The sequence below is a fragment of the Leopardus geoffroyi genome, chromosome D1 (genome assembly GCF_018350155.1).
Source record: "Leopardus geoffroyi isolate Oge1 chromosome D1, O.geoffroyi_Oge1_pat1.0, whole genome shotgun sequence".
Classification (NCBI taxonomy): Eukaryota; Metazoa; Chordata; class Mammalia; order Carnivora; family Felidae; genus Leopardus; species Leopardus geoffroyi.
Window position 1 is genome coordinate 79,153,304 of NC_059329.1, and position 72,089 is coordinate 79,225,392.

Consider the following 72,089-nt stretch of genomic DNA (forward strand, 5'->3'; position numbering starts at 1 on the left):
GCCCTTAACATGTGAGATCTGATGACATCTCCAGGTAGGTAATGTCAGAATAAAGATGAACTGTAAAACACTCAGCTGGCGTCGGACAAGTGTTTGGTGGTATGGGGGGAAAATACATTGAAAGTGGTTGTAAGAATCATAATATCCAAACTTAAGATGCCTTATTTTCTATCATGTGATTATTAAAATGACACATTATACATACTACATCTTATAAATATGAGTTTTGTTTTACCTCAGAGCCAAATAATCACTTTTTAGAAGAAAATCAAATTTGTACTTATTAGTTTCTATGCAGTTGATCAATTTTACTATTACATGTTGACACTAAAATTTCCCAAAGCAATCTCGTCTCTGAGAAGCATAGAAGCACAGAGACTCATAGATTGAATTAAATAGTGGTTAGAGACTTTGGAGCATTTGTGTTGTTTAATAAACATTAAGGGAGAAAGATGATAAATCACCACTTTGTATATAAGAATGCCAAAGTAAGTCAACCATTTTAAAACATTCTTAATATAAGTTTTTAGCATACAGAAACTACAGACAAGTGCTTCAAAATTAGAGAAAAATGTAAATTTTTATTATCCGAGAATATTATTTTAAAAAATTACATTTAATGCCTTAGAGCAGACATTAACAAAGGCAAATGGCTGTTATGCTTGAAAGATGTGACCATGATCAGTTGATTAGATATTGGAAGAAAGCGTCCATAAAAAGAAGAAAGTTTTAAGACATGCGATAGTACAAAAGAGAGCTTTTGTATAGCCAGAATTGGCAGAATTCATGAAGGCACTCACCAAGTATGAAAGGGCTCAAAGAGTTCTTTTTTCTTCTCTATTACTACACCTTTGTGCTGTGGTGAGGTAGAATACCTGGGCTTAAGAGCTGGAGATATTAATCTACTTTTTTTCTAATGCAATTATATCAGGATTTCTCAAAGTCAGCATTATCGGCATTTCGGGTCCAATACTTCTTTGTTATGAGAGGCAGCCCTGTGCACTGTAAGATGCTAAGAATCATTCTTGGCCTCTACCCATTTCTGACCAGCCAAATGTCTTCAGACATTGCTAAATGTCTCTGGAGGGGTGGGGACAAAATGACTCTTGATTGAAACCACTGAATTATATATTTGCTATAACTAATGTGATAATCTGCTATTTTTAAGATCAGCTTGTCAAATTCTACAAAGTAGCCTTTTTGAATTTTCATAGGGTTTGCATTGAGTGTATATATCAAATTGGAAGAATTGCTATTCAATAATGAGTCTCTCAATCTATGAACATGGTGTATCTCTTCATTTTGTTAAATCTTGTTTAACTTTTCTCAGCAAAGTTTTATTTATTTATATTTTTAAAATAATTTTTAATGTTTTTATTTTATTTTTGAAAGAGAGAGGGTGCGAGCAGGGTAGAGACAGAGAGAGAGGGAGACAGAGGATCTGAAGCAGGCACATAGAACTTGATGTAGGGCTTGAACTTGTGAACTAGGAGATAATAACCTGAGCTGAAGTCAGATACTTAACTGACTGAGCCACCCAGGCATCCCATCTCAGCAATGTTTTAGATAAGAGTTTTATACGTCATTTACTAAATTTATTCTTTATATATTAATATATATTTATATTCTAATATTCATATACATGCATATATTGATTTTTATATATTTATGCATTGCATTTTTTCATGTAAGAGTCTTGCCCTTCATTTGCTAAATTTATTCTCAAGTATTAGTTTCGACACTATTGCAAATGAAATTAAATCCTTTTAATTTCATTTTTGGAATGCATTATTCTGGTAACAGCAATTTAATGATTTTTCTATATTAATCACTTGTGCTACAAAATGCTAAACTCATATATTAATATTTTTGTAAATTCCTTAGGACATTTTGGTGATAAGATCAGGTCTGCCTTAAATAATGACCATCTTACTACTTCCTTTCTGATCTTTCTGACTTGTTTTACTTACTGGCCTTATTTCACTAGGTAGAATATCCAGTACTAATGTTGAACAGAAGTTGTGAGAGAAGAAATTTTTATCTTGCCCCTGAACTTAGAAAACACTCAATCTTTCACTATTAAATACAATTTTGGCTATAGGTGTTCAACAGATGCTCCTTTGGAGTTTGAAAAGGTTTCCTTTTATTCCTGTTATGTTTATAGCATTTGTCATAAACGGATATTGAGATTTTTAAATTATTTTCTGGGTCAACTGAGATTTTCATGTAGTTTATATCTTACATTCCATGAATATAGTACATAGTATACATTGATATTTATATGTCAAACATACCTTGCATTACTGGGTGAACTCACTTGGTCATAGCATGTTAATTTTTTTATGTGTTGCTGGATTTAATTTGCTGATGTTTCATTAAGAATTTTTTATCAGGGTGCCTGAGTGGCTCAGTCGGTTGAGCGTCTGACTTCAGCTCAGGTCATAATCTCACACCTTGTAAGTTCGAGCCCTGCGTGGGGCTCTGTGCTGACAGCTTGGAGACTGGAGCCTGCTTCGTATTCTGTATCTCCCTCTCTCTCTGCCGAGCCTCCCCCGCTCATGCTCTGTCTCTCTCTCTCTCTCTCAAGAATAAATAAACACTTAAAAAAAAAGAATTTTTTATCTGTGTTCATGAAATATATAGGTCATGTTTTGTGAAATTCTGTCTTTTCTCTTAATATAAATTAAGAGATAGTTCTTCCTGCATTTTCTGATACATTTTGTATAGTGTTGGTAATATTGCATTCTTAAATATTGGTTAGAATTTACCAGAGACACAATTTGGGTTGGAACTTTTCTTTGTGGGAAAATTTGTAATCACAAATTTACTTTTTTAAAAACTTTATATGTATTATTCAACTTTTCTATTTCTTCTTGAGATAGCTGTTAGGTTTTCCTAGGAATTTATCCATTATATCTAAGTAGTCATTTGTTAGATATAGGTTGTTCATAATATTCCCTTACAAGCTTTTTAATTTGGGTAAGATTTTTAGTAAGCCCCTCTCCTCCTTGCTTAATTTGTTGACTTGTATATTCTCTCTTTTTACTTTGCTTAGTCTAGCTGAAAGTTTACCAGTGTAATTTATGTATTCAAAAACTGAGTTTTAATTTCATTGATTTTGTATATAATTTCTGTTTTCTGTAATATTGATTTCTGCTCTCATATTCATTATTTTCCTACTTGCTTTAGGCGTTACTAGCTCTTTTTCTTTCTTTCTGAAACTTTAGCTTAAATTATTGATATTAGATATTTCTCATTTTCTTAATATAGGTATTTATAGCAATGAATTTATCTTCATCTTTTACTTGATGTATGATCAGAAACATTATTTAATACTTATATGTTAGTTATCTTTTTTGTATGTGCTATAAAAGTTACTTGAATTATTAAAGAGCTAAAAATGTTATCTGACATTTGAAGAGTGTCCTGTGTTAGTTTCTAGTATTACTGTTATTTGGAGGGATCTGACAGGTAAGTTTGGGTAACATAATAAAAACAAATTTGTTGACATGATAGAAAAGTTTCAAAACTAGTCAAAGTTAATTGTTGACACACTAAAAGTACTATAGATTCCAATCTTGAGAAGACAATCTTCTCAACTCATCAATCAAATAAAAGGGATAGACTCCAGCCAGAACTTCTTTCTTATATTATCCAAATGATGTTCTTAAATTTAATGAACATCTATAGCTGGAGACTTATTTCAATAATACATAGGAATCTCTAGAGCTCCTCAGCAGGAACCTGGAATAGATTACTTTAAACAAACTCAGTAAATGAAAATTTTCATTCTTTACAGATAGATGATTGATTTTGAAAACCAGCTAATTGTTTCAGTTGCTCAATAAGGTAGGTAATGAGGGTCAGCAATGCTATTTGTGGTTTTAAATGAAATGAGATAGAAACAAAAACAATTATTCGTTTTTCTTTTTACATGACTGAATGAATATACCTTGTAAAATGGAGTTTAAAAAATGTCTAGGAGATGTGCCAAGTCTTGGGAGGTAACTAATTGATTTTATCTGGGTTTGATGATTTGTTTAAACCAAAATCAAGCAAACCAACTAAAAAATCTTAACACTGCAATGAAACTGCTAAGTGTGAACACCATAGGTTTATGGGCTAATCCTTTAGAAATACACATTATACTGTTTGAGTTCTGTCTGATTGAAATCCTATTTGAATTCCATTCACAATCAGATATTATCGAGCTATTTTGTCTAGGCATCCTAAAGGTAACTAAATTCACACTGGGTTTATTGAAGTCTGAACTAAAAGCAAACAAAAAAACAAAAAAGGAGTCCAGACTGTAGAGATTGATGGTTGTTTCTGGATCCAGGGCAATCGCAACAGTGGTAGCTACTTGGAGCTTCTGTTCAGGATTTGCCACATGTGGCTAAGAAGCAACTAAATCTGCTTCTTATTTTCTCTTTCCTGATCAATCCCCTTCATCTACTAGTCTACATGCATGTTCTCTACGTGAGTTGTTATGATTCATAGTTTCTGCCACTTATCTTTGGTTTTCTCCCTGCTCTTTTTTCATGATGCTTCTTCTGCTTCCATTCTTACTGCTAAGTGCCATGATTTCTTTGACGTTTCTTAGTAAAAATATTCAAGAAAATAGCATCTGATTGGATAAGTCATGTTTGTATGCCAAGTTTATAATAAATAGATCTTTGGTTATCCTAAGGTTTGACTAGTATTGAGTTCTGTGTCCTCAATTTATTTATTATTCTAAGGCTAGATGTGGGAGTGAGATGCGATCCTGACTCTTGGGAAGCTTTCCAGCCGTGGAGATGGTGAGTGGTTCAGGCACTCTGACTGCATCTACTACATTAAGTAGACTTGATACTATTTACCCAGCTGAATGCAATGAACCTTAGAAATTTTGTATGTGAAACATCCTTAGCCTAGTGCGTCTATTGATCTCTCCAAGTGTTATCTATTGCCCCAAAGAACAGTGACTAAAACATTAGCTTATAGATGTTTTTGGTATCTTCCCCCATCTCATGTCCAGCTTCAGCACATGGTCAGCTCTGACTTGGTTGAAATAAACACAAACCTCTTGAGCCAGTTTTCAAGGCAGCCCCCAGACAGGCCAGATAATTGGCAGAATAATTGCAAATCTTGACAAATGAGGTTGGTTCTGGTAGTGGGAATGAGGGTTGTTACTTTCATGGCTACCGACGAGCTGGTGAACGAAAGAGGGTATGGGGGTAAGTTAAAATAATACAAAATTTGTTGTTCTTAAAGAAAAATCAGATTTTTTTTTTGTAAGCGCTCCTTGGGTTGCTGTAAAATTGGTTAATCCAGAGTTCCAAAAAGGTTGATTATGATAGTTAATACAAGTTCTTTGTTGCTTTTATGGAGGAGAAGAATTTCTTACTCCTCTATCTTCACTGACATTACCTAAATATTAGAACAGTAATGACGAAACCATAAAATGACTGAATACAAATCTAATACCATTTTGATGTTTCTATTGTTGACTATTATGCAGACACTAACATAGTTTACCCAGTCCCCATTCTCTCCCATCTTTCCTGTGAGCAAAAGGTTTTTGTTGGAGGTAGCAATTTACCCAGCTAAAAACTTGCTCTCTTTTGCAGCTGGACCTAACAGCTTGACTCAGATCTAGACAATAAGACATGAGCAAGTCTTTTATAGAGATGTGGGAAATCATCTCCTTTTCTGAAAAGGAGCAGAATTAGTTGTCTCCCACATATAGCACATGTCCTCACTTTTTCCTGTATTGAATATGGATATGGTGGTTCCAGCAGAAACAGTCATGTTACAAGCATGAGACTAAATACAGGGGAGCAAAGTTAAAAGCCAAAATTAGCAAAACTTTAAAATAGAAAATCTTGAGTCTCTGATAGTATCACTGAGCAACTAAATCACTGATGCTAGTGGTAACACACCTCTCTGCTTCATACTGCATGAGGAAATGGTACCCTTATATTTAAAGACACTGGTGGTCAGGCTTTTTGTCACTTACAAATAAATACTTTTGTAATTGCTATGACCTATTTACTACTTATTTGAAAATCAAATATAAACCCATAAGTTTAATTTTCTCTTATTTTGTCTTTGGTATCCTTGTGTTCTTGCACAACACTTGCCCTGAATCCAGTTACTCTGAGCTTAATGGAGATAAACAGAAAGGTGTCTGTATTCATTGAGCTCCTATTATGTGCCTAAGATCTAAAGCCAGCTTTCATCCATTTATCCAAGAAATTTTATGAATACAGTGTTATTGTTGTTCACAGTTTGTAGATAGAATCTGAGGCTCAAAATTATGAGGTAGTTAGTCCCAGGTTATACAACCAATGAGTGTAAAATGTAGTTTTGAACTCAGATTTGTCTTGGTCCTACTTGTATTAATCACTGTGCAATATTGCTTCTAGAATTAATGATCCATTTTATTATACATGGTGAAAGGGACCAAAATGTAACTTAATGTGCAAGCCCTGATTTGCTCAGGGTGGGTGGGGAGAAAGAAAGTAGGAAAGAACCTTTCTAACACAACATATATGTTCATTGTGTAGTCAAGTTCATTGTTTATGTATACTTCTGTAATTTTTCATGTAATAGTTTCTTTATACTCTCTCAGGACATAGCTATAAGTAAAGTGCCAAAAGTATCCCTAATGGAATTGGAAATGGCCAAGTAATGCATGTTTTAATTTTTTGGAGAACTACTTTAAGGAAAATACTAGCAAGGGGTTAGGGGGACAATTACTGGGCACTTGGCTAATTAGCTTTATTGAAAACCGTGTGTTTGTTTGCCCTGAAAACTGATATTTGTGGAAACATTTGAACATAGCTACTGCAGCATTCAAATGTTCTTGAATGAGAGCTCTCGGTGCCCATACCTTCCTCTCCCCCAGGGCTTTGGCCTAATTTCAGGATTTTGTGACTAGAATCCAAGGCCAATCTGCATTTCAAAGAAATGTGCCAGTTCCACTCTTACAATTATGCAAATGACAATTTGATAATAAGAGGCCTTAAACAAATGAGTTAATTGGCTTTCAATATATTCAGGAGAACTATCTCATATTTTTCATCTTTAATGAAAAGAGGAAATTCTTGGAAACCTCACAGCACTATTGTCTGTGCTTCTCATCATCTCTCCCCCGCCCGAACACACTCCTCTTTCTTTGAAAACATGTTTTCTTCTTTCATTATGAAATTGGCAATAGGCAGGCAAATAGTGAGCTGAGTATACACATCATTATTGTACACAATGCCAGCAGGCTTCAGAATAGTTTGTATTATACTCAAAGTGCAGTGAAACAGGAAAACACTTTTATAAGCAGTTACACCAATAGAACACTTAGAGAAGGGAGAGAGAGAGAGAAATCATTCGAATTCAGGGCATGAAAACAAACTTTTCTTGAATATTCATCACCCTCTAAATCTTCAGCCCAATAGGAATAGATATATGCTGAATTTTGTCTGTTTTTTTGAGAACTGTTTTTGTTTAGAAATTTTTTGACAACATCTATAGTTTTTATTCCTGGGGTTAATCATACTCTTTAGTTCTGGTAAGAATGAATCAAATAATACAGGTTGTTTCTTATGTGTCATCACATTTGTCTCCAACTCTGTGATGTCAAGAAACTGTATTTATAAATGATTGAATATGAATATGTTTTTAGAATATGTTTAAATATTCCCTACATGTTATTCAACCAGAAAATGTTAAATAGGTCCCATTGACTTCAATGCTGCTTCTCTTTCAACTAGGGCAACACAGAATGTCCTAAAATGTATGAACATTGCAAATGCATTTTTTATGAACAGTAAGAAACAAGATAACCTACTAGAAATTGGATTATTTGTTCCTTGGTCAGATAAACATGTCAAGTTTGTTTGATCAGATATTCAAGAGGAAGACCTGTTTTCTATTACTTTTCACAAAGCAACAACAGCAGATTAAAACTAAATAAACAAAACTAAACTGAAATTCAGTTACTATTAGCATTAAATTGTTTGGTGCTAACCAAAGATAGAGTAGGTATTAAAGACCCAGAGAAAATTAAAACTGACCTGAGAGTTGTATAGGATTTAAGCAGATAAAGTAGAAGAGGGGAGACATTGTACCATAAAAGGGGATTCTTTTATTCAAGAGAGTAACTCCTAATTTTTTTTTTGACAGTGGAAATTTAGCACTTTATCTTGAATACTTATTGTTTGTGGGTATACTTAGCAGTGTGTGGAGAAATGTATGTGGCATTAAATTGATTTGGGTTTTACCTGCAGAGAAATGGCTTGATGGTTGGTAGTATAAATTCAAAGCCACAAATAAGTGTGCAAGTGGACAAAAACACAGGCTTGGACTTTAAGTGAGATGTGATGAGATTCAACTCTCAGGTTACCAAGGTTGGTTTCTCACTATGAGCAGATTGCTGGGTTTCTCAGCCTCTGTTTCTGTTATCTATAAAACAATAGTAAAGGTGTCCATAAAATACTATTGACACACACAAAAAATAAATATTTGAGATAAAGTGCTAAAGTTCTTTTGTACAGTCAATATATTAATATATAATTTGATACTTGTGCATGTTCAATAAGTGTCTGTTGTGTTTTTTTTTCCCCCTTTAAATGAGACTTTTCGAAAGAACAACTCAAAATACATTTTGGGGGGTATTGAACAATCTGCTCAGTAATGATTTGAGAAATTAAGAAAAATATTCAAGGATTAATAGCTTTTAGGGCACAAATGATATAGGGAATTCTAAGCTTGCTTCCTGGTGTTCATTGTTTCATGATAGCACCATCCAAGTGGTACTCTAAATGAAAAAGAATTATTATGACATGCATGTGTTGACATAACCCAGCCAAGAATTCCACCTGCTTTGCTTTCTGCATTCCAGTGCTTGTTGATTTGGCTGTCTTGAAACCTAGTGTGCACGATAATGTTGCATCTCCAGCCCTCCTTGAGCGCCAGGTTTACAAATAAACATGGTAGTATTTTAGCTATTTATTCTAGCTTTTTCCGTATGGTTTGGTTCGTTGTGCATAAGAGGGTTGCAAGTGAGGGAGGGTGGTACACTCTTCCTGATGCAGTGTGAACAGGAGGATAGTGGCTGATGAGGCACTTACCTTTCATTGCACAAGTGTATACTGCATCTGAGTTAGATCTACTGAAGCTTCCAGGAAAACAGACTGTGAGGGACTCCCATCATGCTGTTCTTACAGCCCTCATCTGGAATTTTCCACACTGTAGTGTGAAAGCATGCCCAGCTGCCAGCAAGTGACCAGACAGAAACACAAGGCAGAGTCAAGGAACATCTTCTACTCTAGCAACACAGTGGGACTGCTGGACGAAGGTCTGATTTCTTTGGTAAAATTCTGGGGGAGCTGCAGATACACTGTAGCACATTCAAGAGACAATAGCTAGGGTCAGATTTATATCATCCAAGAAATCAGTGCAGGAATTTGGGAATAAGAATGTTTAATCTAATCTACAAAACTAATTCTTAGTTCAGGACGGTAAGTATGAAAATTGCCTGCATATTTGTAAGCAGTATTAAATCAAAGAGAAATTAGAATTTGTTCTGTGTGGCCTCAGATTATAGGTAAATCTAATATTACTGGTTGAGAGGGAAGGCAATTCCAGTTTGAATCAAGAGAGAGCATTCTAATGTTTAGCATCATCCCAAATTAAATTGTGTAGCTATAAGAGACAGCATTCTCCTTCACTGGAGATGATAAAGATGATATAGGGGAGATTTAGTCTTAGATGATATCATGATATCATCTTATAAAGATGATATAGAAGATGTCTGGTCTTAGATGAGTATCCTCTTTTAAATAGAGTTATTAATTAACCAATGGATGATGAAGGTAGGACAATGCACGTACTCCACATGTTTCCACTTGCCTTGTAATAAATCCTCAGGATTAAGGATCATTTGACCCAACTTGTTATTGATTAGTCCATACATATTCTTAGTCCAATGAGATGTTGCATAGGCTCTGCGTGTTTGCCATAAGATACAAAGAGGATTTCAGATGAGAGCGAAATCTGCCCTGACGTCACTGAGGTAGGTCAGTGAGAATATTAACACCACTCTCGTACTACTCACGTGAGCCACACAACTGCTGTGCTGTTTGGTTATCAGTCCTAGTAATAATAATGACTTATTATTGCAGAGAATATATATATATATGTTCCTCACTTTGAGCCAACAAAAACATCTTGAGTGCATTCCCAAAACAATTCTGAATCCATCCATTCCTTCTTCTCACAATTTAGATTTCCATCCCTTAAACTAACTGTAATTTTATAATAGAGTTCTCTGGCTGCCTTCCTTACCTTCCATTGTGCCCAACTTGTTAGACTTTTCCCTGGGCAACCTTAAGGAGCTATCTAAATTCAAATATAATCCTTCAAAAAAACCTTCAACAGTTCCATATTTTCCATAAAAGTAATTTTTAAGCTTTTTATCTGAGGATTCATTTATTTTACATAAAGTTATTTGTGAAAGTCCACTATTTAACTAAATAATGACATATTTCTATGTCATTAAATATTTGTATATCATTATATGTTAACATTTGTTTATTATTTAACTAGTTACTAATTTATTTTTAAATAATTTTGATTTAAATAATGTTTAAAAACTAGTTATTCTAGATAACAGTTGCCTTTCTATATTGATTTATTTCTCCCTTTAATTTAAATACATACTATCTAGAAAATTTGGTTGCCAGCCATTGTGAATCATATCCTCATTATAAGATGGGATATTGAAATGTGTTGTAATCATAAATCATTATGAATATAATACCCACACAATTTCTAAATCTGTGATGCTCAGTTTGCTTGAGCCAGAAGTTGGAAAAAAATAAAATGTCATTTTATTTTCAAAATTGAGGTATAAAATACTCATTTTCTTGAATCAATAAATTTTTCATTTAGAGGGAGTTCAATAGATTCTCAGCAATATATTCTTACTTTATGTGTTGGATGTATCCAATTATATCATATCATATAACACTTTTACATCCCCAAGAATATAATTTAGAAATTTTTAAATCCTGTATTACTTATCCTTTAAGTTAATTCACTCGAAATTGTAAAAGTCAAATTGTTCAATATGCCCAAACTTTGTTCGAATTTTCTCATGGAATTCTGCATCTTTCATCAAGGTAGTATCTGTGCAACACTAAATCATCAAATCAAGCTTATTTAGCTTGTTAAAAATAGCGAAGTATGTAATTTGATATAATCATATTGTATCAGATTAAGTATTTCAATCATGGATTTTCTTTGTCATGAAAAAACGGTGATTTCTTGTCTCATTAGAAAAATTTGTACCAGCACCTTCCATCAGCACAGCCAATGAACTTCAGTATAACAACACACATTTGGCAAACCACTTCCTGTTTCATTAAAAATATAATTGGAGTGTCAGTAATTGAAACGTAATAAATTCACATTTATATGTCATTATTTAACATTTTTTTTTTATTGTTGTTAATGCTGTCATCACTTAAATCACCAATACTTGTCTTTCTAACATTCCATGATCGTTGGAGCACATTTCAAAGCAGATTTACTGGGAGCCGGTACCCCTTTAATTTTCTGCCATTATTTTCACACCTTTAATACATTGGCCCTATTTTTTTATTCCTTAGTTTCTAGTGTATTAAAATTTATGTAGATACACGTGCATATTTTCTCTTGTTGTATAACTCTATCCAATGAAGAGATACAAAATATGTAAACTCTCATGCAAATAAACCAAAAATGTTTTGCACAAATGAAATTCCCCAAACTATCTCATCAAATACATTAGATACACAAGTCATTTCACTTAGTTCTCTTTAAAAAGACACACACTTTTTATTTTTTGACCTGCCTCATTTTTCTTCATGGAAGCTGTAATTATGCTGCACGGTTGTCTACTTATATATTGTCTATTTCTCACTCTAGTGTGTAAGATTTTGTGTATTGCATTTTCTGCTGCATAGTTTCGATCTAGAAAAGAAAGCACTGTCCTCATAATAGGTGCTCAAGAAGTGTATTTTTGAAAAAAAAAATTAATGAATATATATTCCTGCTTTCTTCTTTTAACTAAGTAATACTCATTGGATTTTAATAGTGGCTTCCTTATCTATTACACTTGTGAGTAATGTCAGCACCATGAAGTCTAGTCAACATTTTTTCCTGAAGATGTATTTCTCTTCATTACATATGTGCATTTATATTATAAGATTAAATTTTCTTCGGATCATTATTCTTATAACACAGAGCAATTGAATTTAGGCTGAAAGCAACACGAATTATTTTATGCTCATTATGTATTGTTTCAATCTAATGTAATTTGGCGAGAATCATATGATTTCTTTGCAAAATCACTGTAAAAGTTCACCTTGTAGACTTAGACAATATATATTGGAACAATAATTAAATCTACATAAAATAATTGTCTTAATCCTTTCATATATATATATATTTGTGATGTTTTGTGATCACAACTACTATCAGGATGAAAATTTAAAAATGAATATCCAGTTCTGACTGCTTCTTACGTTAAGCAAATGCCTTAATTCCCCACGTTGACTTAGGGGTATTGTGCAAATTCCAACAATATCCTCTCATGGAAGTGGAATACATAACTCCTCTTTCATGGAGAACGTTTGATAAGACATTTACCAAAATCTCATAGAAGCAAACAGACTGGCAAATAAACTAGAATCATTCCCTCCAACAAAATATTCACAGAGTTCCTGTTGAGTTCTCCCTCTGTCCGGTTACATCAGGTATAAAAATAAAGGACACTTGGGGCGCCTGGGTGGCGCAGTCGGTTAAGCGTCCGACTTCAGCCAGGTCACGATCTCGCGGTCCGTGAGTTCGAGCCCCGCGTCAGGCTCTGGGCTGATGGCTCAGAGCCTGGAGCCTGTTTCCGATTCTGTGTCTCCCTCTCTCTCTGCCCCTCCCCCGTTCATGCTCTGTCTCTCTCTGTCCCAAAAATAAATAAACGTTGAAAAAAAAAATTAAAAAAAATAAAAAATAAAAAAATAAAGGACACTTAAATTGTGGTTCAGTAAGGAATGCAAGCAAACTTGAGCCTAAAGTAAAACCAGTGATGGGGGATTCCCACATAGTATGGCTAAGAAAATAGGTTACATTAAAACTCATGAAAATAGACATTATCTAGGTGAAGAAAATTAGGAAAAAAAAAAAAGGGAATAGAGTTTACATGCAGAAGATGGGGGGTGGGGAATACCAGGACAAAAAATTAAATCCCCTAAGAAGAGTATAAAATTTCAGAAACATAAAACTTGCTATCAGAAAATTTGTTGAAAATGTGAATTTGATATGGCAAGATCTCAAAAATATGAAGATAAAACAGTAGAGAAATAAAAATGGAGATTGCAGAACTAAAGAAACAAATTAATGGCCAAAATAAATCCATCAAAAACTATTGTATAACTTAGAACATAAATAAATCAGATAACTCATGGTTGACAATCAAGTTTCTTCTGCAGAAAAAAAAGATTTTTTTAAATTAAATGAAGAAAAAATTTAGAGCGATGGTAAGGGGAATGAAAGATACAAGTGTCCAAAATGTTCCCACAGACATATAATTAATAAAAATTAATATTAAAGAGATAAAAGAGACAAAAAAGATATCATGATTACAAAATGGTTTCCTGAGACAAAAATAGGAACTGCATGTTTAAAGGACCAACCACATGTTAGACAGAAAAAAAAAAAAAGATCCAGAATGAAAAGACTAAGTCATATATTGTGACATTTTTGTATGTTAAATACAAAAGAAAAAAAAAAAAGGAACTCAGTGGAAGAAGCCAGAGGCCAATACCTTAATATCTGAGAGAAAGTGCGGCCCCACTATATAGGTATTATAGTACCTACTACAGTCACTTTAGGAGAAGGAACGTGATAAGTCAAGGACACCAGCTTCCATGAGCCATTCTTAATGGACGCTGACATTGGGAGGCTCTGGTTAAGTCAAAAGACAATAAAATAATGTTAAACATTTCATTTGGAGAAATGGTTTACAAAAAAAAAATAGTGTGAGCACTTAACTCATTTACATATACACATAAGAAAAAATATTGCTGGAGAATTATGTTAATAGAGGAAAATATAAATGTCTAAATGTCCACATTTTATGGTAATAGAATAATTAACTCAACTACTGGAGACTTGTAGAAAGGAAGAGAGTAAAGTCTCAATTTTTATAGCAAAGAGTTAAAACATTCTAATATTGAATCATGTCGTCAATTGAGACTTTTTTTTTTCCGGTTGGGGGAGAGCACAAGCTGGGGAAGGACAGAGAGAGTGGGACAGAGGATCTGACGCCAGTTGTGTGTTGACAGGCTGACAGCAGTGAGGCTGATGTGGAACTCGAACTCTCAAATTGTGAGATCATGACCTGAGCCAAAGTTGGGCTCAACCGACTGAGCTACCCAGGTGCCCCTGCAGCTTCTTTCAATCTTCTACAAAATCTTAAATTACAGAGTGGTCACCTGGAATATAATATCCTATTAGAAATAAACAATTATCTAAGTCTGTACTGTCCGGAACAGTACCACATGCAGCTGCTGAAAAGTTGATCTGAGACTGACCTGAAATGAGATGTCTTCCAGGCATAAAATCCACACTAGATTTTGAAGACTTTGTGAAAAAGATAATGAGAAATATCTCAGTGAATATTTTCATATTGATATGGTATTGACATGATAGTATTTTGGATATACTGAGTTACATACAATACATATTAAAATTAATTTCACCTTTAATTTTTTATACTGTTAAATGTGACTACTAGAAAATCTAATACTACATATATTTCTCACATGATATTTCTATTGGACAGCACTACCTTACATTTGATTTCCTTTATATTTGTAATACCTGGTAGGCAGTACTTTTTAAGTAATTATCTTGGATATATTGTATATGTGTATGTATATGTAGAAATCCTATATTCTCTAATTGCATATAAAAGTTAAAAGCTAATTTAGTTTGATAGATAGATAGATACTCTATGCAATTCAATTCATTTTAACTTGCTTCTTTGTAAGAGCAGTAGCAATAAACCATGGAAGAAATATATATTTTGTTTAGCTTTGTATTTTGAGTTTTTGCCACCTTTGTTTCAATTACACACTGCTAAAATTAAGCCCTTGAATTCAGTTATTGTCAACAGGGACCCTAATCATAAACTAAGACAGTGATGTTTGGTTAATTACATGCAGGTGGTTAGAATTCCAATTATCCTTGGTTATAGTTACCTGGAGTCCCAGAAAGAGGCATTTGGGAAGTGACAGTATGTGTATGTTTGGATATAATGATATCAATATTATAGCTTTTCTCTTTTATAGTTTTCTCAATAATTAGAGTCACAGAGACTATTCAGGATTATGATCTGGAAATGAACTTAGAGTGAGAGATCGCAAGGTAATGTTGAATGAACATTTAGGTCCTGGAGACCATAATCTCCTGAGACTGGAGGTGCTGAAGAGGGCATTATAAGAAGTAATAGCATAAAAACTGGTAAAGCAAAAGGTAAAATTTTAGACTTTCAAAGGCAGATCATAAGAGGATGAGTGCAGAGTCGAGTGATCTCTTGCCAGGTTTGTGTGTCATGTGGGAAATTCTAAGAGGAAACATGCATAACCTGCAGTGTCAAAAGGAAAGATTCAATGTTTAAAACTTAGTGACTAGTGTAGCTTCTTCTAAAGCACTTTCATTTTTGCCTTGTAACTTTTAAAAATGTTTTATCTCATTCTTAGTATTCTCAGAGGCAAAGTTCTGAATCTATATTTTTTTAGTATTTCCTGGTCTTCAGGAATCCTCTAGTTTAGCTATTTGTGTGATATAAGCATTAGTTAGAAATTACACCCCAGTCTGGAAGGCTAAATGGTTTGCTCACACCCACATACAGGAGGAGCAGAGCTGAGATTTGAGCAAAGGTTTGTGAGATTTCAAAGCCCACACTCATTTTAAGTCATAAAGGCAAATACCTAAGAACTTATTATAATTTTTTAATGTTTATTTTTATTTTTGAGACAGAGAGAGAGAGAGAAAGTGCACGGGGGGCAGAGAGAGGGAGACAGAGGATCTAAACCTGGCTCTGCACTGACCGCAGAGCGCCCGATGCAAGGCTCAAACTCACAAGATGTGGCATCAGGACCTGAGCCAAAGTCTGACACTTAACCACCTGAGCCGCTCAGAAACTCCTGTCATGATTTTTTTTTTAAAGTTTCTGTTTCAGACTTTAAATAATTCACGTCAAATGAGAATGATAAACCCATCAATACCAGAAACACATTATTGCAACACAGGTGTCCTACTCTGGAAGGACAACAAGCACATGTCATACCTATTTGTGATCAGGTAAATAGCATGATGCCCAAATTCTTCAACTGTATTCAAAATAAAGTCCAAGTGTGATTTTGAACCTGCTTATACATGTTGAGTGTCTTGTGCTTACTTAAACAAGCCATGATTTCACTGACATTTTCTCTTTCCTAGGGTGAAAACACTCCGTACATGTTCTATCAACTCTTCGTGTGGTTGACTTCTACTTAGCTTTCATTTTTGTTTCTTCCTGAGATAGTCACCCCTTCTCTGTGGTAATATTTCATATACACCCCTATTATACCACACTGTATTGTACATTACTATACTGTACTCTAGTTTTCTGCCCACTTCTCTGCCTTTCACAGTATAATTTGCATAGCTGAAAACCAGGAGCTTCCTTTAATCACAATTGTAATCAACGTTGATTAGGGCCTGGCATATAGCATGTATTATACACACATACAGGGACTTAATGAATTATTCCTAAATGAACAGTTTAAATGAATTTTCCTAAAAGAAAACAAAAACCCTCTCTATTAAATGTTTCCACTATGTTTTAGACTACATGTCTTCCAAGTCTAATTACTCACAGTGACATCTGATTCACTATCTGCTTTATTCACCTTAAACAGTAGTGTTCTGTTAAATGTTGTTGTTATTGTTGCTTATTACCCTGGCCTCTATTCCTGTTTACTTTTTCAGAGAATGCTTAGGTTACACTATTAGCTTTATTACTGGTTTTTTTCCACTTCAGGCTTTTCCCTTTATTATCAATACTGAGGAGTTAATGCAGAGAATAATTTTTTAGATTACAGATGGGACAGCTGAGCTCCAAAGACTAAACTGGACTTTTTCACAGACATGTTGGACCATGTTATTCTGGTCCGGAAAGCCTTGATGGAGCCAATTCACTTTGGGTTGCTTTCACCTCCACCCCACCAAAAGCCCTAGGAGCACAAATGAACTAGAAGGAACTTATCAGGGCCTTTACCTTAGCTTCAAATAGTTTCAGTCTCTGAAAGTGGATGAAGATGATCTTACACTAAAAGTATTGATAGAAGCAGACAAATTCTACCTGGAGGACAAAAATGTTATCTTAGGGCTCAAAGTTCTACAAACAGTCACTACAAATGTAATGACCTGCACAAAGTAAAACATATCCATGCAGATGAGAAGATAATACCATCTGAATGAAAACCAACATGAAAAGAAAGATCTGACCCATAGGGGTTACTGATAGTAGAATTACCAGGTACAGAATTGCACATGCTCATTAGTTCCTGATTGAAATAATAATAGTTCTGTTGGACCACAGGTGAATTGGTGAGATGTTATTTTAGTTATGAAAGGTGACTTCTGATCCCAGAATGCAGTAAGCCAAGTAAATATCTAAAAGTACAATATTCTAGATCCTAGAATTTAGATATGCAAGGCCCTTAAGCGAGAAAACCAAAAGGGGTGGAGTTTTCTTAAAATCAGTAAGAAGGCTAGTGTGGCTGCATCAGAGTGAATGAGGAGGAGGTCTCGCAGACATAGAGGGCAGGTCATGCAAGGCTTTATAGGACACAGTAAAGAGTACTGGGTTTCTTCTCAATGTGAGGAGAATCTTACAAAAGTCATGGAACCCAATCTTCCTTGAATTTTTTAAAAGAATATTATATGTGGAGAAAGACTATAGAGCAGGAGTCCTCAACCTAAGAACCATCAGCATTTTGAGGCAGGTAAATTGTTGTTGTACAGGGCTATCCTTTGCACTGTATGGTGTTTAGCAACATCCCTGGCCTTTGCCCAGTAGATACTAATAACACCCTTTAAGTTGTGACAACCAAAACTGTCCACAGACTCTGCCAAATTCCCTTGGCAAGAAGGAGAGCACAGTAACTCCCAGCTGAGATACACCTGCTCTAGAGGTCAATATTGGAGGCAAGATGATGCGTGAGAAGGCTGTTTCAGTGGTGTCAGAAAGATGGTGGCCTATGATAAGAGAGTAGTGTTAGAGATAATGTAAATGGTTAGATTGAGATATATTCTGAAGGTAGAGGGGACAGGTCACGATGTTACTGAATGTGGAATAGGAGAAAGAGAAAAGTTTTGGAGTGGAGTTAGGGATCTTAAATTTTTATTTTGCTATAGACCCCTTGGTCAGTTGGATGAAGCCTATAGACCTTTCTCAGAATATTATTCAATGAATATACTATACACTATTAAAAACAAAATCAAATATACTAAAATGAATTTGCAGTATTGTGATTTATAAGAAATATGTATTTCATGCTGATGACCAAATGTATATTTGGTATATATATGGCCTTCCTTCATGGTTCCTGGCTCACAGCTCCATAACCCTTGAAATCTCATAAGAGATAAGAGCAATGGGAGCATCTTTTGTCATAATATTTAATCCTGCCCTCAGTTCCTGAAATCTGATTCTGGACCATAGGGTAAAATGGATATCTTCTCATTCGTAAGCCCCTTTCCGCCGCAATTGGGATAATGTTAATGAGGTGACTTTCAGAAAGCACCTGAGGAAGGGGATTGGTTGCCAGAGGAACCCACCTAAAATAGAGGAGGGAAACTTTTAGTCCCACTCCCTGATTTCCTGGGAGGGGAGAGGGACTGGAGGTGAAATCATTCATCAGTGGCCAGTTATTTAATAAATCATGCCTATGCAATGAAGCCTCCATAAAAAACCAAAATGACTGGATTCAGAGAGCTTCCAGGCTGGTGAACATGTGGACATTCAGGGAGAGTGGCTCAGAGGGAGCACGGAAGCTCTGCACCCTTTCCCCATACCTGGCTCTACACATCTCTTCCATCTGGCTCTTCTTGCATTATGACCTAGTGAGTAAGATGTTCCTCTGAGTTTCCACTCCAGCAAATTAATTGAACCCAAGGAGGAGGAAATTCCCAGACCTCTAAATTAATTCTTGATTTTGGCTCAGGTCATGATCTCTTGGCTCCTTAGATCAAGCCCCACGTCGAGCTCTGTGTGGACAGTGCAGAGCCTGCTTGGGATTCTCTGTCTCCCTTGCTCTCTGCCCCTACCCCCCCCAAAAAAAAATTAATGAACTTTGAAAAAAGGAAACCTATTTCCTAGTAATTTCTACACTGTTTTATGTTATAGAAGCAAATTCTACATTCTTTTATGCTCTGACAATAAAACATTTTCCCCCCATAGATTATACTGTCATTGTTTTTCTCAGACATGTTTTATTTTTTATAATCACATATTTTAACTAACGCATTGAATTCATAGCCCTCAACTGAGAAAAATATGAATCTGAGACAGTACAGATTTTGATCTCTAAGTCATTATTTTTATTTGCTATAAAACAGTAAAAAATTAACTTCATTCTTTTCAGACTTTTGAATTATACTAAAAAATACAATATTCTTTGTTACCTTAAGCTTTTGGCAATTCTCACCAATCTGTAGGCAATATTGAATACTGAATCCCAGGAAAATTTCAACTTGAGCTACTCTGCTTCATTGTCAAGTGATTGCCTATTAGGAGAAAAATCTTCCAGACGTTGGCATGTGAATTTAAATGAAACCTCCTGATGGTTGTTGCAACTTAGAAGCAACACCTGCTGCCCTTTTAAAATAATTTGCATCCTTTCTTGGGTTTCTGTGGGTCCTGTTCAATGAGCCAGAGACAGATGCTTCTGTTAGCCCCAAAGCTCCTTTTCTATTGCCTCATTTGATTCTCCCCTTGAAGTAAGACCAAACATGATTCTTGTGTTGGGGTTAAGGTTTGAAAAATTTATCAGTGAATTTAGAGTGAACACTCTGGACCGGCAAACTCACCAGATAGGACTGTGTCTTAGAATCGTAAGTCCTGCTCTTTCACTTCAGCAATTTTCTCTCTTTAAGGTCAAATCATCCTCTCTGATAAAATGAGATGTTCACATGATTTATAAACAATCCAGTGCTGAGCAAATCATAAGCTTGATCACAGATAATCATTTTGTCTGGGCAGTGGGGAATGCTTATTGAAACAGAATCTGAATTGAAACTGTCCTGGTTTTGAGTCTTCCAGCTGATCTTGAATAAAATACCTTGCCAACTAAAGTCAATTATTTTCAGAGCACCTGGGTGGTTTAGCTGGTTAAGTGTACGGCTCTTGATTTTGGCTCAGGTCACGATCTCACATTTCGTGAGATTGAGCCCCCGCTGGGTTTTGGGCTGGCAGTGTGGAGCCTGCTTGGGATTCTCCCTCACCCACTCTCTCTACCTCTCCCCCACTCATGAGCACGCTATCTCTCAAAATAAATAAATAAACTTAAAAAAAACTAAAATGAAATAAATTATTTTCATGTTCAGAATGTGGATACTTCCATTATATCATATATAAGGGTAAATATAAAAAGAATAACGCTTGGCACACTGGAAAATCTTATTAGTAATCACATTATTAATTACTTTAATAAAAGTTATGTCTCCAATCTTATCAAAGCTTAAAACACTATATTAGAATTTATTATAAAAATTTTAATTTACTTACGTATTCTTAATTCACGAACTTAATTTCAAAGGAAATTGAGACAGGTATCTTAACGGACCTCAACAGATGCTGCTTTCACCATAGGAACACTTTCAATCAGTATACAGGAGAGGTGGTTTTTATGTTTGTTATTGTTCCTGTTTATTTCGTACAGAGCAATCGGAGAAGAGCTCATTTCCTGAATATTAGATGCGCCTTGTTAAAATTCTGTTTGCAAATCTTTGACAGCATTAAAGGTCATTAGTGTTACTAATTGTAAGACATCACAGGAATGGATATGATCAGGTGAATAAATGAATGAGGAATGATGCTTCGATTCAGCTTTTAAAAAAATGGAAGAGCATAGGAGATGTTCGCTTTGCTTTAGTTAGCAGAAACGCACACACAAGCACACACACACACACATTCACACATGTATTTAGCTCTATATGTACGGTGGTTATTAAGAGACAAAATATGTTGTAAAGAAATGGACTCTTCAGCAGACAAGAGTGTGACATCAAAAGATGTCTCTCGTGGTGTGTGATGTATTAAATGTGCAATTTGGTTTGGGGAAGTACTGAACTCATTCAGTACATACACTCAGGAAATGCTAGGAAGAAATTATATTGTTATATTTTCTGACCTACATAATAAGCCCCAACATATTCTCGCTCACTGCGACAAAACTTCTGAAGTCTTGGGTCAGTTAGAGAGTTATCAAATTTACCAGCAAGGTTGCATGGTGAAATGAGGCTCCTCAAGAGAAATGCAATAATAATTACGACAGTTAAGTGTAAATCATACTTTATTTTTATGAATTTAGTGGCTATTATTTCATGAAAAATGAGATGATTTTGCTAGTTTCTCTCTTAAAGCAGAAGAATTAATATGTATTATACAGCTACCATGTGCATTTAGCATAGGCATTTTCTTTTAATCTTCCAAATACACAGGTATTGCTAAATGGTGCTAACTAAATGAGTTGCTCAAGATCAAATAATGAGAAATTCATAGAATCATGGCTTATATATTTATTCATTTCTCTAGCTTGATTGCCATGTAATTGACAAATAAAATTGTATATATTTAAAGTATACAATGTGATGATTTGGTATATGTATTCGTTGTTAAATGATTACAGAAATCAAGTTAATGAACATGTCCATTGACTCACATAGATCTATTTCTCCCCCACTTTGATGAGAATATTTAAGACTTACTCTTTTAGAAAATTTCAGGTATAAAACACAGTATTACTAAATTTAATTATCATGATGTATTACATCCTCAGAACTTATTCATCCTATAACTGAAAGTTATGAACTTTGACCAACATGTCCCCATTTCCCCTCCCCCTAAACCCCTGGCAATAACAATTCTTTTTTTGATGAGTTTGTTTGTTTTTGTGAGCTTATTTAGGCTATTTCTGTATCTTAGTTATTGTGAATAATGCTTCAATGAACATTAATGTGCATATATCTATGCAATATATTTATCCAGAAGGGGGATTGCTGGATTCTTGGTTGTTCTATTTTTAATTTCTCAAGGAATACTGTTTTCTATCATGGCTGTACCAATTTACATTCCCACCAATAATGAGCAATAATTCCCTTTTCTCAACATCCTCACCAACATTTGTTATCTATTGTTTTGGTAATAGCCATCCTAAGAAGTAAGAGGTAGTTTTGACTTGCAATTCCCTGATGATTATTGATGTTTAGCACCTTTTCATGTACCTGTTAGCTATTAGTATATCTTCTTGAGAGAAAAGGCTATTCATACAATTTCCTGATCTTTAAATGGTATTATTATTATTATTATTTTTGCTATTGAGTTGTATGTGTTCCTTATATTTTAGACATTAACTCCTTATGGTTTATAAATATTTTCCTTATTGATTTTTGGCCTGGATGAAATATATTGTTGAAGTAGGGTATGGAAGTCTCCTACCAATGTTGAATTGCTCTCTATTTCCTCTTCATTTCTGTTCATATTTTCTTGGTAAATATGGCACCCCAATGTTGGATGCATATATATTTACAATTGTTGTATCCTCTTAATGAATTGGCTCTTTTATCATTATACAATGACTTTCATTGTTATAATTATTGAGTGACAGTCTATTTTGTCTGATGTAAGTATAGCTACCTCTGTTCTCTTTTAGTTTTCCCTTCATTTTCATCCAATGTGTGTTCTTAAAGCTGAAGTGAATCTCTTAGAGATGGCATATGATTAGGTCTTTTTAAAAACCCATTTAGCCACTCTATGTTTTTTCATAGGATAATTTAATCTATCACATTTAAAATAATTATTGATAGGTAAGGACTTACTATTACCATCTTATTAATTGTTTTGGGGATGATTTTAGTTCCATTGCTCCTTTCTTCTTCTTTTACTATCTTTCTTTGTGATTTGATGATTTACTCTAGTAGTATGCTGTTATTACTCTAGCTTTTCTGTATCTACTATAGGTTTTTGCCCTATGGGTAACATGTAGCTTGTGTAAAACATCTTCATTATAACAATCTATTTTAAGCTTAGAACTTTAATCACATAGAAAAACTCTACCCTTTCTTCTCACATTTTATGCTTTTGTTGTCATGATTTAAATATTTTATATTGTGTATTCACTTACAAATTACTGTCGCTATCACTAGTTTTAATGTCTGTCTTTTAACCTGTATACTAGAGTTCAGCGATTTAAAGCACAATTACGATATAAGAGTATTCTGATTTTGTTTAAAGATAAATATATATATATATATATATACGTATGTATATATATGTATGTATATATATACATACGTATATATATATCTTTGCTATATATATCTTTGATATATATATATATATATATATATATATATTGCTAATGAGTTTTACACTTTCATACATTTTCATGTCAACTAATTAGTGTCCATTCATTTCAACTTGAAGAATGCACTTCAGTATTTTGTAAGGCAGGTCTAACTGGTTGTCTGGGGAAGCCTTTATCTGTCCTTCATTTCTTTTTTTTTTTTTTTTTTAATTTTTTTTTTCCACGTTTTTATTTATTTTTGGGACAGAGAGAGACAGAGCATGAACGGGGGAGGGGCAGAGAGAGAGGGAGACACAGAATCCGAAACAGGCTCCAGGCTCTGAGCCATCAGCCCAGAGCCCGACGCGGGGCTCGAACTCACGGACCGCGAGATCGTGACCTGGCTGAAGTCGGACGCTTAACCGACTGCGCCACCCAGGCGCCCCTGTCCTTCATTTCTAAAGGAAAGGTTTGTAGGGTAAAGCATTCTTTTTCACACGGTGCTCATCACAAGTGCCCTTCTTAATACTTATCCTCCATGTAGCCCATCTTCCACCCACCTCCCTCCATCAACACTCAGTTTGTTCTCTTTCATTATGAGTCTCTTGTGGTTTGTTTTAGGGTAAAGCATTCTTGACTTTTGGCACTTTGAATATATCATTACACTCTCTTCTGGCATGTAAGGTTTCGGCTAGGAAATTTGCTATAGTAGTTTTATGGGAGTTCCCTTGCATGACATCAGTTTCTTTTTCCTTGCTGCTTTCAAAGTTCTCTCTATATCTTTGTCTTTTGATAGTTTTATTACAATGTGTCTTAGTGAAGTCCTCTTTGGGTTGTATCTGTATGGGGACTTATGAACCTCATGTACACACTGCACTCACAGCAGGAAAGAAGTACTTAAAAAACAACATAGTAAAAATAATTTATAGCGATCATACCCACAAACATATATACAAAAAATTCTCTCACTTTTAAAAGCAGCCAGGTTTTGTCTGTCATTGTATCCTGATCTGTACACATTTATTTGTAGACCACTGGTCTGAATCTTTCTTTCAGGGAAAATCATCAGCATAGTCATTTAGAAACTCTGAAGCTGTGCTTGAGGGGCCCTATTTTCCTCTCTGTTTCCTTGGGAATTTCTTGTCTTTTGTTTCCACAAATGCCAAAGCAGCTTTAGATGCCAGTCTAGCTTCCCTCCATCTTTGGTCACCCTCCTGAGGGATGGTCTGCACCAAAGTGTCTCTGCTTTGAATCTACATCCTGCCTTTTCTGGTGTCTGTTTTGTGCAAGTAGACTCTGTTTCTTCTTTAAGTTCATATTTTATGCTGACTGTTTTCTCTCAGGATGTAAGCATATATGTGTTTTACTTTTCCTCAGGTTAAAATAAACAGACCTTCCCATGAACTTATGTTTAGTTTATTTGCTTCAAAGTCAAGCTCCTGGGTTCTGGGATGCTCTTGATATATATAAATATATGTGTTTATCATGCAAAAGTCGCCCTTAAGTTAACCTCACATGAGCTTCTACTAGTATTTTCAGTATGAAATTTTTTTATTAAAAAAATCATGAAGCTTCTAATTGCTAAATTCATTGGATCTTTTGCTTTTTCCTTCAATTCTAATACATCTGACACTACTGAGCACCCTGCACTTTGAGATACTTTATGAAGAGTCACACATTATAAATTAGCCTTTTACTGAAGGGGAAATAATTTACACAATGACTATATATAAGCACATTGTTGTATGATTTGTTCCTCAGAATATCTCCCTGGTATTGAATTATTAGGTCTCTTTGGAACTACTGACTAATACATTCTTGAAAAGCATTCGCCCTCATCATGTTTCTATCACTTTTCAATCCTGAAGTCCTAGGTTTGGTCCAGACTTATTTATCTTTACTCTTCCCTCCCAAATGATCCCAGGGATTTAACATGAATCCTACTTACAAAAGTCTCCTTCATCCTTTAAGTATGTTTTCTCATTTGCTCTGATAAGAGCATTGCAAAGTGGAGTACAATCACCATCTCTGTTCCTTTTTGATATTCCCAACGCCGAAATACCCAGATATTTTTTTTTTGTCTTATCGGTTTCTCTATAAATAATGAGACAATAGTCTGCATAACCTCAAAAGCAGCAGCAATAACAGTAGCTATAAACAGGTGAGGTAACAGTTTTCTAAATTCTTAGAACAGTGTAGTTGATGATTTCTTCAGATCAAGAAACTAAGTTTCCTTTTCTCTGGTTCCCCTGGAAAAGTAAACTGTATGAGGGCAACTGTCATTTTTGCATGTAAACTGTCACTTAAAAATAGGTTTGTCTCCAAGGAGGAGACCCTGACATTTGCAACAGAATGGAAGAAACTGGAAAATATTATGCTAGATAAAATAAGGCAAGAACGGGGACTGGGTGGACGCCCAAAGTGTACAAAGTTGCAGCTACATATAATGAAAAAGTATAGAGATGTAAAGTATAGTCAATAATACTGATAGCTACAGTCCACAATACTGTATTGAATACTAGTAATTTGCTAAGAGAATAGCTTTCAGATGCTGTCACCACACATACACACAAGATAAATATGTGCAAAAATGAATATGTTAATTAGCTTGACTGTAGAAATCATTTCACTATATATATGAATAACAAATCATAACGTTTAAAAATATACAATTAAAAAAGCAAACTTTGTTTCTGGATTAACCCCTTTCACCAGGCAAAATAGTCTACACAGCTTGCTCTCCTATAGGTAATGGTTTTATAAATATATAATTTTTGTGCATCTGATTCTCCATTCAAATATACAATTCACTGACAGTAGGAAATGATGATAGAAGACAAAGTTAACTTTTTAATAATTTAGGATATGCAAAATGACATTTACATGTCCTCTACTGCTTTTATTTTATTTTAGTGAATAAAAGCACAGCAGAGGGTATACGTGCATATGGATGCAAATTTGAGTGTCTAGATTGGCTTCAATTATTCATGGGCAATCTCTGTCCAAAGGTTATTTTCTAAACTTTATTTTGATTGTTTTCATCATTAAATTCTATGTCCTTTGGTCAAGTTCAAAACTAACTCTTCACAGGTTGACTCAAAATAGTACCCTCGTCTCCCACATTTCTTTTCTTTCTTCTGCCCCCATTTCCTCATCTCATCCCTCTTGTCCATCCCTCCAACCTTACCAGCTCCAGACCACAAGATACAATAGAAGCTTTGCTAGTGCAATTGTTTCACAGGTAGAATGAAGTTAGGGGGAAATTCAGAAATTTTGGGTAGCAGCCCTTCTAATTTGAAAATCGAAATTCATTTTTTATGTAAAAATATGACCGATTTATCTAATACATAATGACTAATTCGATTTTTTTAGACTGGCCTAGGAAACTAGCCACTTCTCCTATGGTTGCTCCTCTGGAAGAATAGCTTATAAACTCCTGATAACTACTAACATTTGAGACTTTCTCCCGGGAATCAGCACATACTGTTTCTTTACATGGAATTCCAAACTTCCTACTCTTTGCAACACTGGCTTCCTCTCATTTTTCAGGACTCTTCAATGCCACTTTTATTGTGTTGACTTGATTCTTGCTTATAATATGTATTTACTAGCTTTGAAATGTATCCAAAAAGAACAAAGTTGGCTTCAATGCGTGACTTTCAATCTCTCTAGAAAGCATAGCACTTATTCAATTTATTAACTTAGGAAAAACAACTAAGAGGTGAATTTATTTGTGAGAGAGCTCATATATTTATGAAGATACATTTGTTCTTGAAAGCTTATTTTCTGCAAAGTAAGATACAGTGTTACTTCCTGTATTCAGACCTGAATGCAAAAGAGCTCGTTCCAGTCTCAGGACTAAGTGCTGTCATATAGCTAGGAAAGGTATGAGAGATAGTTTTTTCATTCTAACTTCTGATCCTTTAAGCATTTTCAGAGGCAATGATAACTTTCACCATCATGGGGTACTGAAATAGATAGACAAAACTAAGTTACTTCTCTCTGTGAAAGAACTCTAGTTAAGCAGAAAGGCAGCAGGTCTCAAAATCAAACACTGGTTATACTCCAGCTCTGATGTGCACTGGGTATGAGATGACTGGCAACTACTTAACCTCAGTAGGCCTTGGTGTCCTCTTATGTAATATTGGTCCTTCTTCATACATTTGAACAACTTTTGGAAGTGTCCTATGCAATTATGAGCTACTGATGTGGTGGATAGTTTTCTCTCCAATATGCTCATACAGTTCTGTGTAATTCTCCATTATAGTGTAATTACACTAGCTTACAGTGACTAGCTCTGCTTGAATATAAGCTTCTTTTATGTAGGGGCTACGTTTTACATTTGCTCTTTATTATTAGCATCTACCATAGTACACATAAGAGACCCTCACTGGATATTGAATGAGAAAATTAATCCCTCTAGGAATAGCCCCATTATTTCCATTATGAGCTGAATATTCACACTTCATCTTGAAACACTAATATAAGATGAAAAGAATTTTTGCAAATTCAGGGATCAACGTTGCTGACATTTTAAATTCACTTGGACCAAATCTGAGGAAGGAAATGTGAGAAATTAAAGAGTGATAGGTACAAGTGTTGAGTAGGTAGTCATATTATCTAGGGATTTTAGGAAATCAATAGACTCAATTAATCAAGCCCTTACAATCAGAAAAGGTGACCCTGAGTTCAACCTGCTATTGTGTGGCAGAGATAATGTGATAAATCTGACTCTCAAATAATTCCCTAAACACATTACAGCTCATCAACTGTTTTTTTTCTAAGAATTATTGGACACCTACTAAGGAAGATGGTGAAATAAAGTAATATGAACCTCATCTCGCATCCTTGCTAAGCCTACTTACAATATCATATGTAAATTACTGAACAGAGACAAGACCAAAAGAAGAGAAACTAAAGTGCTTAGAAAACCTTCAATGATATATACCGTCTACTGAAAAGTTAAAAGTTGGAAATAGAGCAGAGTTTTGGCTTTTCTGTAATTTCTGTCATATATAGACATAGCATATACTGATAATTTTGGATAAATCATAATAAACATGCCATAAACTATTGAATACCAGATGTTCTCTCTCTTTTTAACATATAAAGTGTTATTTATACAGTCTTCATGGTAGTCTAGGACAATCTATTAACTGTGGAATATTTTACAAATAAGTCCTATTGTCATTATTATAATAATGGCTTTGTCTTCTGACATAGAATCCTTAAAATGACAAGCAGATAGGGAAAATCCAACAAACCAATTTTTGATGGTGTAGAATCAAGACTTTCTACTAAAAAGTGTTTGCAAATGTTTCTTCTTGCATTTGGAAGGTCTGTATTTTAACTAAAAATGTGTGTTAGCATAGTATGATGTTTTCATTTGAAAAATACACTTTATTTCAGGGAAAATGCACTTTAAATCACACTGACTGCACTTTGTTACACATAGCAAACTAATGTAAATAGTGTACAATGCAAATCAATTGAAAAAGCTAGAGGTTATTGATTGTGGGAAAATGAAAACCAATATATTTTGTGTTTTAAGAAACATGTAGTTCTTCCTGTAGGGAATGTGTTTTACCTCTATATGGCAAAGGAGTGAAAAACAAAAAGAAACAAGAATATCATAGTATAGGCACATAGGACTATGTAATTGTAACAACAAAATAGTGGTATGTAACAAATCACCCCAAAACTTAGTAGCTTAAAATAAGAACGATGTAGTTTACCCAAAATTCTGTTGCTCTGCTTGGCAGTGTGCTTGGGCCACTAATAAGCCTGTAAAATCTAACAATTTGGTTGGGCTACACGATAAGAAATGGTCTCATTCACATGTTGGTGCTAGCTGTAGGCTGGGCCATTTGTCTCCAACAATTTTGTCCTAGCCTGGCTTTTTGTATGTTGACAGAATTCCATGGAGGCAAGCCCCAAGGTGCAAATGCTATTCAAGCCTCTGCTTATGCCATGATTACTGATGTCCCATTAGCTGCAGAAAGTCATCTGACCAAACCCAGGACCATTGTGGCTGGTAATTATGCAAAGGAATAGACAAAGGGAAGAGTGATTCATTGGTGCCATTACTGCAACACCTCAACGTGACAGTTTATCAGTATATATGTCTAATATAGTCCTAGTATCATCTATGCCTGTGGATAGGTACTAACAGTAAGAACATAGTAAGTAAAAGCCATAGAGGCTATAGCAATGGCCTTAACCCACCAATAAACTCAGAGAAATAATTAATCACCATATCTCCTTTCAAATTGCAAACTTTTTGGCCATCTAAGTCTTTCTTCTTTCAAAGGAAATCAGAACCTGTAAGCCACTATATTAACGAATGCTTGAGAAGGCTTGTAAGGTAATAAAATCTTAGAAACATAGTCTATTTGAAAAGTAATGTAGTCATAGATTTATAAGGTGTTTATCAAGTTCAGTCCCTTCATGATGAATGGCAAGTGATTTGCCCCTCAAGAATGGGAAGAGTATAGACTTCAGTGATAGACTGAAACTGAATTTGGTCTCCATGCTCCTTTTTTTTTTTTTAAATCAAGGATAGTTTAGTTTAATTGAAGGTAAACATGCACTTTGTAAATATTATATGTAATTTTTGTGGTCCAGAGCCCTTCTTATCGCCTTGATCAGAGAGGTGTATGATCAGTGACCTCACAGCAAGACATTTTCAGTTAATCATCTCAAAACACAATTGAAAATTCTAACCCTAGGAATTGTGGAGGCAGAAAGTGCAACAGGGCCTAAAGATTGGTTGTACCACTGGCTCACTCTCTGTCCAGCCTTGACATACCATCTTAATTTCATTAACTATTTGTTTCCTTTTGTATGAAATGAAGAGGTAAAGGGAAGGCTGGTCTTGGAGAAGTCTGGGTTGAACCCAAGCTGAATCATTCTGAGGAAGCATATTTAGGACATTATTAATCTTGCTGTGTGAAGTATCACCCTGAGGAGATATATACATAAGGTTGATAGATATTTTTTTAAGATTTAAAAACTATCTGACATGTTTGCCTTCTAAGCAAGTTTAGTGCTCCTATGCAAGCAGCACAGGGAAGCTGTGAAGAGCTTTAAAAATGTGGAAATCCTGAGCCTCGCTCCTTTTCTGCCATAAAGGCGTCAGAGAGTCTTCATTTCCTTTTTATGTGCCTAGAGAGGAGAACTTTAGCTTTTCTGTCTTCTTTCCTTGTTTCCCCTCCTTTTAATTTTCTTTTCCCTTCTTTCTCTACTTCATGTCAATCATTATGTAATGGTTATCAGTTGCTAATAATGTTCAGTAATGCCAAGCTGTACAAGTCATGAACTGTGAATTCCCCCTTGTCTTGTATCACACATCCTTCTACAGAGAAGTCTATTTCCATGGAACTGGGCTTCATCTCTCAACACTGCATAGCATGTTCTGTTGACTATAGTTAGGAAGACATTGGTCAGTCTTTTCTTATATGCATCTTACTCATTCTCCATTACTGGCATGTACTTTCCCCAGATACATACTCTACCCTTCCAACAGTGCCACATTTGCTTACCATTCTCCTTTAGATGAACCATTTCATCCCTTTTAATAGGTCCAACGTGCCCCAACCCACCCATGTGAGGTTTGACCTTCCTGGGCACGTGTGTTCATCTTACAGATTTCCAACTGATCATCCAAAAGAGGACCCATTGTCCTTTTATCATCACATCCTCACCACACCAAAATCAATATCCTAAATCCTTGATTTCAAAGGGCAGTAAGATTAAGGAGTCATATCTAACTTCACTTTTTATTGCACCTCTTACAGACGAACTTCAAGTCCTGGAAATTCTTCCTCTATATTTCTCCTATTTTTCTTCTCTTTTTTAAAACTGATTTTTCTCTTAAAAAATTAAATCTTTTCTCAATTCTCATAATTTCTCCTTATTCTCCATTCTCTAATGTTCCCCCTTTTAATCCATCCCACACGTGACTACAAGGCTCATTGTTCTGAGCTTAGTTTTGTTCACCTCCTTTCACTTTGCTCTGTGCTGCCTACAGCAAGCAAGCAAGCAAGCAAACAAAATAATCTAAATAAAATTTTCCACAACTCTGTACCTGAATCCTAACCACTATCTCCCATTAATACTTCTAAGGTTCTTAAGCTTCTGTCTTCTTGGTCACTCTTGCTCTGTTGTCCCATAATTTCACCTAAGCTGTTCTCTCAGCCCAGGTTCACCCTAATCAGACAGTCACTTTCCCTTACCACTTTTACCATAAAGTTCCACTTTCAGTGAGCATTATGATACTGAAGTTTGCTAAGGATTATTGATGCAAGAAATAATGGTATAGTTACCAACATAATGTATTGCTGTGGTATGAATATTGGTGTTCCCCCAAAATTCATATGTTAATATCTTAATGCCCAAGGTGATAGCATTAGGAGGTGGGGCCTTTGGTATATACTTAGGTCTTGAGGGTGGAGCCTCAGGAGTGAAATTAGTTGTTCTTCTAAAAGAGAAACCAAGCACTCCCTCGTCTCTTTCCACCATGTGAGCACACAATGAGAAGGCCTTGGCTATGAACACTCACCAGAATATGACCTTGCTGGCACCTTGATCTTAGAGTTCCCTGCTTCCAGAAATAAATTTTTATTGTTTATGAGCTACCCAGTCAGTGGTATTTTGTTACATCAGCCTGAATGGACTAAGACACATATCAAATTATATTAGCCTTTGCTAGATGCCAAGAATGACTTGTTAGACACTTTTGTTCCAGTAACCTGGCCTTTTGCTGCATTTCTGAGACACTTATCTAAGTTAACCTTACGTCTCTTCTATAAGCCTTACCAATTCTCTCAAAAATAAAATTCTTCATATTTTCTTCCAAGTTTAAATTTACCCTTCTGAGAGTCATGCTCAGATGGGACCACCTGCATGGCAAATAGGCACCCATTCTCCTCAGAATAGAATTCAAGTTCCCTAGTCCTTCAGGATCCAGCATCTACCTACCTATCAACTCTTATCTTTTCTTACAACCTCCCTCATAAGTCCTTCCCCCAGGGAATGCTGAAATGGATGCTTTTTTCTGAAAGTCCCATGCTTTCTTTCCTCTGAGGCTTTGCACTTGCTGTGACTTCTACCTGTAACATGATATGTAATTTTCCCTGTCTCATTCTGTAACCAGCTCATACATCATTTCCTAAAAGACTTTTCTGATTACCCATCCATTCTGACCTAGTCTATCATTCACCTTCTCTGTTACAAGTGGTAGTTGCCTGATCAGACATTGATTCTACTTAATGTCTGCTTGCCTATTTCTGTTAAGTAATGGATAGTGTGATTGTCCCTGAGAACAGAAACTATGTTTTGCTTTTAATTCATGTGACTCTACAGTCCCTACCCAGCATAGAATAGATGATAAACACATGTTTTTAAATAAATTAATTAATTGTTATTAGAGTTTTGATTTGCCTATAAGATGGGACTACCTAATGCACTTTAATGACCTGTTTCCAAATATTTTTGAAAGAGAATTAAAACATGTATTATACTAGACTACTTTATACTTAAACTGGTAAGGATTTATTCTCTCATGTTTGACTGACACTATCATATATATGTCACTCATTCCTGACATAGTTTAAAAACTATGCATCAGAATATTGAAATACTAGGTAAACTAATAACATTAATAGTTACTGAGTTTGGCAAACATCATCTTGTGCTTTGTTTTCAGTATGAAATAAGGAAGTATGAGAAGTTGTCTATACAACATTGGCAGGAAGGATTTTAGAAATACTAGGAAAGGAAAAAAAAATATGGTTTACAAGTGATAGTTCATTGAGTTACTTCCTTTGTCATTGGAATAGCTTATTGTTGAAGCTTTTAATTTCCCTTTGCTAAGCCATGCTCTCTGCTTAACTGTGGTATCATTTAGTGCTTGGAACTATTACTCTCTAGACATTTGTCTCTTAACATAAACATTTAATTCAAAGGCCACTCTGGAATGTGCCCAAGCTAGTTATAAGATATACTAGAAAAGGAGATTTAGTATGTCCTATGTCACCTTTCCCTTTTGTAGAGTTGAGTAACTCAGCAATTATGCTTTAAAAAATCATTCCCCCCACTCAGAGATCTAAGTACATCTACCCAAAATCCATTTACATTTTTCTCATATTGAGGCTCATCTAAATAGTCTCTCATATGGTACCTATAGGAAACAATCCAATTCTTCTTAGGAATTTGGCTTCCCAAATGCTGACTTCTAACCCTTTTTGGCAGTAATATGGTCCAGTGTTTATGAGCAGTGTCATCCAAAATTCTACTACCTTTACATGGCCACTTTTTAATCCATCCCATTATACTTAGGCCTCAGATTTCTTACCTTACAACTGAAGTCCTTAAGAGTTTTTATGAGGAAGGTCTGACCCCGCTCTTGTTGCTTTTTCTATCCTCCACAAAGATGCCAAGGAAGTTGACTTCCATGGTGTTCCAAATGTAGAATTTCGTAGAAGAAGCATTATTTCTACTTGTATGGCCAAGGGATCCACTGGGCTGTGCCTCATAAACTGGTCTATGATAAAGTTTCATATGTCTGAGCAGAAAAAACAAAAATAAAAAACAATGTACCTCAGCATTTTCCAGCAAGCTGATTTGATTCATTTAACGTATATTCTTTGTTTTGAGATAATGTCTTTTCCTAAGTTCTTTGTATTACAATACCACTTGTCCTATGAAATGGTGATGACAATAGACGGATGTTAATTACTTTCAAATGTCCTTACTTGGAAAAATCAAAGTTCTTAAAACTTACTTTTCTTCCCAAAACATATTTTGGAGATATTTACTTGCCTGTGAAATTCAAAAGATTAAAATTATTATGAAAAGCAGCAGTGTTTGCTAAGTAAGCTAACATTTGCGGTATTTGGGGCGCTCTCTAGCACTTTGTACATATTAAATCTTCTAATACTCATGTCTCTGTGAGATACTATTTTTAGGACCATGTTATAGATGAGGAAACTGAGGCTCAGAGGAGTTTTATATCTTTTCTACAGTCACAGGGACAATAAATGCTAGAGGCAGGCTGTGGACTAAAGTGGTTTTGTGCCAAACATGTGGCTCTCAATTTCTATACTGAACTGCTGCACTGCTTTTTTCCACACACTCCTCTTGGCTACTGGCTTATCAGGTGATTCTATTAATTACTCCACTGGTGCTGTAGCTCCTTGATGTCACAGGATCTCTACATCCATGTACCAGCATATATTCTTCCTTTACGAGCAAGCTATACAACCTCTCTGGGGTTTGGTTTCCTATAAAATACAGGGACCAGAAATGTGAATGCCAATGCCCAGAGGTGGTACGAAAGAATAAATGTATTTGAGGCCATTAGGACAGGCCCGAAAGCACAGAATCTCTATAAATGAGCTATAAATGTAATCTCTTCCATTTCAATCTTTCCACCTCACGTCCTCTACTGAACTCACCTTGCGGCTGGAAATGGGTTCTTGCCCAGGTACTGTTCCTCCCTGCAATCTCTATTACTTTCTCTTTACCAATCAGTGTTTTCATTCTCAGGAGCTGTCCACATATAAAATACAGCTCCTTTTCCTACATACATTTTTTTTAACCAAAAGTAGATTAAGATAACAGCAGCAATGACAACAATATTAACAAGAATGATGGTTAACATTTATAGAGCATCTGAGCCACATGTTCAGCAAAAAATCTTATGTACTCCTACAATCTCATCTAATCCTCATGACCAATTCACCATCACGATCCTCAATTTCACAATGAGGAAAATGGACTCAGAGGAGTTAATACCTCACCCCACGTCAGCCAGTTGATGAACTACATAATGTGGGTTGGAAGTCAGGCAGTCAGACTTCATAATCAATATGTTCAATGAGAATGTCTAAAATGTCATTGCCCGGTTTGTGCTTTTTGTGTGGTCTTAAAAATAGGACTTTTGAGACTCGGTCTCCAGATTAAACTTAGCTGTATAGGACTGTGGTTCAGCTGCATTTTGCATTCATTTTTCCAAAGACTGGCATCTTATTTATAATCCTCAGTTTGTCTGCTGACAGATTTTTCCAATGCTGACGATAGCATCAATCACTGTATGCGACTTGGCCCTGGCTTCTTTGTGCTCATGTTCTGATTGTTCATCAAAACTCCATAGACACACATGGAAGCTGGTAAAGCTACTAAGGCTTTCATATGTGTCTGCTATTATGCTTCACTTGTTGACCTTGGCTTCTCTTCCTAATATGAAAAGTATTCTTGCTGTTCCTTCTAGAGCAATTCTCTACTGATTGTCAGATCTAGAGATCTCAGGCTTTCTTACCTGCCTTATACCACTACTATCAAATCAGTTTCCTCTTGAAATTACTAACTTTACCTTTTCATCGTATATCTTTAGATATCTTTTATCTTTGGGTCATGAGAAGTGATCTCATGCCTCTGCCCCAACTTTTGTTCAGTTGTATATATGCATTCCTTTTTTATAATGCCTTGCCCTCAACCATTTTCTTTCTCTGTCTCATTCTATCTAATTTAACCAAGCATTTGTTTCTTGATCCCATAATAATTTTCTTCTCCCCATGTTTTAGAAACTTTAGTAGTTGAATGATATATATTAAAGAACAGTTAGTCTAGACTTTTCATCTTAAACACATAAATAACTAAGGACACAGGGAAGTTACAGGACTGGTCTGGGGTGAGAAATGGAGATAGGTCCAGAACTCAACTGTCCACTGTGTCAACTTATCTGGTGTCATGATCTGAAGCTATAGGTCAGAGGTCTTGCTGAGATACTAGTATATACTCTGAGCACAGTAAATGTGAAGTCAGAAAGAGAAATAATGTTTGAAATGTACAGAATGAAAAGCTGGCAACATAATCAATCCCATAATTATCCAGAATATAAACTGTTAAGCAGAGGATTCAATTCACACGGTGATCAAGTCGACATGGAAGCTGACTTCTACTAAGATTCTATCCAATAATGAAGGATATGCAATTGTAAACATACTATACTTTAATTCTGGTGGAAATGTCATGGAATGAAATTTATCATAAATCTTGTATTTCCTGAAACATGCGATATGTCCACTTGTGTGAGGCTGTGTTTCATACATCCCGATGAGTTGGATTATATCTTACAGTATTTGACACAACTTATCCTGATGAACTCGAGTGATTCTAGATAAAAGGCTGGCAAAATTACCATGGTGGAGTGAAAAGACCTCAAGTGAAGTGCAATATTCCTGGAAAAACTCTTGTGGAGACCCATGAATGAATCAATGTGAATAGTATGAGATTTAGCAGGTAATTTATTGGTAAAATACTATACTATGTTTTTCTGGATATTGGAATAGATTTGTTAATTCTCAGGCTTCTTTAATTAGTAATTTGTTTTTATTCTTTTCATTTTATATAATCATTTGCATATCTTATTTTGTATTCATAATATTGTATTATTTTTCTTTTCTTCTCTTTTTTCTTTTCTTTTCACTTTTCTTTGAAAGAGAGGGTGAGAGCTTAAGCAGGGAAAAGGAGTAGAAGGAGAGAGAGAGAGTCTCAGGCAGGCTCCACACTCAGCACAGAGCTCAACATGGGGCTCAGTGTGGGGCTTGGTCCCACGACACTGGAATCATGGCCAGAGCTGAAATTAAGAGTCGGACACTCAACCAACTGAGCCAGCCAGGCACCCTTATTGTTTTTCTTAAAAAGGCAATAAGAAGTTGTAAAACTCCAGGTCTGTAAACCTAGATCTGCCCCTAAAAGCAAAAGACATAAAAATAAAGTATGAAAAATTTTCTCCTTGGGGATAAGCATGGGGCAAGAAAGTGACTTGTCATTACAGAAACAATGGAGAACAAGATTAATCCTCTTAGATAAAAGGGGCCAGTTTTCAGTTATGTAGGAGGATTAATTGAAATCGTGGATGGAGACTTGAGAAACTGTTCTAATTTTGGACCTTATAAACATAGGAAGATATACCTTTGTGTTGGGCTGAGAATGGTACATATCTTGTACCAAAGGCATGAGGTTTTCCATGGGCCAGTAAAACCCAGTGAAATCCAGCCAGCCAGATGGAGCTTTCTATTGATTATGATTGTCCTTGTCTTCCTAGCACCCATCTCTATAGGATGCAATGTGTACTATTAGTAACAGGAATTGAGAATTCAAAGGTTGATTTCATGGGTTGATTACAGAAAAATAATTTTCTTATCACACTAATTATAAAGTTATGTAATTAAAACAATATAGTGCATATTCTAAAATTTTCAGAAAAAATATTTTAATTAGATCATTTAAAACAATTTATAGTCATACACACTTATTTCAGAAACTTTTTCCCTATTGTCTCTCTATTTACTTAAATCCAAATATTTATTCAATGGTTCCTTTTCGAAATATGGAATCTCAGGACCAATTCAATATTCCCCTATAATTTTTTTTTAATTTTGGTAGTGGTGCTATAATTTTTATTTCACAAGCTACCAAAATCAGTCTTATCTCATTAAGGCTCTCAAGAAGAGGTATAAAGCATGGTAAATTGGCTTTAAAAGCTTTATTGCCTAATACCATATGATTTCACTTATATATGGAATCTAAAAAACAAAACAAATAAACAAGAAAATAAAAATCAGACTTATAAATACACGGAACAAACTGATGGTTGCCAGAAAGAAGGAGTGGGGGAAGGGCAAAGTGGGTGAAGGGGAGTGGAAGATACAGGCTTCCCGTTATAGAGTGATAGTCATGGAAATAAAAGGTATGGAATAAGGAATATAACCAATGACATTGCAGTAGCATTGTATGTGACAGATGGCAGCTACACTTGTGGTGAACATAGTATGACATAAAGAAAATTCGAATCACTATGTCCTAGTACTTGGAACTAATGTAATATTGTGTGTCAACTACACTCAAAATTAAAACGAAATTCTCTTGACTGTTTCTTGTTGTTTTGTGTTGACCTTTACCATGACAATGAAAACAGAACAACAGGAGTAGAAATCTGATTTTTCTATTCACTGTACTATTCTTTATACAACAAAAAAAAGGGGACATCTTGATCTCACAGGCTTACTGTCTGTAATATATTTTACTGCACAGTTATGACATTATTTCATGTTTAATCCTAAATAAAACACATGATAATTATTTGGCAAAAAGTTATATACTGAAGAAAATCACAAATAATATGTATGAGAGAGTTGAATAGTAGTGCTTACTATACAATTTAGAGGTCATTTTGAATTAAACTTATAATAGAACTTTCAATCATTTGCTCTTTTATTACATGATTATTTTTTCCTTTTTTAAAAATTTTATTAATTTTTAATTTTAATTCCAGTATAGTTAACATAATGTTATGTTCATTTCAGATGTACAGTATAGTGATTCAACAATTCTATACATTACTCAGTACTCATCATAATAAGTGTACTCTTAATCCCCTTCATCTATTTCACCCCTTCCCCCCACCTACCTTCCCTCTGGTAACCATCAGTTTGTTCTCTATAGTGGAGTCTTTCTTGGTTTCTCTCTCTCTCTCTCTCTCTCTCTCTCTCTCCTTTGTTCACTTGTTTTGTTTCTTCAATTCCACATATGAGTGAAATCATATAGTATTTGTCTTTCTCTGACTGATTCATTTCACTTAGCATTATACTCCCTAGCTCTATCCAAGTCATGGCAAGATTTAAATTTTTTATATGGCTGAATTATATACCTCTCTCACATCTCTTTTATCCATTAATCTATTGATAGGTACTTGGACTGCTTCCATAATTTGGCTTATGTAAATAATGATACATTAAACATAGGGATTCATATATCCTTACAAATTAGCCATGTTTTTGTATTCCATGGGTAAATATCCAATAGTAAATGCATATTTTCATACACTGTATTTATAAGATACTTTGGCTCTTAATGTGACAAAACAGAGACAAAAGAAATCTTAACCTTTCAATGAAGTTCTAGTGAGAACATTAGGTACATACACACAAATATAAAATAAAATGATTCAAGTGAAACATAAATACAGAAGAGTAATACACATATTAAAGTACACTCTTTGATGATTATAAATATAAAATAAATCATCAAGTATACATTTTTTTTTTATTAATCAGATACACCAAATTTAAGAGAATCAGTGGTAGCTAGTTCTGCTTAAGATGAGGGGAAATAGGTAGTAGTAGACCCTATTGGTTTGCTGGTAATGTGATACAAAATTTAGAGAACAATTCAGGAAACAACAGATGTTGGTGGGGATATGGAGAAACAGGAACCCTCTTGCACTGTTGGTGGGAATGAAAACTGGTGCAGCCACTTTGGAAAACTGTATGGAGGTTCCTCAAAAAATTAAAAATAGAATTACCCTAATACTTTGCAATTTCACTACTGGAAATTTATTCAAAGGATACAGGACTGCTTATTTGGAGGAGCACATGTGCCCCAATGTTTATAGCAGTGCTATCAACAGTAGCCAAATTATGGAAAGAGCCCAAATGTCCATCAACTGATGAATGAATTAAGAAGATGTGGTATATATACAATGGCATACCACATGGCAATGAAAAAAAAATGAAATCTTGCCATTTGCAACAATGTGGTTGGAACTGGAGGGTATTACACTAAGCAAAATAAGTCAGAGAAAAACAGATATCATATGATTTCACTCATATGTGAAATGTGAGAAACTTAATATACGATCACAGGGGATGGGAAGGAAAAATACGATAAAAACAAACAGGGAGGCTAGCCAAAAAACACTCTTAAATTCAGAGAACAAACTGAGGGTTGATGGGGGTGGGGGTCTGGGGAGTGGGGAAATGGGTGATGGGCATTAAGGAGGGCACTTGTTGGGATGCACACTGGTGTTATATGTAAGTGATGAATTACTGGTATCTACTCCTGAAGCCAAGACTACACTGTATGTTATCTAACTTTGGAATAATAATAAAAAAAAAAGATTAGAGAAGGCGTTTTGGCAGTATACATCAAATTTTAAACAGGCACACCTACACCACAGTAATTCCATGTGTAGCTGATTAGTCTGACATAGCAGTTAGTGTGATAGTTTTATTTGAACTATAAACCTTGCAAGTTATCACTATATATTCAGAAAGTCAGGTTATTTCCTCCTTCTGTGAAGGAAAAAGGGAAATCAAATTAGTAATAAACCACTTATCTGAGTTTTAATTTTCAAGAGCAGTGATTATTTAAAAACATTTTTTAGTGTGTTTTGTTCTTTCTAAACTTTTGTAATTAAAGTAGGTTGTACTTGTTGCTAGAATATAATAAAACAGAGACGATGGAAGCAAAGACTAAGGAGAAAAAAAGTCTTACAAGGATTTGTAGGAGGCGATTATAGTCATATTTTGTTTTCCCTAATAGTTCTTCAAATCAACTCTTTACAGCTAAAATTTCATTAAACCCAATTTGGATTTGTGGACCAGTGGGCCAGTTGACAAATTTTAGAAAATCCAGAACAAGGTAGAGTGTTCTCTGAAGATACGAAGCTAAACAATTGTGAAGCTGTTAGTTTCAATATCTACTACAAATAAACCCTCAACATATATTCCTTGTGATTGCTAATAAGAAACAGCTGTGCCTGCTGGAAACTCTTGGAAAGTAGCAACCTGGTGATAGCAAGATAATATGAAAATTGTTCACTTTTAAAACAATAAGTTGGAAACTGGTATTAAACAATTATAACTAAAATGTTGCCGATGGCCTCCACTAATTGGAATAATGCCAATGGGCACTACTGCTCACCCTGATTAACAGTTGTTTACGATGCCACCTGGGCCTTTAAAAAAGGACATTTTATGTTTTAAATGTGGCCATTAATGTAATCAGTGCAAATGTATACTAATTGATAATATTGATGCATAATTTCAAAAAAATTGCTTGTTTACATTCCAAAATCCTTTTAAAGTGAAATTGTGTGCTTGCAATGCTAAAAATTAAATTAAACAGTAAAACAAACAACAAACAAATAAATAAAAAATGTCTCCCAAAGCAGCTGACTGCCATTTTAGAAAATGCTAAGTGACAGCTAAACCAGAGCATGTAACCATCTGGGTGACACTACTTCCTAAAACAATGGGGAATTTTTCCTTGTGAGTGGTGTAGCGAAGTATATTGACACACCTCTTCCAGATGGGTGAAGAAACAGACATATTTTGAGGCCCCAGAAACTTGAACATATGACCTCTGTCTCTGTTATGTATAATGTTTTTATGAAAATGATATGATGGTGAAGCTAAAGATGAAATGATTTTGATAATCCCTCAAAGTTAATCACATATGTTAATATATTGATGACAAATAAAAAGAAGTGAAGGAACATTTACTGAATGCTACATGGTTCCCACATACGTGATTTTTTTTGTAAGGGAAGTATCACTGGCTTGAACATATCCTCAGGAGCTCCACTTTTCTTTTTTAAAAAAATTATTTTAAAAACTGTCTCGGGGCGCCCGGGTGGCTCCGTGGGTTAGCATCTGACTTTGACTCAGATCATGATCTTGTGCTCTGTGATTTCAAGCCCCTGGTTGGGCTCTGTGCTGACAGCTCAGAGCCTGGAGCCTGCTTCAGATTCTGTGATTCCTTCTCTCTCTGCCTCTCCCCCATCTCGCCCCCCACCCTCCGCTTGTACTTTTTCTCTCTCAAAATAACAAATTTAAAAAATTAAAAAAAAACTGTCTCAATCCCCAATTCCATGCCATATGCAGATGGAGATCCAGTGTCATTTTTCAATACCCTTAAGAATTTTCTGGGATCTTCTTTCTCTCCCACCTAAGAAAGTCTTGCTAACATGTCTTACTTCTAGTCATGTTTAGTTGCTCTTCTTTGTGCTACTTTCTTTGTTTATCCTCTAACCTATATATCTTATAGACCCCAAGTAGACCCCAAAAGTGCTTCCTCTCCCTTAATAGCTTCCAACATCCAACCGACATAAGACAATCACTGAAAATGTTGGACAATCAAGGAACAGCATATTTCAGAAACTGATGTAAAATTGAATACCTTATCAGGCATCCTTGTTCTTGAAAGTTAATTAGCCATTTCTTTTACTGCTAATTCCCATGGCCCAAGTTTTCTGCCTCATCCCTGTTCTTCTGTCACTTGTTGAGCTATTTCTTTCCTTTCATTTCTTTACTTTTTCCTTCTATCTTCTTTCCACCCAACACTACGTTTTCAGGGCACACCTCACGTTTCCTCTCTTCTCTTACAGAAATACTCATACTTCTTTGACAGATCAAACCAGCCATCTATTTATTTATCATCTTCCACATCTTGAGCTTCAACCTATATTTACAATCAATGTATTTGCTAACTAAAAGAACACAAAATCGTCACCTAAAAGGAATTTTGCACTAAAAATGCAATTGCTGTATTTTAAAAAGTGGATATCACTTTTAAAATAAGAAAACTGAGGCTCAGAGATTAATTAGCTTGTCCGAGTCAGAGTTTAGGGGCGATAGAGTTTTCACTTATATCAGTATGTCTGTTGGCATGAGCCCTTGCCCTTGAGTTTTTGTTTTTAGTTGACGTTATTAGTATTATTTAAAATATGAATTACATTTAGTCTTTTAGGAGAAAGCTGGCATTTAGTGCAATAAGCAAAATAAGAAGACTTAGTGACATCAACTGGAATTCAGGAAAGCTTGAAGATGGTAGCAATTTCCAGAGAGATATGGCAAGGAGTGCTAGACGTGCTTTGGCAAAACAAGAAGAAAAGACTCTGAGTAAACACACTTTCCCCTCAAAAATCAAATACACGGTGACAATTTTTCTCTGTGTAGTCATGATTTACATCTATTTCCTGAAATCCATTATATTTTATTGCTTACCACAATTTCCGTATCATCTGTGTACACTTTGTACAACTGCCTCTTACATATCACATTTTACAATTGACTTTGAAAAGCTAGTAATTTACATTCAGTTTTACTGGGCACCTACTTCTTGTAAGAACTAAATCCATTTATACACACACCACTTATCTATGTTAACATGGTTTCAATAATCCAAAAAAACTGAAAGCTGAGATGACAAATAACTATTGTTTTTTCAGGAACTTATATAAACAAATTTATCTGAACAACAGATGACTCCTAGGCAAATTCCTCCTTCATAAGACAGTTGAAAGCTCATCACGGGACTGTTTACTCTTGAAGATTTGCTCAGATATCATCTTGCTCTATTCACCATTTCTAACTTACTATGTCACTGGAGCACCTGGGTGGAGATTTTGGCTCAGGTCATGATCTCATGACCCCACATTGGGCTCTGTGCTGACAGTGTGGAGTCTATTTGAGATTCTCTTTCTCCCTCTCTCTTTCCCCCTCTCTCTGACCCTCCCTTATTTTTTCCTCTCTGTATTAAAATAAATAAATAAACATAAAATAAAATAAAATAAATTACTATGTCATGAACTTTGTCCAATGCTTACCAAATCTTTCATCCCACCTCCTTTTTGAATGATCTACCTAACCTACTCCAAAGCCATAAAGTCCAACTTTTCCCCTACTCCCTCTGAGAGGTTATTGTGGTCCCATTTAAGGCAGTAAAATTATAAAATCAATTTTGCTCTATGTCAAGTCATTGTATTGGTATTTTATAGGATTTAGTAACCCCTGAAAATTTTTGAGCTGTAAAAATCTTTTCGGTGCCAAGAATTACTCTATATATTGGGAATTTCATGATATATAAAATATTTTTTCTTGTATTCCCAAAACTTGTTAGTCATATAGCCAAGGTAGGAAATATAATAGAGAATATCTCTATTTTTAGGATGCTTATTTATTTTTTTATGTCCAGAACCTACCATAGTACCAGAAAAATGGGAGGCACTTGAATGGGAATGAAAAAAAGACAAAGATAAGGAGTATTTCATAAAGTAACAAACGTATTTTAAAACACTAAATTACTAAACTTCTAACTTTTACTAGTCAATCGTCAATTGGCCTCTTTCACTCATGCTCAAAAGATTCACTGAGGTGAAGAATGTGCTTCTTCAGTGATCAGAGAAAAATTTTAAGGCCATCTGAATATAGCTAAGCCAAGAATCCTAAAGACTATTTGAAATATGATATCTTAAAACTTTCCTTATGAGTACTTATTTCATCGTTTGTTTTCTTATTTAAAAATGGTTATTTTTAAACAAACAGAGTGTTCTTGGAAAAAGCAAACACAAAAATGACTTGAGGTAGTGAAAAAAATCAAAGAGGCTAGCTGCAGCAAAGAATGTGAGACTAACTATAGAAAAACTGGCTCTGTCAATACCTGATCGATATGTTGCCTTCTGATTAACTGTGTGTATCCTTTAAAAAACACATTTCACTAGTAGAGGAGGTATTCATGACTGGTTTATGATATAAACCTTCTGCAGCATGTATCTGATGGCGGAGCCATATCCAATCTCCCCCTTATCTGTGGTTTTTCTTTCTGTGGTTTCAGATGCCCACAGTCCACTGCAGTCTGGAAGCAAATGATCTTTCTTCTGATGTATGGTCAGAAGGTCAATAGTAGCCTAACATTATGTCACAGTGCCTACATCATTCATCTCACTTCATTTCATCATGCAGATATTTTATCATCTCACATCATCATCATTGTCTTAACAAGGGTGAATACAGTATAATAGAATATTTGGAAAGAGAAAGAGAGAGACCACATTTACATACTTTTATTATAGTATGTTGTTACAATTGTTCTATTTTATTATTAGTTACTGTTGTTAATCACTTACTGAGTCTAATATAGAAATTAAACTTTATCATAGGTGTATATATTATATATATAATACATACATATGTGTGTATACACATACACATACATACATACATACATACATATAAATATATGAAAAAACATAGTATATATAGGATATAGATATAGATATATAGATATATAGGATTTTGTACTAATCCATTATTTCAGGCATCCACCGGGGGTCTTGGAAGTAACCCCCATGGATAAGAAGGGGACTACTGTTTGCATTTGGCAATCCTGGTATGTTATGTGGTTTTCAAATCTGTCATGTGCACATTATACCCAGTTAGGAAATGACTCTACAATGAGAAGATAAATGAAAAGCCATAGGCCTGCCTGATTCCTCTGCTTGTACATGTGGCGATCTCCAAAGGCACCTTTATAGTAATGAAATCATCACCTTTCATTTATATAAATCCTTTCATTTCAGGAACTCGGTGTGGTTCACAAATGCCATCCCACTGATCCTCACAGTTGCTCCTGAAGACACAGACAGAGGCCTATTAAAATGTTAAGTGGGTTTGGTCCTAGCAAATGATAATCATAGTCAACTTGGGGGCAAAGATAATGCTTTTGCCAGAGGAATGAATTTGTATTACTTCCCAAAGTGGGGACGTTTACCTGGAGCTCAGACTTTGCCACGTGGTTACTACAATGCCTCCTAATCTAAGGATTTGTTTAAAGCAGTAGTTCAGAGAGGCGGGACACCACAGCAGCTGTTTAATCACGCACTGCTCTAAGAAGCTCAATTTGTTGCTGAACAACCTGGCATAAATCCTCCTGTCATTATCTTTATCATCTCTCTGGCTGTGTTTAAAGCTAACAGATATAAATATATAAATAACACGTAGATGTAAATAAAAAGTTATAGGTGTATCTTCTTTTTCAGTACAGACATTGGATGAATCACATCATTACTTACTTTGTGGGACCCTTTTAGAAAGATTTCAAATATCTAAATGACTTCAACTAAGGTAGGTTTTGTTGTTTTTGTTTGTTGTTTTATTTTTAAGGAAGAGTGTGTGGCAGGTACCTACATTAATTACAAGTGAAGGTACCTACGTTAATGACAAGGTATCCATGAAAGGGTAACAAAGGGTTTGAACATCTGTGGCTTTTGTTTTTCTGTAGAATTTTAGAGTGTATGAGTGCATTTTTCTTATAGGTAGAATGTTTATAATATTTACCAGATTCTTAAAGAAGCTTGTAAGTCTCAGAGTTTAAGAGCCACTGCTCTTGAGCCATCATAGAGTTGAGTCAATTAGTTAAGTTCTTTGGACAAAATATATTTGGTTGGGATGCATAACAAAAATATCACAGAATGGTAGCTTAAACAACAGAAATTTAGTTTCTCATACAGCCCTTGTGGACACAGAGCCAATTTTAAAGAGCTCTCAATAGTCAACACTGGAACAATTTGAGTCACAAAAAATAAATAATGGTAATATTGGATTACAATCAAAGAACAAATTAAGTATGAACCTTTACTTATATAAATAAATAATTGAGGGTACAAAGGGTGGAAAGGGGAGAAATCTTTCTTACAGACAATTCCCAAAGCATTAAGTGCGATGGTGGTCGAGACTAATTTCCCTCCTCTTGAGCATGGATTGGATTTATCAACTCATGAAATAGAGTATGAAAGAAAAGAAGAGTAGCTTTACATTTAAGGAATCTGGCTGACAAGATTTTAACAAATAATCAATAAATACTTAATAATATCACCAGTGATCAGTCATGTATCCTCTCACATGATATGAAGAAAGTGTTACTTCATATCTATGGTACTCTTTCCCTAAATCCCATAGCCATAGTCTGGTTTTGAGAAAACATCAGGCAAACTCAATTTAAAGGACATTATTCAAAATATATGCCCAGTATACTTCAAAACTGTCAAGGTTTTAAAAAAATAAGAAAAATCTGAACAAAATGTCTCAGACTGGAGGGCACTAAGGACATGTAACAAGCAAATTCTGTGAAGCATAACAAACTCTTCAGAAATAGTTGTTATACTTTTATTAGGTAACTACCATGGGTTCAGTGGTTTACTAAGGTTTATTGCAAAATGAAATATGTTATAAATATTTTTAAACATTTTTAGAAGGTAAACAAGAAATCACCATTGTCATTTTTTAACGCTTATTTTTGAGGCAGAGTGTGAGCAAGGGAGGTGCAGAGAGGGAGACACAGAATTTGAAGCAGGGTCCAAGCTCTGAGCTGTCAGCACAGAGCCCAACGTGGATATCAAAACTTAAACTATGAGATCATGACCTGAGCAGAAGTTGGACGCTTAACTAACTGAGCCACCCAGGTGTCCCAAAGACACCATTGTCAATTAAAGCATAAGGTTTTACTAAAAATGCAACAGATAATTATCATTATGAAAATGGCTATTTGTGACAGGTGAAGTTTCAGGTTAAAAAAACCAAGGGCAAACAGATATCTCATGCAATATATCACCTTCATAATAACTTATATTTCTCTTTTTTTGAACAGTTACTATTGTTCTAGAAGTTTGCCATACATTATTTCATGTAATTCTCATGCCAAATTTAAAAGGTTTATATTATTATAATTATCCACCACGTTCTTGGTGAAGAAGCAAGCTTAAATTGGATAAGTCACTTGTTGAAAGAGCTAACAGCAAGAAATTGAACCATGACAGTCACCATTGTCTACCAGTGTCCCCATTCTCTTTAGGTCTTATGCATTTATGTGATGATGGTGATGATGGTGCCAACATCTTCAATTTATTGAATATCTGCAAGACCTTGTATTAGATATTCCACTAAAATAAGTACATGTAATTTTCACAGAAGAGCTATTATTGTTACCCTCATGTTAGGGGTGGAAACACTGAGGTCTGAAAAGGTTTAGTGATTTTGCCAATGACACAGAGTGAGTCAATTTTTGAGACAGGATTTAAACCCAAAGCCCATGCTTTTGAACCTGAATTTGGGTAGAGTATAGAGAATACAGAATTAAAAAAAAAAAGTCTTTCACTGTGCAGAGACATATGAAATCTACATGGCAGAGAGGAACTAGAAGTTATGCTTGGAGCATGAAGAAACAGTGTTGAGGGGAAATATAATCCAGTTTGGATGAAAGGTTCCTCAGGTAGCACTGTAGGCAGCGACATGATATTGAGTAAGATTTTGCCAGTTGAATAAGGCTGGAGAAAGTGTAACCAGCATCTGTACATCATAGGATCTTGAGAAGCAACGTGAATTTAGAGCAATGCAAGTACATGCTAGAATTCTTCAAAGCTATGTAACCAGGAGCAATTGTGAAGGGATTTATGCTTGAAATACTTGTGGCAGTAGGTCTCTCTATGCCTGGCTAGGAGTCTTGGGTCCAATCACCTTCCTACAAAGCTAGAAAGGTACTTGGTAAATGTATTCTTAAGGGATAACAAAACAGAATAAATTATAAAAATTATAATTTATTACATTTTTACTAAATGTCAACTAATGAGCAAGAGCAAATCAAACGTGATTACAAACAGGTTATAGTTAAGGAAACAAAGGTTGACATAACTATCATTTAATTAACACAGCCTACTGCACTCCATGGCGTGTCACCACCTCCAGGTGCTGTGTATACAGTGATGATCAAGATAGACAAAGTTTGTCACCTCAGGAAGCTTAGTCTGAAAATACTACTTACAGTGATCTATGGAACCATTCAAATCTGGGTTGAAAACTGGGGCCATCATATATGCTGTATAATTTTGGGCAATTCACTCGACCAAGCCAAGTCTTATTTCCTCAGATATAAAATATGCGTAGTAACATTTACTTTGTATTGATCATGCATTGATCATGACCAAGATTTTGCTCAGATAAGATATATTTTTTAAATGTATCTTGATCTTCACTGTATCCGCAACACCGGAAGGTGGTAGCATTCCATGACACCCAAGACACTGCATCAATAAAATATAGTTATATCAATATTTGGTTGTATTTTAGTTTCTTTTTAGAGTGATTAGGGTATAGCAGATGATTGATAATGTAATAAATATGTGTGTAATCAACTTGTTGCCAAGTATATTTAGACATCTGTAATATCTTTGAGCCCTCTTTATAACCCTCTGAAGTAGGCTTATCAAAATTATTTTTTTTTCAAATACACAGAAATTAAGGAACATATTTTGTGACATGCCAAGATCAGATGACTACTATGCATTTTTATTCTCTAAATCCATGTTTTGTAACTTGTTTTTTTTTCACTTTAAGCTCACTTCTTGATTTGTCCATGGTATAATATCAAATTATTGTTTCCAAATTGGCAGAACTCTTTTCATTTGACTGTTTCTTGATTATGAACTTTAAACTCATCAGTCATTCATCATAGTGAGAGGTTCATCTTGCATCACCATTATAATGCATCACACTCTATTATAATTTGTCTCTATTCACTATTACATTGGAAGATTCATGATAGCAGTTACTATGTTTTTGGAGAGTTATTTATAATTTTTGGAAAGTTATATTTCTTTAGTAACTGTTTGTTTTCTTTCTGTGGTCCCTATCCCTACCTGTTGAAGCCACCCTCATCTAATAACCATACCACACTGTATGTTAAGTAATTGAAATTTAAATAAAAGCTTGAAAAGGGGGAAAAAATCAACTGCTAATACTAGTAATAGAAATGAGGTTACCTTGATAGTTATAACAATGATTATAATGTTTAACTAAGGGGGCGGCTGGGTGGCTCAAGTCAGTTAAAGTGTCCAACTTCAGCTCAGGTCATGATCTCGAAGTTAGTTGGTTTGAGCCCCATGTTAGGCTCTGTGCTGACAGCTCAGAGCCTGGAGCCTTCTTCAGATTCTGTGTCTCCCTCTCTCTCTGACACTCCCCTGCTCACACTCTGTCTCTCTCTCTCAAAAATAAATAAACATTAAAAAAATAATAATGTTCAACTAAGAAATCTCTTAGGGATGCTTAATAAGACCATGTATTTGCTATATAACAAATACCCCAAAATGTAGTAGCTTAAAACAACATTTATTATCATGGTCTCGGGGTCAGGAACGTGGATTTGGCTTAGATGTAACTCTGGATGAGGATTACTCACAAAGCTGCAACTGAAGTGTCAGCCTGAGCTATGATAGTCGCAAAGTGTGACTATGGAAAGACTCACCTCCAAGCTCATTCATTTGGCTGTTGTCAGTCCTTAGGTTTCTACAAGCTATTAGTTAGAGATATGTTTTATATAAGACAGGAGTCTTTCCACAGGGGAGCTAACAGTGTGTTAGCCTACTATTCCCAGAGTGGGGATTTCCAGACAGAAAACGAGAGAGAGACAACGAGAGAGACAGACATGCATACAAGAAGTCAATTTTATGGTGATTTAATCTCAGACATGACATACTAGTACTTGTGCTATATCTTATTGGCTAGAAATCATTGTGTCCTGTCCACATTTAACAAGAAGGGATTATATACACAAGGCAATGGACACTAAGAGAGAGGGATCATTGGTAATCATTTCAGAGGCTGCCCAGCAGCTCCTTGCCTATCAGAAAAATATCAGTGTTTTTTTTTTTCTTTTATTACTTAAGTCATTGTAGGCTAATCTTGGCTTTTTCAGATTAAACAAACATCTACTGGTTGAGGAATTCTATTATTTTAACAGTTTTCTTAATACCCTATCACTACAGAACTTTTATTTATTTATTTATTTATTTATTTATTTATTTATTTTTATTTTTTTATTTATTTTTAATTTTTTTTTAACGTTTATTTATTTTTGAGACAGAGCATGAACGGGGGGGAGGGTCAGAGAGAGGGAGACACAGAATCCGAAACAGGCTCCAGGCTCCGAGCTGTCAGCACAGAGCCCGACGCGGGGATCGAACTCACGGAGCGCGAGATCGTGACCTGAGCCTAAGTCGGCTGCTCAACCGACTGACCCACCCAGGCGCCCCAGAACTTTTTTTTTAAACATGTTCTAGAATTCTGTGGACTTAATGTATTGATCATAAATAATAAATAGAAAGGACCAAATGGCTATTTATCTTTGACTTCTTTGATCATGAACTGTGTGATTTTTGGATTTATGTAAGGATACTATTTATTACCCTTTTTATTTGAAAAAACTAAACTGGACCTAGTATTATCATACCTGTAGAGAACACAGTAAAACTTGAAACAGAGTGGAGATACTATTTTTATATTCTCTTATAGAAAAGAGACTTAGATTATTTGTAGAACAATTTCTCCCCCTATTGAATTTACAAAGGCCCAAAGTCATCTCATTCAGTTTGACCCACTGGGCACTGGGATGTATCAGTAGGTATCATAAATTCCTGTATGTGTTCTTAGAACTGAGCTCACTAGCATGGTTTTTATGTACATTACTGTTTCTAGGAGTAAGTGCTGGCCTATCATGGTCCATACAGTTAAAAGAAACATTAACCTCCATTTTTCACCAAAAATAACAACAACAAACAAACAAACAAACAAACAAAAAACAACAAAAAACTCCTGTCTCATCCCCCTTTTTAAACAGTCTTTGGAAAGCCATGAGGAAACAACCACAAATAATGTTCAGAAACTTCTAAAATTTAGAATTAGGAAGCTCTTTTCCATTTCCCCTGCTTTTATTCTCCCTCCCAACTCCCATCTCCAGATCTGCTTGCCATATTGACTATTGTAAAGTTATAAATCTTTATTTTTCCAAGATAAACTCTGAAATGTACCATAGTTTGAGAGACAGGAAATCAAGGACAAAAATTAAAATTAAAAAAATAGGAAAAAAAAAGCTCATGTTGTATTTCTTGATGCATTTTAGTGTTCAGTAAGAATTTGAAAAGGAAGAAGATTGCTAAATATATAAATGTATCATAAACACTTTTTACTAAAATTTTTGAACATAGTTTGACCTCTTTGACCTCTATATACCTTAGTCAGATAGACCTCAGTAAGTTTCTGCCTATGCATAGGTAGACAAAATTATGTTGAGTGCTATGGAATAATGGTACCAAAAACTGAGCAATGGGAATTCAGCATGCAGTAATTGTGGAGTTGGATTAACCCCCACCTATATAAAAATTACAAAGCTTTGACAAAATGTTATTTTTTTACAAAGTAATGGAACTGTAGATTTACCAAAATAGGCAGAAATTGGAAGGAAATCAACATTTGAAGATGGGAATTTGACGTTTTTGTCTGAGGGTGGGATACTGAAAGCTTAATATTTACTGGCTAGATATGTCAGAAGACGGTTTTCAGGACTGTCAGACCAGCAAGAAAAATAATAAAATACAATCCTAAAAAGGAGAGAGCTGCAGGGAGAATAATATTTGCAATCTGTACTAAACCTTTTCCAAATGCTTGCCTGAACACTGAACGACACATGCATGGAAGATAATTCAAAGTGTTAGACAAAGACAGCAGTTGGAAGATGAAAGAACTGAGCAAAGATTTCAGATGTTTCCTGGAATAAAAGAGATAAAGATTGGAGTGTGAGTCCAACAAAATAAAGTGCCAATGAATTCAAAGAAAAAAGGAAGGAAGGAAGGAAGGAAGGAAGGAAGGAAGGAAGGAAGGAAGGAAGGAAAGAAACAAAGAAACAAAGAAAAGAAAAAAAACAAGACACAAACAAAAAACTTTTCAGAAAAATTTAACTTAATCCAAAGTTTCTACAATGTATTAATAACAACTTCTGGACATATTTTATTTATGTTACATTGTAGAGATTCTTGGTTCTGTTATATTTCTCTAAAGAGTTTTGATGTTTTTGTTTTATTAGGTTATACTCAGACTCTCTGTCTTTGTTGAACATTTTCAATCTGTTTACTTCTTTTGGTCTTAATTACAAGCTTCTTTGATACTGTCTAGTATATGCATGTTTCAGGAATCAGCCTGTCAGTAATGTAGAGTTTAGACATGGAATTAGTTTATACACATAATAGCTGTGATTGTCCAAGCTCTATTCCCTTGTTTTTAAGGCTAGAAAGATGAGTTTTTGATAAGGGCTATAGCTATTCTGTGCTCCAAATGCAGTGGACCTTCAAGCTAAATCTGAAAATTGGAGAACTCATCCAGTGACAGTCCCTAATTCAAGTTTTGACTCATAGCCAAAATCTGACTGCTTTTGTTCATCCTCCAGAGAGTTTTTGTATCTTGCTCAAGATTTATAGTAATTTATTCTGGGAGAATTATGTGTTAGGAGCTTATGTCACTGGAAGCAGAACTCTCATGTTCATGTATTTTGGGAACTAAGAGAGGGAATTCTAACACATATTGGGAAGTTTTAAATTTTAAAATGGATTTTTCTCTCCTAGTTTTTCTTAAATAAGTTTGTTCTTCCATCTCAAATTTAAAAAAATGGAAATTAAAAAAGAAACAAAAGAAAACAGAATCTCATCTAACATTAGATCTCTCTGAGAAGATATCTCATTGATAAAGTCAATATCCTCCAGGCCAAAACCATAACAATAGACAGGCAAAGTTGGGTTAATTAAAATGAGGCAACAAGAGAGATAGCATACCAAAGTGAAGTGTGGGGATCTCATTTAAAGGGACTAAGGAGGGCTCAGGGCAAGTTGGACCTCTGATAAAGTATTTAGTCAGGTATCTAAATATTTAAATTAGCAGGTGAAAGGTAAAGAGCAAGACAAAAGGTATAATTGAAAAAGATGCAGAAGTCACTTATGTTTGCTAGAAGTAGACTTTTGGTCAAGTGTGTAGTTTTGTTTTTATTTTTGTCTGTGTTTAGACATAACCACAGAGTAGTCTTCATCTTATCTCCTTCCATTGCAGTCAGATAATGACCATGTCTTATGTTGGTGTTCTGTGACATTAGTCATGTTTGGTATAGCATAGTTATTAGAGCCAGCTGACAATAGTCAGGGCTGGATGTTTGTTTTTGTTTTGTTCTTTTTCAGTAGAAATAGTGATGTTTTTTAAAAACAGAAATTATTTGTGAAGCCATCTATTGTACATGGTAATTTTGTGGAACAAAAAGATATTTGTTGTTGTTGTTGCTTTCTGTTTTCAGCAAGAGAAGCAGAGAGAGCCCACCTCATTAACATGATTGTTACCAAAAATAGAAAAGTGCTTCTGGCATAGGCTTCCTTTCAATGTCTCTAGTCAAAAAGACCATTCCAAAGTTCATATTGAGAGGTTTTCTTTCTTTATTTTCACAGAACGACTTAGGCCTCAAAGTATTTCTGATATGACATAGGTCTGAGTATATAAGAATTACTCAGTTAGGAGTAGTACTCCTCAGTTAGGAGTAATAAATTTTACTCTATTAACAAGACTTGGGTAACTTTTTCTCTAGCTAGTAAATTCACATCCTGGTAAGCTGTCAATGGAATCGCTTTCCAGCATATTATATATGTTACTTGTATGTCTTTTCTTTCTTTTCTATTAAACTACAGAAGCAATTAGATCTCTGTAGGTCATTCAAAGTCAACTCAAAGAGATTGATAAGGTAATATACACGTTTCAAGACAAGAAGCAGTAAAAATAGCTTATCAATAGTATTCCTTATGTTTAAAATACTGAGAGCAATTCCTAAGGATGATGAAAACAAATATACAAGAACATAAGGAACTATTAGAAAAATAATCATTACTGAAAACATAAGAAGTATATGAAGAAATATAAGAATATTAAAAAATAAAAGACTACTGGCTGTTTAAACACCAAAAGGAGCAATTTGTTGCAGAATCTGTTAAATATGTAGCATCAAGAGCTATAGTAGTATAGTAACACTGATAAAGTCCCAACCAGAATGATCAAGAACAAAGATAATAGTATTAATTACCCATATTAAGAACAATCCAAGGTTATAGGAGAGATAAGAGAAGATCGTGGAAATTTTTATAACAGTATATATGGCATATAAAACTGACAAGTTCTTTGAAAAACATGACTTATTAAATGAGAGAAAAGGTAGTAGAAAATTAATTAAATAATTGAATCTGTAACTGAATATCTTCCATAAAGATAACTCCATTCTCAAATAACTTCACTGGTGAATTCCACTCTATATGTTCAGGACAAATATTACCATTTTTTAAATAAAATGTTTTAGGTAATGGAAAAGGTGTAATCACTTCTCAAATCCAATTTTTTTTGAGACCTACATAACTCTAATACAAAATCTGACATGAGAAGAAAAGAAAATTGCTGCCCAATTATTGCTCATGAATATAAATGCAGAAAATCTAAATAAAGTATTAGAAAATAAAACCAGCAATATATCAAAAGGGTAATACATGATGGCCATAACTAAGGTGAATGAAAGGTTTAACAACCGAATATCAATGTAATTTATCACATTAGCAAATAAAGGAAGAAAATCTTGAAGGTCACCTCAATAGATTTAGGAAAAGCATTTAATACAATTTAATATTAATTTATATACAAATTTTCAATAAAGTAGAAATACAATGGGACTCCTCAATCTGGTAAAGAATATCCACAGAAAATTAAAAAAAAAAACACTAACATCATATTAATGATAAAATATTACATTTATGACTCTCTTTTATCAGAATAATAGAAAGATATCCACTATGACCTCATCTATTCAACATTGTACTAGTCCTAGGCAGTGCTATAGAAAGGGGAAAAAAAGGCATAAATATAAAAAAAGCAAAATATTTTCAATCACATATGGAATATCTTGTTTAAAAAATCATAAAAATCTACAGCAACTACAATTACTGAATTTATGTATTAGTAGGTACAAAATATTATAAAAAGTTTATTGTATTTCTATACATTACCAAATACAAATTTGAAAATAGATCAAAACCAGTTGCAGTAGCATTAAAAACATCAAACACCTAGAAATGAATTTAACAAAAATATGCAAGAGTGTTAAAACATTACATAAATTTTCTGAAATAAATTTTTTAAAATACCTAACACAATGGAGGGATATATGATACTTATGAATTTGGGGAGTCTTTGTTGCCAAGATAAAAATTTGCTCCATTTTGGTTATAGGTTCAATACAATCCTAGTCAATATCTCAGTAGGTTTTTTGAAGATATAAACAATCTGGTTCTACTAAAGTTATAGAACTATAATCTTGAAATAAAGGAAAAACTTAAAGAATTTAAACTGCCATATTTTAAGTCATACCAAAAAGCTAAAATTATTAACACAGTGAGAGATTAATGTGAAATATAAAGTGTGCAGTGGAACAGAAGATAGAGGGTATAAGAGTTAATGTGTGTGTGTATGTGTGTGTGTATAATCACTTTTTTTAACTGTTCATTTTCAAACAAATTTAGTTTGTTATGAAAAGAAGATCTAGTTAATGAAGTGTGCTGAAGTAAATGCTATCCATATGGAAAGAAGTCAACCCTAAAATCATACTATACTAAAATATTAATTTAAAATAGAATATAGGTCGAAATAAGAAAGTCTAAAATGTTTACATTCTAGAAGAAAACATTGGAGGATGTCTTTGTTATTTGGTATAAAATATTTCTTAAACAACACACAAGTTAATATTCTATCAATAAATTCATGTGTGGACATATACATAACATGTATATGTTATATATATATATATATACATAATGCATAGTAAATTTATAGAACAGATATATGGAACCTATAACTTATACTCATCAAATGATACCATTAAACAAATGTAACCTATAACCATATGAAATATTTTCAGTACATATATTTGACAAAAGTCTATACCCTTCAAATACAAATATTTTGATAAGACAATAAGAAAAAGACAAAAATAAAATAAAGAAAAAGACAAACAGCCCAATACAATAATAAGCGAAAGACTTCAACAGGCACTTCATAAAATATATCTACATGGCCACGAAGCATATTATAATGTGCTAAACTTCTCTAGTCATCAAGAAAATGCAAACTAAAATCACAGGAAAATACTGCTACACATCTCCCAGAATGGCTAACGGGTAAAGTATTACAAATTACAAATCTTTCAGCAATTGCAGCCCCATGTTTAGAAAGAGAAATATGATTCTCAACACACACACACACACACACACACACACACACACACACAAGGCCCTGATTTCCTGATTTCAATTTTTGCTTAAGGTCAGAATTTCAAGTGGCCTTTTATTTTTAATTACCGAATTTCATTATAAAAAGCATCACACATGCTTTTGGAACTAGGATTCTTCATTGCCTTTAGTTTTTGGTAAGAGCTATCTAGTCCCTAATGTGCCAAAAGCTTAAAATCCTGCTGTATCAAGAATAGCTGTTCCTAGGCATACATGCACACTTACGTTTACAGCAGCATTATTTGCAATAGCCAAATTATGGGAGCAGCCTAAGTGCATGGATAGATGCATGGATAAAGAAGAAGTGGCATATATATTCCATGGAATATTATTTAGCCACAAAAATAATGAAATCTTGCGTTTGCAATGACATGGATGGAGCTAGAAAGTATTATGCTAAGCAAAATAAGTCAGTCAAAGATAAATACCACATGATTTCACTCATATGTGGAATTAAAAAAAAAAAAGAAACAAATGAGCAAAGGGGGAAAAGAGAGACAGAGAGGGAGAGAGAGAGGGAGAGAGAGACAGAGAGGGAGAGACAAGCTGAAAAACAGACTCTTACTATTAAGAACAAACGTTGGTTACCAGAGGGGAGAGTAGACGGGGATGGGTGAAATAGGTGATGAGATTAAGGACGGCACTTGTGATGAGTGCTGAGTAATGTATGGAACTGTTTAATCACTATATTTTACACTTGAAACTAATATAACACTGTATGTTAACTATACTGGAATTAAAATAAAGTTTTAAAAAAGAATAGCCTTCCATAATACAAAATAAAAAATTAAAAGTTTCTGTCTTTTGATCTAAAAAATAAAAATAAAAATAAAGTGTTACAAATCTACATGTTGATGAAGATATGGAGTAGCTGAGACTTTTACACACTGTGGTAGGAGTATAAAATGGTTCAAACACTTGAGACAAGTCTTTTTACTTTATAAAATTAAACTTACAGGTATCCAGTAACTAAGTGATTACTACTACTAAGTAAACATTTAAGAAAATGAGTGCTTATGTTCATGAAAGAATTATATTAATGTTTATAACAACATTTTATAAGTATACCAAAGTGAAAACAACCCAACTGTCGATCAAGAGGGAAATAAATAAATAGCCTTGGCTTTGTCCTAGAACAGAATGCAAAACAGAAAGAAAACAAACTAACACACAAATGATGAATACAAAATGAAAAGGAAAAGAAAGAATATAGAAATCACCTGTGATTCTAGCTCTTTGACATGCCAACAACAGTTTTTAAAAGTGCCAACTTTTCGACTGCAAAATTTTTCTAACTATGAAAGAACGTGCAGGGTGTATGACAAGCATGCACGCCACATATACATGAATGTACTAAAATAACACTTCTTTTCAATATTACATAATGATTAATTTTCCAATTACAAAGGGAACATTTCATATTTCTTTAGTAGCTATAAGCTATTTAATTATCTTGATTTGATAATCTGAATGTTAAAGAACACTTCAAGTCTCTTTCTGATAAAGTTATTAAAATCCTTCTTATATTATTTCTTAGAATTTATTATTATCATTATTTGATCATTATGCTTTTTGTTCATTGAAAGAGAAAAAATGCATATATCACTTATGAAAAAATCAAAGTTTTGAATACCCATAGTATTTAGTAAATTCATAAATAAATATTATTAAGTAGAAAGATGGTGTTAGATGCTCTATCAAAATATAGTAAAGCACAGATTTTAAGCAGGGAACTTATTTTGATCTAATTCTTTTCACAATACTTTTTTCCCCTTATGCTCTTTCCCTTCTCATAATCAAAGTGGCAAATCTATCAAAACCTCTGTTCTTAATAGAGAACCTTTACAGACTTTGAAAGCAAATGTGCTCTCACATGTGGCCAGTGTGTTTAAAGATATTAAAGTGCATTTTATACATTTTACTACCTTGGGTGATTTTTATGGCTTTACTTGTTCTACATGAAATGCAATTTATCTAAAAGTAAGAGTTTTAACCTTTGACTTTTACTAAGAATAATTACTATGTTTTTTCATTCTTTATTCAAAATGAAAAACTAAAATTGTCTTTCTGAGAATTATTTTATAACTGTTCTCTAAGAGTACTAATTTTTTTCAATGGAGTTAAAACCTGCTGGAATTCTATCTAGGCCAATGTTTTCAAAATGCCAATACTTTTGAGATAATCTAGATATGTTTTAAATTTCTGAATATTTGAATATTGTATTTTCATAGAAACAGTATTACTATCTTGAAGGATTTTTTTTAATTTTTAAAATTTATTTAAATAATCTCTACACCCCTGTAGGGCTCAAACTCACGACTTTGAGGTCAAGGGTCTCCAGCTCTTCCAATTGAACCAGCCAGGCACCCCTACTATCTTATTTTAACATGAGGTGAACACAATTTGGATATTGCAGTGTGTTTTCATTAAAATTAATTGTTATAAAATTAATCGTTAAATAGGAATAGTTGATATTTAATAAAAATAATATATCAAAATTTTGGCGAAGTATTTGTACCAGTGAATAAACAGATCAATATAAACTGTTAATGTATCATTTTTTAAAGGTAAAATCATGGCTTTCATTCAAATATAAAATTATTTTAGTTAATCCATTAATAATTGAGAGACATTAAGATGTTAAATCAGTCTAAAAGCCACCTAAGAAATTAGCTGTATACAGACAATTTAAAAAAAAAGAATAAAAATGCTGAGTTAGATACAAAACTGTCACCAGATTTAACAAATATAATAAAGGATATCCAGTGAAATTTGAATTTCAGATAATCAATAAATATATATATATATATTTTTAATTTTTTTTTCAACATTTATTTATTTTTGGGACAGAGACAGAGCATGAACGGGGGAGGGGCAGAGAGAGAGGGAGACACAGAATCAGAAACAGGCTCCAGGCTCTGAGCCATCAGCCCAGAGCCCGACTCGGGGCTCGAACCCATGGACCGCGAGATCGTGACCTGGCTGAAGTCAGAGGCTTAACCGACTGTGCCACCCAGGCGCCCCTATATTTTTAAAAATATAAGCATGTTCCAAATATACTGGTACAGGATGTACTCATACTAAAGAAACATGTCCTGTACTTTATCTGGTGACCCCAGATAAAACAGCAATAACCAGTAACTATTTTATTAGTAAACAGTTGGCAATTGGAAGATTTGATTAAAATAGATCCCTACTAGTATGTTAAGGAGGTTTAAAAAGTACAGAAGAGTTGGGATGGGGAGAAAAATAGTTGTAATATTTTCATAGCAATTGTTGATAAGACACCAACCCTGGCAAAATCTCTTCTTTCCTTAAGGAGGGAAACAAAAGAGGAGATAGTTATATGAAGTGAGACACAGGAAAGGAAAGGAAATCCTGGTGTTTATGGAGCAGAACTATGGACACTGAAAACATGGGACTCCTGCCCTGGCTTACTTTCCATGACATCAAGCATTGCTTAACTCATTAACTAAATTAATTCAGAACCTCAATTAAAAGTCACCCTGACTGTAGCAATCAATCAATTGTTAGATTTTTCCTGGTGTCTAGACTCGTCTCTGTAGGGAACATTAAACTTTTATTAACTTCCAGGCACACACACAAAAATGTCTACAGAAATATTATTTTGGTATACTAATCCCCTCTGCAATTAAACTGTGCTTAGTAATGACTATGAAATAGATATTATAATTTGCATGATTCTAAGGATGAGCAAACATGCTTACAGTATCTTTGATACTTTACTATAGCTACAAAGCTAGAAAGTGAGAGACTTAATGTTTGGAACCACTTCTGCTTTTTCTAATAAACTTCTAAACCACTTATCAAAACTTACTAAATAGTACACTTAGGGGTGCCTGGTAACTCAGTCAGTTGAGCATCTGAGTTTTGATTTCAGCTCAGGTCATGATCTTGCTGTTTGTGGGTTTAAGTCCCACATTGGCTCTCCGCTGACAGTGCGGAATCTGTTTGGGATTCTCTCTTTCTCCCTCTCTCCTTGCCCCCCCAACCTAAAAACCAATAAATAAACTTAAAAAAAAATAGTACACATAAAAAGGGACAATTTTCTTTTGAGCAAAGATGGTAAAGTAGTAGGAGAACCCTAGGCTTGTCTGATGCTTTAAACACAGCTAGATAAATATCAGGTCATTCTGAACACCCAGTAAATTGATCTGAGGACTGACAGAACAGAACAAACTGTACAACCAGAGGGAGAGAAGAGACCACATAGTGGAAGGTAAGAGATGCAGAGACATGATTTGAGGGAGAAAAAGATCATGGGTGCTGATAAAGAGAGGAATCCCTCATCACAGAGAGAAGAGAGATGAAAGAGAGACAGAGACAGAGACAGAAAGAGAGAGAGAGAAGTAAACAGGATTGCACAAGGAAAACACTTCTCCAAAGCCATTGACTGGGGAAATGAGAGGGGTTGATTATTGTGAGTTTTTACAACTGGTGGAGTTCAAAGATGCGTTTTAGAGTTCCATGCTGTGGCTGGTGTTGAGCCTGGTGGGTGCTGCATTGCTCCTGTGGACAAGGAGGGAAGAAGCCCAGGAGCAGATGACAGGATATGAGGATCCCCTGGGATGCATTGAGAGAAATGGTTCCCCTTTCTTGGACTGCATCTGGGACACATGACATTGCCTCTTCAGGGACAAAAAAGCTGTGGGAAGTATTGTGCTCCCCTGTCCTTTAACAAAAGGACAAAAATACCTGCTGAGGGCACTGGACACTGGCTTTTTGCCACACTTTCTGCCAAACTCCAAGCTCCCATACATTGGTGGGACTGCCTTTCTGGGACAAACCTGCACCAACCCCAGCACAGTGAGACCCTCCCCAAGAGGACCAGTGTGGGCCCTAAAGTTTGAAATTTTAAAACTCAGCCAATATGCTAGGGATAAAACACAGGTGCACTGTGCTTCTGGGAGGGAAGATGGCCCAGGTGAAGATAAAGTGAAGGTAGGGATCTGAGGGATGCCTGGGATACACAACGGGAGATTGTTTGCTCTTTCCAGACAGCAGTAGGTGCGAATGCCCCTCTCCAGGGGTTGTATGTATGTATGTATGTATGTCTATTTATTTATTTTAGTCAGTAAGCCAACAGTAGTTGCCAACACTGCTTACACCAAGCCCCATCCTAATTTTCTCTGCAGGTCGTTCTTTACTAGAGTGAATGTGCTTGAGAACCAGAGCAGCAGGCCCCTCACCAGAAAACCAGCTCAACCCCCTCCCTGCCCTCACCCCTGCATGCACCACATCTACTGACCATAGAGTGCTACAAAGCTTCAGCTCTAGTAGAAATAGGAAAATAGGATCAGACTTCTTTTAACAAGCAGACAGATCACATCTAGTTAAAACTTGACACATTCTGGCCCACAGGCAAGGAGAAATTCTGCAGAGGACTAACTTGAGGGAAAAAGCAGACAAAACAGCAGCAGAGTGCATACAGCATGAAGTAGAAAACACTTCCTGAAGTACCAGGTCCTGGACAGTATGTGACCTCTTCTTAATAAACCCATTGTTCTTAAGAGCAGGAAGACAGACACCTAGACAAAATACCAAGACAGGAATTTATCTAAAAAAAAAGGAAAGTTCACGACTGGGGATCTAATAAAAACAGATATAAGTAATATGCTTGATCCAGAATTTAAAAAAAACAATCATAAGAATAGTAGCTGGGCTTAAGAAAAGCATAGAAGATGCAAGGGAGTCCCTTATTCCAGAGATAAAAGACCAAAAACTTGTCAGGTGAAAATAAAAAAAATGCTATAACTGAGATGCAAAACTGACTAAATGTAATGGCCACAAGGATGGAAGAAGCAGAGGAATGAATAAGTGATATTGAAGACAAAATTGTAGAAAATAATGAAAGGGAAAAGAAGAAGGAAAGAAAAATATTGGATTTGAATGTAGAACTAGGGTACTCAGTGACTCCATAAAGTATAATAACATTCATACCATAGGAGTCCCAGAAGAAGAAGAGAGGGGAAAAGGGGAAGAAGGTTTATTTGAGGAAATTATAGCTGAAAATTTCCCTAATCTGGGGAAGGAAACAGACATCCAAATCCAGGAGGCACAGAGAACTCCCATCAAAATCAACAAAAGCCAGCCATACTAAGACATATTGTGGAAAATTTTGCAAAATATAGAGATGAGAGGAAAAAAATCCTAAAACCAAAAAGAGAAAAAGAATCCCTAATTTATAAGGTAAGATAAATAAGGTTAGTAGCAGCAGAACTCTCCACAGAAACATAGCAGGCCAGAAGGGAGTTGCTTGATATATTCAACGTGCTGAATGGGGAAAATATGCAGCCAAGAATACTCTATCCAGCAAGGCTGACATTCAGAATAGTAGGAGAGATAAAGAGTTTCCCAGATGAACAAAAACTAATGGAGTTTGTGACCACTAAACCAGCCCTGCAAGAAATATTAAAGGGGACTTTCTGAGGAGGAAACAAAGACCAAAAGTGACAAAGACTAGAAAAGAACAGAAACAAACATGTAATACAATGATACTAAATTCAAGTCTACCAATAATCACTCTGAATGTAAATGGAATAAGTGCTCCATTTAAAGATATAGTGTGTCAGAATAAATAAAAAAACAAGACCTATCTATATGCTGCCTACAAGAGACTCATTTTATTTTTTTTAAAATTTTTTTTTCAATGTTTATTTATTTTTGGGACAGAGAGAGACAGAGCATGAACGGGGGAGGGGCAGAGAGAGAGGGAGACACAGAATCGGAAACAGGCTCCAGGCTCTGAGCCATCAGCCCAGAGCCTGACGCGGGGCTCGAACTCACGGACCGCGAGATCGTGACCTGGCTGAAGTCGGACGCTTAACCGACTGCGCCACCCAGGCGCCCCTAAGAGACTCATTTTAGACCTAAAGACACATGGAGAATGAAAGTGAGGGGATGGAGAACCATTATAATGCTAATGTACATCAGAAGAAAGCCAGAGTAGGCATACTTATATGAGACAAACTAGATTTTAAATCAAAGACTGTAATAAGAAATGAGGAAGGACACTATATCATAGTAAAAGGTCTAATCAACAAGATCTAATAATTATAAATATATGTCCCCAACTTGGAAGTACCCAAATATATAAATCAATTAATAACAAAAATAAAGGAACACATTGATAATAATACAATAATAGTAGACGACTTTAACATCCCACTTACAGTAATAGACAGTTTATTTAAGCAGAATATCAACAAGGAAACAATGACTTTGAATCACAACTTGGATCAGGTGGACTTAACAGATATATTCAGAACATTTCATCCTAAAGGAGCAGAATAAAAATTCTTGTAAAGTGCACATGGAACATTCTCCAGAATAGAACACATACCAAGTCACAAATCAGGCTTCAAAAAGTACAAAAGGATTGAGTTCATACCATGCATATTTTCCGACCACAACACTATGAAACTTGAAGTGAACCACAAGACAAAAAAAAAAAAAAAAATGGAAAGGCCACAAATACACGGAGATTGAAAAACATCCTATTAAAGAATGAATGGATGGGGGCGCCTGGGTGGCACAGTCGGTTAAGCGTCCGACTTCAGCCAGGTCACGATCTCACGGTCCGTGAGTTCAAGCCCCGCGTCGGGCTCTGGGCTGATGGCTCAGAGCCTGGAGCCTGTTTCCGATTCTGTGTCTCCCTCTCTCTCTGCCCCTCCCCCGTTCATGCTGTGTCTCTCCCTGTCCCAAAAATAAATAAACGTTGAAAAAAAAAAAAAAAAGAATGAATGGATGAACCAGGAAATTGAAGAAATTAAAAAAAAATACATGGAAACAAATGAAAAAATGGAAGTCCAAAACTTGTGGGATGCAGCAGAAGCGGTCATAAGAAGAACATATATAGCAATACAGGCTTACCTCAAGAAGCAAGAAAAATCTCAACTACAAAACCTAAACTTACACAGAAAGGAGCTAGAAAAGGAACAGCAAAAAAGCCTAAAGCCAATACAAGAAGGGAAATAATAAAGACTAGAGCATAAATTAATGATAAGGAAACAAACAAACAAACAAAAAACCAGAAGAGATCAATGAAAGTAGGAGCTTGTTGTTTGAAAGAATTAATATAATTGATAAACCCCTAGCCAAACTTATCAAAAAAGAAAAAGAAAAGAAATAAAGAAAAGAAAAGAAATGACCCAAATAAATAAAATGAATGAATAAATAAAATGCCCAACAAAGTGGGCAATCTGGAAGAAATGGATAGATTCCTAGAAACATATAAACTACCAAAACTGAAACAGAAAGAAATAGAAAACTTGAAAAGACCAATTACCAGCAAAGAAATTGAATCATTAATCAGAAGTTTCCTAACAAAAAAAGAGTCCAGGACCAGATGGCTTCCCAGGGGAATTCTACTAAACATTTAAAGAATTAATATCAATTATTTTCAAACTGTTCCAAAAAGCAGAAATGGAAGGAATATTTCAAAGTTATTCTATAAGGCTAGCATTACCTTGATTCCAAAACCAGACAATGACCCCACTAAAAAGGAGAATTACAAGCTAATATCCCTGATGACCATGTATATAAAAATTCTCAGCAAAATACTATCACATTGAATCCAACAGTATATTAAAAGAATCATTCACCACAAACAAGTGAGATTTATTCCTGGGCTGCAAAGATGGTTCAATATTCACAAATCAATTAATGTGATAGGCCACATTAATAAAAGAAAGGATAAGAACCATACAGTCCTCTCAATAGATTCAGAAAAAGTATTTGACAAAATACAGAATCCATTCTTGATAAACTCCCTCAACTAAGTAGGGATAGAGGGAACATAGCTCAATATCATAAAGGCCATATATGAAATATCCACAGCTAATATCATCCACATTGAGGAAAACCTGAGAGCTTTTCCTCTAAGGTCAGGAACAAGACAGAGATGTCCACTCTCAACATTGTTATTTAACATAGTACTGTCAGTCCTAACCTCAGCAATCAGACAACAAAAAGAAATAAAAGGCATCCAAATTGACAAGGAAGAAGTCAGACTTTCATTATGTGTAGACTACATGATGCTCTATGTGGAAAATCTAAAATATTCAACCAAAAAAATTGCTAGAATTGATACATGAGTTCAGTACAGTCACAGAATGCAAAATTGATGTACAGAAATCTGTTGCATTTCTACACACCAATAATAAAGCAGTAGAAGGAGAAATCAAGGAATCAATCCCATTTACAATGACACAAAAAAACCATTAGATGTCTAGGAAGAAACCTAACCAAGAGGTAAAATTTCTGTACACTGAAAACTATAGAACACTTACGGAAGAAATTGAAAAGGACGCAAAGAAATAAAAACTATTCAATGCTCATGGATTGGAAGAACAAATATTGTTAAAACATCTATACTACCCAAAGCAATCTACACATTCAATACAATCCTTATGAAAACAACACCAGCATTCTTCACGGAGCTAAAACAATCTTAAAAATGTTATATGGAACCACAAGTGACCCCAAATAGCCAAAACAATCTTGAAAAAGAAAATCGAAGCTGGAGGTATAACGATTCTCAATTTCAAGTTACATTATAAAGCTGTAGTCATCAAGACAGCATGGTACTGGCAAAAACACAGACACACAGATTAACGGAACAGAACAGAAAACCCAGAAATGGACCCACACTATATGGTCAACTAATCTTTGATAGAGTAGGAAAGAAAATACAATGGAAAAAAGTCTCTTCAACAAATGTTTTGGGAAAGCTGGACAAACAACATGCAAAACAATGAAACTGGACCACTTGCAACACATACAAAAATAAACTCAAAATGGATGAAGACCTAAATGTGAGACATGAAAGCATCAGAATCCTAGAGGAGAACACAGGCAGCCACCTCTTTGACATTGTCTATAGCAACTTCTTGCTAGACACATCTCTGTAGTCAAGGGAAACAAAAGCCAAATTGAACTACTGGAACTTCATTAAGATAAAAATCTTCTTCATAGCATAGGAGACAGTCAACAAAACTAAAAGGCAACTGACGGAATGGGAGAAAATATTTTCAAATGACATATCTGATAAAGGGTTAGTATCCAAAATCTATAAAGAACTTAATAAACTCAACACCCAAAAAACAAATAATCCAGTTAAGAATGGGCAGAAAACATGAACAGATATTTTTCCAAAGAAGACATTCAGATGCCTAACAGACACATGAAAACATGCTCAACCTCACTCATTATCAGGGAAATACAAATCAAAATTACAATGAGATATCACCTCACACCTGTCAGAATGGCTGAAATGAAAAAACAGGAAACAACAGATTTTGGCACGAATGCAAAGAAAGGGTAACCCTCTTACACTGTTGTTAGGAATGAAAACTGGTGCAGCCACTCTGGAAAACAGTATGGAGGTTCCTCAAAAAGAAATAGAATTATGTCATTTGCAAATATCTTTTCCCATTCCGTTGGTTGCCTTTTAGTTTTGTTGGTTGTTTCCTTTGCAACTGATGAATGGATAAAGAAATTGTGGTTTATATACACAATGGAATACTACATGTCAATGAGAAAAAATGAAATATGGCCCTTTGTAGCAACATGGATGGAACTGGAGAGTGTGATGCTAAGTGAAATAAGCCATACAGAGAAAGACAGATACCATATGGTTTTACTCTTATGTGGATCCTGAGAAACTTAACAGAAACCCATGGGGGAAGGGAAGGAAAAAAAAAAGAGGTTAGAGTGGGAGAGAGCCAAAGCATAAGAGACTGTTAAAAACTGAGAACAAACTGAGGGTTGATGGGGGGTGGGAGGGAGGGGAGGGTGGGTGATGGGTATTGAGGAGGGCACCTTTTGGGATGTGCACTGGGTGTTGTATGGAAACCAATTTGACAATAAATTTCATATATTGAAAAAAAAAAAAAAAGAACCAGCAAAAAAAAAAAAAGAAAAAAGAAATAGAACTACCCTAGAACTTAGCAATTGCCTGCTAGGTATTTCCCAAAGGATTCAAAAATCCTGATTTGGATGGAAATGTGTACTCTGATGTTTATAGCAGCATTAACAATAGCCAATGTATAGAAAGATCCCATCTATCTATCAACTGATGAATGGATACAGAAGCAGAAGCAGTGGTACGGATATACAGTGGAATATTACTCAGCCATCAAAAAGAATGGCATCTTGCCATTTGCAACCACATGGATGGAACTAGAGTGTATTATGTTAAGTGAAACAAGTCAGTCAGAGAAAGACAAATACCATATGATGTTACTCATATGTGGAATTTAAGAAACAAAACAGATGAACATAAGGGGAAAAAGAGGGAGGCACACCATAAGACACTTTTAAGTACAGAGAACAAACTGAAGGCTGATGGAGGGAACTATGTGAGGGATGGGATAAATAGGTGATGGTTATTAAGGAGGGCACTTGTGATGAGCACTGGGTGTTGTATGTAAGTGATGAATCACTAAATTCTACTCCTGAAACTAATATTACACTGTAAGTTAACTACCTAGAATTTAAAGACTTGAAATGACAAAAAGGTACATTTTTATTGTATGTAATTTTTAAAACTGAATGTTTTAAAGAAGCTTAAAATATCAGGTTGTTTTTGGCAATGAAAATGTGAGTCATTTTTGTTCTTAGTCTTTTATGTGTTAAAAACATATTAATAAATGTTATCTAAAATGTAAAAAAAAAAAAAAAAGCTAAACTACTGCAGAAAGCAAGGTAGTATTGAGATTAAGAGATGAACTTGACATCCTACATATGTCATTTAGAAACTTGATTCTGGGGGCACCTGGGTGGCTCTGTCAGTTGGGCATCCAACTTCAGCGCAGGTCATGATCTCATGGTCTGTGAGTTCGAGCCCTGCATTAGGCTCTGTGCTGACAGCTCTCTCTCTCTCAAAAATAAACATTAAAAAAATTAAAAAAAAACTCGATTCTGTTCCCACATAGCTATATGACTTTGGGAAGAATTACTTAAACTCCCCAGAGTTCATTTATTCATCTGCAAATTGGACTAACAATATTATGACGATGGCTTCTTTGAAGATTTAATGAAATCATATATACCAAGATTTAATCAAGAGTTAATGAAATCACTATATATGTGTAAATATATATATTCTACCATAGTGCACATATTAGACTTTTAGTAGGTGGCTTTGATATTGGATTTAATGAATTCTTCTTCCTCCACTTCTTGAAGGTGAATTGTAAAGGACATAGAAAGAATAAGAATTTCTTGTATTCAAAAACTGAAAGAAGAAAAGGGCACTAAGACATTGAGTCACTGGAGGTAAGTGTCGCAGGAGAGACAAAAAGATCTATCAAAGAGGCAGTGGAAAAACAGCCAGGACATAGACTACATGTCCATTAAGTCTCCTAAGAAATAGGAAGGTTAAAAGTGGGGTCTTCTGAATTCATGCTTTTTCCTTTGCTAAAACTTATGGTACTGTCCTCTGAAGAAATTAATTTATTCAGGAAACATTTATTAAGTGACTCATAGAAGCCAGGTACTGGAGACTTGTGTCCTGAAACTGTCAGAAATAATCTCTTAATGCATTTGGGTCATTGAATAGTGGAGTTGGAAATAGCCATTAAGGTATTGTAGCCCACTAATTTCCAAATATGTAAATTAACTTATGTTCACCCTTTACCCCAAACAGATCCTGAGTAGAAATAGTTTATTGGGAGGTAAAGCAAAGATCAGGAAAGAAGAATAAGTAAGGAAATCCAAATGAAAGGGTACATTACAGTGACAGATTCTACTACGATGACCTGAGCTTAGTCCAGAAGCCAGTCACACACATACCTCAGAGTGTGAGAGAACTAGAATACACCAGCACCTCAACTCCTGCAGTGATGCTGGGATAGGGTGGAGTTAATTACTCAGCATTTCTAGTCTTGTTATAGGCACACAAAACACTGAGGGTTGGGACAGAGAAAGCCCCCAGGCAAGAGGAAGTAGGGAATAGCATATTGAATTTTGGCAGATTTGCACTAAAATGGTAAGAGGAAGGAGTTTTGGATGGGGCTAATGCCCTTATAAACTTAGACATTATTTTGATAAGAGCTAGGTTAGGCAAACATAAGCAAGTTCTGTTTTCTTTTTTTTTTTTTTTTTTTTTTTTCACTCTAGGTCCTTTCAGTTCTATTAGTATTTGAATGAAATACATATTGTGTAGCTTCTGGATAGGGGTATATTATGAGTGATTGCCACACAGTTTAACAAACATTCCTTTTATCTCCCAAACATTGTATAGGACTAGAATTTCTTAGCAGGACTTTAGAGTTCTAAGATCTAATCTCATTGCCTATACTTTACAAATAAGGAAAATTATGTTTATAGAAGTAGTAATATGTTCATAAGGACTAAAAGTGCAGAAATGTAGAAAGAAGACATAGATTTGTCTGGTAAGAGTTAAGGCAGTGGGAACCAGAATCTGTGACAACAATTTCCTGTTCCTTCTGTAGAGGTCGCCTTTAGGCAATAAACTTGAACAATGCAAACTTGAGCAAGGCCAAAGGGCCCACAGTGATGACAGACTGCAAACAGGCTCAGTAACAAACAGGCTACCCCAAAATGGCCATAGGTGCTAACTAACAAATGGGCTAATTACAACCAGGCACAGTTACCAAAAAAGGGAAAATTCCATATGTTCCCATACTTCCTCACTCCACCCTATAACTATAATCCCTTACCACCACCTCCTGGCATAGAGACTCTCCTTTGCTGTCCTCTCAGCTGCTCCCCTGCATTGTATTCAATAAACTTCTATCTCCTTTCTTCTGTCTTGGGTGAATTCTTTTACTCCTGCATTGCTGGCCTCCAACCAATCGGAACACACCACACCTTCCTCGTTCTAATTCTAACTATTCTCTTCTTAGCCTCTAATACTGGCTCTATTTTCTGAGACCAAAGCTTTCCAGCAACCTGTGTCTAAAATACACATTTTGTTATAACCATCATATAAATTATGATTACCTAATAAAATTAGGTATTATTAGGTAAAATAATGATATTTTAATATTAGTTAATATATTAGCATATTGATACCAATACATTAGTAATATGCCATTGGTATTATTATTTCACCTCTTTTCAACAGAGAACTTCTAATTCTTTATTTTCTATTTATTATCCATATAAAAAAATTATGCATGGAGGGTTATTCTTGTTTACTAAGCGAGAACATGAGGCCGAGAAATGTGATGAAATAAGTTATCTGAATCAACAATCAAACCCCTGGCTTTGACCAGCTGAGGCTGCTACTGGTTACACCATTTTTCCTCCCTTCTCAAAGCCCTTGAGTTGATGTTTTAGAATATTTTAATCAGAGTTGTAGTGATCTGGTATAAAGTTTAAATCACTTTTCATAAACTGGTAGCTCTCACGCATGAGTTTCATATGGCATACCTTGTGAAAATGCTACAATGTGAAGGAAAACCATGATGGAAGTCACACCAAGTAGCCTCAACCCACAACTGAGCTATACTGTAATATTTGTAGTAAAACCTTGGTTTGCAAGCATAATTCATTCTGGGAACATGCCTGTAATCTAAAGCAGTTTTATATCAAAGCGAATTTCAAGAACCATTAGCTCAGTTGTGATCATGTGACATTCAATGTCACATACCACTTGTATT